This window comes from Sinohyriopsis cumingii, chromosome 6 (genome assembly GCF_028554795.1).
Source record: "Sinohyriopsis cumingii isolate HCF-2022 chromosome 6, ASM2855479v2, whole genome shotgun sequence".
Classification (NCBI taxonomy): domain Eukaryota; kingdom Metazoa; phylum Mollusca; class Bivalvia; order Unionida; family Unionidae; genus Sinohyriopsis; species Sinohyriopsis cumingii.
In genome coordinates this window covers 115875246-115941468 of record NC_142966.1, presented here as the reverse complement: position 1 = coordinate 115941468, position 66223 = coordinate 115875246, and the positions used below count along the sequence as shown (strand labels likewise).

The 66223-nt window shown below is 35.9% G+C and overlaps 1 protein-coding gene and 1 pseudogene across 5 annotated transcripts; one reads left to right on the top strand and one right to left on the bottom strand.

Annotated features, from left to right (window-relative positions):
• Window positions 1–15729: 15729 nt before the first annotated feature.
• LOC149797789 (dynein axonemal assembly factor 6-like) lies at window positions 15730–43218 on the top strand. Of its 5 annotated transcripts, none has more exons than XM_089962757.1 (7): window positions 15730–15885; window positions 22403–22519; window positions 27125–27197; window positions 28774–28873; window positions 34927–35023; window positions 35906–35991; window positions 39218–43218. In XM_089962757.1, the coding sequence occupies exons 2-7, from the start codon at window positions 22430–22432 to the stop codon at window positions 39342–39344; spliced, it is 573 nt and encodes a 190-aa protein (XP_089818883.1). In that variant the 5' UTR covers window positions 15730–15885; window positions 22403–22429; the 3' UTR covers window positions 39345–43218. The 5 variants fall into 5 exon arrangements, with proteins under 5 accessions (XP_089818883.1, XP_089818881.1, XP_089818885.1 ...); XM_089962755.1 differs by having other exon boundaries at window positions 15730–15902; XM_089962759.1 differs by having other exon boundaries at window positions 15730–15928.
• A 5969-nt stretch (window positions 43219–49187) lies between these two features.
• LOC149797788 (uncharacterized) lies at window positions 49188–53571 on the bottom strand (annotated as a pseudogene).
• Window positions 53572–66223: the final 12652 nt, after the last annotated feature.

Genomic DNA, 66223 nt, shown 5'->3' with positions numbered 1-66223 from the left:
GTAATCTTCGGGCTGACCTTTGATGTCAAACTCGATGGGAGCAGAATCCGTCAAAGAGGAGACAGGATGAAATTCCACCCACTGGGATTCTTGCATCGTCATCATGGTGGGTAGCATGGCAAACAGATCCAGTTCCGACTTGGAACAAGCAAAGACTCTCGGTGCATCATTTTTTCTCTGTGTCTCAATATTTTAATAATCGAAAACGTCTAAGTCTCGAACGGTTCTTCTTTTCTTTGTCTTTCTAGCTTTAGAAGTGTGAAGTCTGGTGAAAGGGTGTTTTCTTCGTCGCCTCTTTCTGCCTTGTCCTTGCTTAATGCCTGACTCGGTAGCGTGCAGGGCATTTATAGGTGTTTCTCGTCGACCCAAAAGGTCTTTACCCGTTTGCAGCAAGACATTTTTGTCTGCCCTCAAGAAAGCTTCTCTGGGGTTTTGTTTGTCGATGATGACATTTTGAAGAAATTCTTTGCCTTGTGTCAGTGCCGCATCTTTCAAGGCGTGCAATCCGCGTGTCACCATCGGTTTCAACACCGGAGCCACCGAACGAAAAGCCGATTTTAACATATCTCCTAAACCGTGTCCTCGCTGTCGAGCAACCCCTCGGTACACTGGATACATGACTTACGAGTCGTGGGAGAACCGTTTTCGAAAATGGAGTTTCACCGTGACTTTCCCTTTGGTGAATGGAATATTATGTCCCAGATCTGCTTTTATAGTAATGTTGACCGTGTCCAAATAAGAGTTGCTGACGGGCAAATAGTGAGGATGTACAAATTCGCGGTGGACGTGGTAAGTGTTTCCACCTTCCTCGTCAGCGTTCGTGGCAGAATCCACTTTGAAAGGAATGACACGCAGTAACGTCACGGAGGTGTGTCCCACCACGTTGTACTCCACCACATCGGAGTACACAAACATCAAATTCAGTCCTTGGTTCCGTTCTACCGGGGAACGAAATAACTTGCTAAAAGACGTAAATGTCGTAAATGATTGGTAATTCGTGTTTCTTGATCATGGCCATTCTCATGTCCATGTCTCCGCCAAACATGTGAACCAATTCAGGACAAAATAAAATGGACACGATTTTGCCTCCGTCAAATTTCATCAGGAAGCGACGAGCTGCTTTGTGGTACTCCATGGTGACACTTTTTTTGACACTTTCCAAAGCTTTCAGAAACACGACATTAAATCTGGAGGTAATGGTGCTGGCCAAATGTTGACCACTAAAATAATAGCCTGGGGGAATGAACAAGTGGTAGGACACTTTTGAGTTTTGTCATCATAGGTTTTGTAATCATATTTGACATGGGTATTCAAGTACTTTTACATTGGCTTGTCATGAACTTCCACCGTAAAAAAATTTTGATTAGGAAGGACATTGAGGACTTGGGTCGGGTGAATGATTTCTACTAAAGCCACTTCCCAATGGGCTTCGTGATCTAATGGGATGGCCTGAGTTAATTTGGCCGTGTAACAGCACAACGTGTTGTGGGGAAACACCTCCATGGAACTGTCACTGGGTAAGGTTAAGTAAAATTGGTTTTGGTGACTCATAATTCCAGAGTTCTGTGGCTGTCCGAGGGGATATTACTGGACGTCAGAGGCGTGTCTCCGTCTAAAATGGGGTTCTGGTTGTGATTGTGGTTGGAGTGGTGACTGACACTGGTACTGGACACAAGGTTCCCGTTCGAGGAGAATTTCAGGGAGGGATTGGGAAGCAGGTAACCGATGCAACTGCTCAATAAAATGGTCCACAATTGTTTGTCTCCTTGTTGCAAACTCAAATTGGCAATGGCTGCCCCGATGACACAATACACCACGAAGATTTGGCAGAAAAAGACGATTTGCGTTTTAGGCACACGTTCTCCACACCACACCCACAAGGGTTGTTTTTGTAAATCTTGCACAGAAGAACTGGGTGAAGAAGGAGTGGTCGACGTAGCTGCGTCTGCTGTGTGAAAGGGCATGATGGTCACTTCTTTTTATAGTCGATGGCTTGCGAAGCGTCGATCCAAGAATCAAAACTGGGTGGATATCCTTTCCAACGTACTTTGACTTCTTTGACACGTCGTTTGCCCACTTTACGGGTTCTGCGTTCGAGAATGCTTTCGATGTCGTACACGTCGTCTTCTTTTTTGGTGACACGTTGTAACTCGGGCAAATAAAACGTTCCTTTGAGCACTTCTCCGTTCATGTCTTCCAATTTATAGACGGCAGGATGACGACCATGCACTCGTCCAGTGACACGAAACAATTCGGTAGTCCAGTTAGGTAAGTAACCTTTGTCGAAAGTGCGTTTGGTTTTGCCAATGCGTACCCAATCTCCTACGTCCAACACTCCACTTTTCTTGGGGACATCCCTCGTCGGGGACGCACTAAACAGGCGCTCAAACACCAGCACTTCGTTTTCGGGAGTCACTTCTTGCGGGGCACGTCCGATGCTTCGATGGTAAGATTGGTTGTACGCTTGCACCAGGTGTGGTAAGATGTCGATGTACTTCAGAATGTGGTGATGCGTAAAATATTTCCACATGCGTTCTTTCAAAGTGCGTTGAAAAAGTTCCACGATGCTGGCTTTGGTTTCAGGATTCTCGGTGGTAAAAAAATGAATGTCACGTTTCTTTAATTCTTTTTGGAAAGCTTGGTTCAGAAATTCGGTGCCTTTGTCCGTTTGCCATCGAAGAGGGTGACGACCGCTTTGTTTCAACACCCGTTGCAGGGCTCGCACTAACTCGCTGCTCGATTTGGAAGTCAAGGACACGACCCAGGCAAATTTGGAAAAGACGTCGATGACACAAAACAAATATCTGTAACCGCGATTGTAGCTGGCCAAATGAGAGACATCGGCTAAATCGGTCTTGCCATTGATGATCGATGCCTTCCACTCGGGTGCGACTTCTGGAAAACTTGCGTCGAATGGGTTTGTGTAAAGTGTTGTTCTTGTAACCATCGTTGCACTTGAGGTAAACGGAGACTTTTCATTTGCGTTTTGGCAGCACGATATAATTTTTGAACTCCTGCGTAACCTGCAGGATGGGAGGGATCGTAGTAAATGCTGGCTAAGACTTTTTTCATTTGTTGGTTTGTGTGTTAATAAGGCACCCACTCTTGGAAGATGCTACTCTTTTTCTCTTGGGGTACTTTCTTGGACTGTAATGCTTTGCGTGTGCGGCCGGCAATTGGTGTCGAGGAGGAGGAGGAGGATGTCTGAACAGGGGATATTTTTTCTTGTTTCACTTCTGTCTTCACCTTCTTTTTCTCTTCTGATGAAGAAGGGGTGGTCATCATCTTTTTAATCCATCCAATTCTGGAGGTAGGTGGTGTTGTTAACTTGCGTACTTTTTCTGGTGGAGTTTGAAACCCTTCCTCTTCTTCTCCTTTTTCTGTCTTGGTCACTGGTAGTGGTGGTAGTGGTACTGGTGATGGTGCTGGACTTTTCATCAAGGTCTTAAAATCTTTCAGAGTGGATAGAGCTGTTTCGCCTAAAGCTTTCTGGTGAAAGAGTTGCAGTCGTTGCAAGAGTTGACCGTACTTTTGCGATTTTTCTGTTTCAGACAAATCTTGGCATCCATCAAGGACTGCAATTCGTGTTGTAACTGGGACATTTCGCTCAAATTGGGATTGGGAGGTAAATGTGGGGTGCGTTGTTCTTGCCACCGATGGTATTCCATCCATCGTTTGTAAGGCACTAAAGCTAGTTTTCGTCCTTCCACGGGGATGTCAGGGGTGGATTCTGAGATCTTGGGACTTCAGAGGGCCTTTTTATCTTGCTCCCACCAGTCCTCCCAACATGGTTCCCAAGACTCCTTTTAGCAATGGGCCTAGGAAGAGGGGTAAAATTCCTCCACGTTGGACCAACATCTTCTTTTTTGACGAAGGGGAATTTTCTTATGAACCATTTGGCGAAGAACGTGACGATGTTTGCCTAAGCATTGTTTCTGGTGTTTGGACAAAGGGATCGTGCCTTTCAACACGTTCAAACAACATTCGGACACGGTATCGATGACCTCTTTGGAGGCTGATTGAATGAGTGTTTTTCGCAGGGGTGGAGAATCTTTGGACAGGACAGATAACATGTCCCCATGTTTGACTAAGCGAGGAGGCAGTCCTTTCCTTTTCTTTCCTTGGGTTTTAGAAGAGGGATATTTTCTGGAGGGTGACATTTTTGAGTCTTCAGCACCAAAAACACTGATACCCCTACTTAGTCACAGACTTTTTTTATACTGGAACGCGTCGCCACTGATTGTCTTTACGTTGTATCAACTTGAGGACAGGCATGACACGTCGTGCAGGGGTACGCAACGGACTAAATCGAGCCAGTTCTTGCTTGGACAAATCCAGTAAACTTTGTAACATGCTCGATCTCTCTTGGACTTTGATTTTGGGAGAAGGTACTTTGTGAGCAGCGACCACTGCCGCTAAATTGGAGGGTCCTGCCACTGGGGAAGTTCTTGGGGTCATCAACGGAGACGTTCTTGGTGTGATCAACGTCTCCAAGTACTTTTCAGTTCTTGGTGTCATCAACGGAGAAGTGACTGAACCTGAGGCTACCGGAGACGCGGTCACCGTCGTGACAGGTCGTGGTTTGCGAGTGTAAGGTTGCGTCCTGGTTGAAGTGCCTCTCTTGCGACTAGTTTTCTTCTGTGGGCTTTTCTTTTTCTGTGGACTTTTTCTCTGTTTCTTTTTCGGGGGCTTTTCTTTTTGCGGGGTGGTGTCTGGTAAGAGGAGGGTCCCGCCACTGAAGAAGTTCTTGGAGACACGTTTCTCCTTGGGGACCTTGTCTTGCAACCGTGGCTCTTTATCTTCTTCTTCGAGCTTCGTTTGACTTCTTTTTTCTTGGGAAGAACTTTGGGAGCATTAGAATCCCATCTTAAGAGAGAGCGAATGATGACCCCTCCTAGAGTACCGCTCCCTCAAGGTTTCAAATGATTTGTTTTTTGGTTTGAGTGTCGATGCGGGGAGCGGCCAGTTGGGTCAAAGCGACTTTGTTTCGATCAAAAAAGGGTTTGGTTTGATGAGGAATCTGAATGATCCCTTGGAGTAATTGACGTGCTCTCACCGTGAACCATCGTAAGACTTCTTTGAGACTAGCTTCTAAGACACGAGCTCGTATTTGTGGATTTTTTTCTCGACTGATGCCATACAAGGCACGAATCAATTTGACGGGAAGATGTGACTGAAGGGACGTCATGTTCAAACTGTGTGAGACAGACGAAAAGTGTCTGAGGTTTTTATAGATTTTTTTTGGAGTGAAATTAAGTCGAGGACGGAGACGTGTACAGGACAGGCCCTCCGTCTTGGCACCAGTGGTGAAACAAGTGGGTACGAAATCGCAAATCATCGGGGGTCGTAGGTTTCAAATCGACGAGTAAATAGGCGTGGGGTGTTTGGGTGGCATCGTCGTACGCCCGAGTCAGCCAAGGCGTTCCTAACTGTTTGGCTAAGACTTGCACTTGCGATTTATCTCGAGGGCTTTTAAACAAGACCACGTAATGCGCATTGAGACTGATGGTACGATGGGCTTTACTTTGTTGAAACAAATTTTGGGTGATGTAAACGACACTGGCATTACGGTGATGCCCTTTGCGCGTGAACCACAGTTTAATTTCTTCTTCGTCTTCTCCTAACATGTCGTCGAAAATGACCAAATGGGTTTGACGGGAGTCAGAGACGATGCCGTCGTCTTCTTTAGGAATGCCTTCCACAAACACGATGGATTCGCCTTGACTTTCTCGCAAGAGACTGTACGCCGATTGCCACTCTTTGTAACACCACACGACACGTTGAGGCGGACGATCGATCAAATGATGTTTATGTTCGATCAATCGTTTGACGAATTCAGTTTTGGCTGAACCGCTAGGTCCAGCAATGAGCATGTTAAAGGGATGGCGAAGATACAAAGCCTCCCAACTGGCACGATCTAAGTGTTCGTCGATGACTTTGACAGTAGAGGAAGAGGGAGCAGAAGTAGCCATAGTGTGAGGAATGTCACTTGTGACACGAAAACAAAGAAGACAAGAGTTTATATACTTTTTCAGGACACGTTTATTGAATGTCTTAAACATGAATACGAAAGACAAAAATACATAAAAGCCAAAGGCTTAAGTACAACGATAAAAGGCACATCGAAATCATCAACGTGGAATATAAACAAGTGTCTGTACAACATGTTTTGGGTAAAGTTCTGACCAGTTCTATAAGGGGTAAGGTCACACAAGTGTCCTCCCGAAAGGGTCTTTCAGGCATGACAGTCCTGTCCTGGGTGACGGTTTTTTTTGGCATCGTCACTAACACAGGTTGAAAAGTGACTTTTTTCCTTGAACAACTCTCGTGCATACTGGGCCACTTCTTGGGTCCAAGCCTCAAAATCCCATTCTTTCCAGGCACGGACATCTGTCCAATGGGGATGTAAGTCACAAGCTACACACACATCGTCATACACGTCTTGGGTAGCTAAAAGTTGACGAATCTTTTTTTCCCGTAGAGGTCGAGAAGTATCCAGATGAAGACGCAAGGCTTTGAGCAAAAGGAGTCTTTCGTGACCATTTAAGGCCATTGGGATAGTAAGTACTGATCGTAAACAGTCCACAAGGAATTGGCTGGTAAACGAAATCATAGAAAACAGGTCACTAAGACACACAGCACTTGTCGACCCAAATTGAATGGATACAGTTCTTGTAATAATCGATGGTAATGATCCACGGTTTGAATATGGTCATTGAGTTCCTTCCACGGAATCTGTTCAATAACATGTGATAAAAGTCGTGGCATGGCAGCCTGTTTTTATACTCTCTTTGTTTCGGAAACAATACAGGTACTTTCTAGCCAGAGATCTTCGTTCTCCAGTGGGAAATTTAAATCTTGCATACTATAACCGAAACGTCAGAGTTCGATTAGAAGTTTCCTCTTCCGCTAAGTAGATTCCACGTAAAATATGTTGATAATCCTTTAACTTGTCTTCCTCAATGCGTTGCTCTAGGTGAATCTCGAAGTAACCAAAATTATGAACACGTGGATCATCGGAGGCCTGGATGTATTGAACAAGGTCTGACCACTGAAACAATTTCTGAGGAATCAGTTCTTTTATACCATTCAGGTACCAGTGGTTAAAGATCTGGTGACGTAACGGATGCAACTGTTCTTTACTTTTCACTTGTATTTTGACCAGCTCTCGGTAAATGCGTTCTCTCAACTCCACAGGCAAAGCACGAATGTTCTCTTGTAAAGTATCCATGAATAGGTCATACTAAATTCTCTTTCTGACACAATAAATGTACTGTTTGCACAGACATAGTTTTAATTCATTGTCGAATCTAAATCGTTTAGTCACTAATTTACACATTACAATTCGTTCAGAAGTTTCCTCTTTCACTAAGTTGACATTGCGTAAAAGATGTTGGTAATTCGTTAACTCTTCCTCTGGAATTCGATCCAGTAAGTTTACAATGTAGTAGATAGAATCATCAATACCAAACCAGTTCTTTTTAAAACCAGGGGGTCGTTGATCAATGTCTGTCCAATGGAACACTTTCAACTCAATCAGTCCTTGTATAGCATTCAGGTACCAGTGATTAAACATCTGTTGACGTAACGGATGCAATTGTTCTTTACGTTTCACTTGTATTTTAACCAGCTCTCGGTAAATCCTTTCTCTCAACTCCACAGGTAAAGCAGGAATGTTCTCTTGTAAAGTATCCATACACAGGTTATGGTAAGTTACTTCAATGTCTCGGTCCCACTAAGGGTAAGTAATGACAATTCGGTGACCATCGAGCATGTTCTACGTAGGCCGAATCTTGTGGTTCCCAGTGGTGAAGTGACACACCGCAACTGAAGCACCTGACTTTATCTTCTTCGCCCAAGTAGAACAATCCGGCTCTGGCTAATTCTTCGGGGGTCGGTTCTCCCAGATACTTAGGCCATTTTCCTTTGAACGATTGAAGACGATTTTCAAAGACACAGTATTCCGACAAACGCACAGGGAACGAATATTCGTCTTTCACAGGTTCGTTTTGATGAGGGTTGGGTGACATGGACAGGAGTTTGCTCAGGGTTGGATGACATCCGTAGGGGGGTAAACGTGAGGGTGAACATCCACCTTTAAAACGAAACCCAGTAAAGTGTCCAAGAGGACGAGCGGCATCGCTTTCGCATCCTTCAGGTTTGGCACGCACAGCATCACTTTCCATGATAGGGGTAGTGAAAACAATGTTCCCATGATGCTTTACGGCATCGCTAAGGTCACAGCGTACAACATCGTTCCCATCGCAAGGCTCACAATTGCATTCTACTTCAGAAGCCCCACAATTGAACTGTGCCTGTCTGAACTTGTTTTGTGTTTCTCTGAAAGTATTCATCTTGTTCGTTTAGTCTTGGTAGTCACAATGAACTATCGATCTTGCCTAGGGTTCCTTTTTATGTACAGACCAGTACCGACGTGTCCATACGGTAAGGTGAAATGATTGGGAAGTCGGACTCGCTTCTGGTACACGATTTGATAGACTTTTTCCAAGGGTCGACTGACGATGTGGTGAGTGGGTAAACGTACAATCTTGTTGGGTTGATAGGTGGTCACTTTAAAGTGTTTATCTTTTCCAGACTGCAAGGCTTCTTTCAATACCCCAAAGTTCACCACTCGACTGGTACGATAATTCAGTGTCAATCCTTTCACTTTACACTTCGTGTGCACTTCACCTTGTTTGTCCTGGTATTCGTAGCCGTAATTTTTAGGACCGCCACTGGCGAAACTTAGAATCTTGTCGTCGGGGTGCTCGTCTGTCCAGGCTCCTAAACGGTCTCCTTCGATGTCAGGGTGCTGTTGACTCGGGTGATCGATGTAAATGCAACTGTCCGTGTCAAAGTAAAGGACACGTTCCCCTAACAGCTCTAAAGCTTCGTACAGCTCTAACGCTTCGTAAGCCGCAATGATGACATTTCCAAAGGGGTCGTCTTGTACAAAGTCCAGATCTTCTTCGTAACTGACCAAGATCAAATCTTCGCGAACGACGTCCACGTCTTTCATGAATTTGGTTTTGTCGTGAATCATCTGGAAGTAGCGGGTAGGTTCTATCAAATACTCCGTCTTGGGTAAACACGGACGTTGTGCCATTTTACCCCACAAGCAATTTAACATCACTTTGGCAAACGATCGCCTGCCTTCGTTTTTCTCTATGTGACCTAAAGTGATGCCTTCTTGTGCCCAGTATTTCTCTTTGAATGTCTTTTGGTCTTCGGGAGTGTGACACCAGGAAGGATAGCCACTGGCTTCTTGCTTTAGTTTCAAAAAGGCATCCACGTAGTCTGCGAAAATGCCTTTCTGCGTGGGGTCACCCTTGTGGTATTGTTCTGTCTTGGGAAAGTGACAAATTTCGTACACTTCTAACAGTTGATATCCCATGTCCAGAGCTTTGAACAATTCTACGCTGACCCAGGTTCCCGTCAAGACCCGTTCTTCCTGGGTGTGCTGACAAGGTTGATCTTGGTTGCACGTTTCTGCACAAGTAGGGCACAAAGGAAACATCAGTTTGCCTTGGCAATGGTGAGGTAAGACGGGATGGTACGAGTCCGTGGGAGGCAAAACTTTGCACTTGATCAAGCCTTCGTATTGTCGAATGTTTTTCAGGTCGATGTGTTCGGTAAACAATTGTGGTTGCCCTGCAGGAAAGCGACAATATTTGCACACGTAGGGATACAGCGAACACACGTCCAAGTATTTGATTTCTTCTCCTTTCTCTTCGTCGGCTTGGTACAGCAAACAGGTGGTATTGGTCCTTCCTCCGTACAGACTATCCCTCGGGTTCATCGGGTCCATGAACTGGTAACTTTCCACGGCACGTTTAAATTCGGGATCGGTTTTCAAACGGTGATCGTATTCGTGTTCCCACATTTCCACCACTTGGTATCCTTTCTGTTCTAACTTTAGGCGTCGCTGACAAGTGTCCTGGTACAAGTCTTCCATGGTTCGTTGTAAAAACTGATTTTTAGTGCCACGGTCAGGGTAACAGACGGGGCATCCGTGGAATAAGCAACCGTTAAACTCGTACACGATCTTGGGGTTTTCTAAGTCCCAGTCATCGACCGAATGCGTTCCGATGGTCTTTTCACCTCCTCCGTTGCGGGCATGCTGAATCCATTTGTCTTCCTTGTCGCACAAGTAATGTAACCAGGGTAGGGCTTTGACCGAGTATTGACGTTTGACATAGTTGGTCGTTTGAGGACTGATGACAGCCACGGTGTTTTCAGGCATGAATCGTTGGCGGTACACTAAGGAACACGCTTTGGCAATGGTGCAAGCTTCCTTCAAAGGATCGACCCCTCCGTGTTCCATGAACAGTTTTCGAAATTTTCCACAGCAACGCCGTAAAGTGTCCACGTCGGAACGACAATACTTTAGCATTTCTTCCTGAAAGTCGAAGGGTCCGAGGCGTGAGCCTGGTACCAAGCGTAGAAAGCTTCTCGTTGCTCGGTACGCATGTTGTCGGGGTCGTAATAGTGAGCCTCAGGTAAATGGGGTAGAACGGCATGTTGATTGGCTTCCGTATTGAAAAAGTGTGGAAAGTACCCTTTAGCCATTTCTGTCATTCCAAACGTTTTAGGCATTCGGCTCAAAGGCATGGCCAAGTAGCTCATCGAATCTTTAAACTGTACTTGTCCCACTTGCATGAAAATGATTTTGGCTCCGTTCAAAGTGACTTTAGGACGCTCGGTGCCATGTTCCGTATAGTATCTCAAAAGAAACTGTCCGTCGTATCCGGAGAAATTGTGAGCCATCACCGTGGCATGACGATGACAATCTCCGTAACGTTCGATGTCCTCTTGGCTCCACGTCTTGTCGATTGGGTCTAAGACCCATCGGGCGAAATCGGCTAGCGTGTTCGGTCCCCGAAAGATTTTTTCACGCCCTCCGGGAATCTTGCTCCAGTGAGGGCAATGACTGAAGATAGGTTCTTGAATGCACTTCTCGCACGCTCGATGAGCCACGCAGAAATTAGGAATGTGAATGCCAGTCTCTTGCATGCATTCGAAATCGAAAAAGATGAAATTGTCTTTCTTCTTGTGACCGTCCTCATTCTCTGGTTGGGGTTGGTATTTTTGCACGTAACATAGGTGTTCCAAATCCACGATGTGATGACAAATGTGACATTTTTTCTTTCCTCGATATACGTGTGCCTTGACAGTATTGGTACATATGCCTTGTCCACAGGTAGGGCATAATCTCAAGAGTTGACAAGCACATTTCTGCTGTGAACCTTGCGTGTTCAGATGTTGTTGGTAACAGGCAGGGCTGACAAACGTGCGCAGACAAGCAGGACAATGCATTGGTTCTTGCCCTTCGCTCAGAAAGGGTTGAGAGGCCAAACATCCTGAGCATTTCAATCCGCAATGTTTGTGTTGCTCTCGATTATTATAACCATGGTCACATTTCTCACAGTAATATTTGTATCCCAGGAATCCGGTGATACTGGTAATGGTATCGAAATGGTCATCGTGATGATAAAGGTGAATGTATTTTCCGTCCTTAAAGTCTTGGCCTCGAAACAACAGAGGTCCGCGCACTTCTTGAGGGTGCACTTTCAAGGTGTATCGTGGAGCTAGGGCATCTTGCAATTTTTGCATCTCAGGAATGCCACAGGGTGAGTCTTTGGACAGGCCTGTTTGTTGTAACAGAAGTTCTGCTTCGTTTCGTTGTTTGGCTCGGTTCGATTTTCGAATGTTCTCCCAGTCTCTTTTCCATTCTACCGTGTCGTTCTTGTTGGCATAAGTTCGTCCCACCACGATAGCCCTGGCTAAACACATCTGGTCTTGAGGGTTGTTAATTCGGACGAGGCTTGTTTTGGTGTTACGAAGGCCGTCCACCAATAAGACCTTTTTGCGGCCAGTCCCTTGAGGAGGGGAGACGTGGGTCATGTCCAGTGTGGCTTTTCCATCGGTGATGTCAAACTGGTCATTGGATTGTTGTACGTGTTGAATTTTGTCCATGACTTTGGAAGCGGTCAATTCTGCAGGGCTGCTAAACTCGATCCAAACAGGGGATTTCAAACCGTCATGTTGTATGGAAAGTCTCAAGCGATCGTCTTCTTTGGGTTGACATTGTCGCTTGAGTGTGGTAAGCAAAGAATCCCACACCCCGGTGATGAACCCTTCTGCTTTCTCTAAGGGTACGTCGGACTTGAAATCTTTAAACTTCACCGTGTATTTGTAAGCCGTGGTTCTAAATTTCCTACAGGAGCGCTTTTCTGTCTCTTGAATGGAATAGTATTTTTCAGGGTTAACTAAGGGTGGTGAACTTTGTTTAGAGGGTTGGGATTCTGGTTCACTCATGTCCTCTTCAAAATCACTGGCAAGAATTTGTGCCAAGACTTCAGCTCTGGTACGAGGCGATAGATCACGTTTCTGCCTCTTACTTTCTTCTTCTTTCTTCTCAAATGAATTGGATCGTTTCATCTAGATAGCAAAAAGTCAAATGACTAAAATTTAAACACCATGGACTAATGTATAGTCATGGCAGACCAGCGTATATAAAGGGTATGTGTATTGTCCTTTCATTTCACTCTCAAACCGAGCACAACGATGGAAGAGACTACCCAGATCGAACGTTTCATCAGAGCTTTGCGAGGGGTCATTAGAAAATTTTCTTCAGACCAGCCGACGGACTACTCTCCTTCCTTTCGAGATAAAAGTGAAGGTACTTGCTATATCTGTCAGAAGAAAGGGCATTGGTCTTCAAAGTGTCCAGACCGTCAAAAAAGAAAAAAAAGGGGTTAGAAAAGACAAAAGTCAAGATACCTGTTATTATTGTCAAGAAAAAGAACATTGGTCTCCAGATTGCCCTAAGAAACAAAAGGAGCAAGAAGAGAGGGATTCTGGAGAGGAAGAAGAAGAGGAAGAAAGTAGACAGGTGAAGAAAAAGAAACAGGAGAAGAAAAGAAGAAAGGAAGAAAGTGAGGATGAAGAGGAGGAAAAGACTGTGACGGTGAAGAAATTGAAAAAACAGAGAGAGTAAACAAAGAAACAGAAGAAGTCTATGAACTTTTTAAAGTGCTATGTTGTGAATTGTGAATTGGATTGTAAATATTGATAAAAGAATAAATTAATTATATAAGGTAAGTGTCTTTGGGTTTTGATTTTAAAATAAGAACGTACACTCACACATTTATAAACACGTACTATAGGGGTAAAATGGGTTGGTTTTTTTTGTTTTTTTTTTTTTTTTTTTTTTTTTTTTTTTTTGAGTTTGAATGGATGTTGGCAATTGAAAGTCTATCTCTTGTCGAGAGACGTGGGTGGCCCTGAAAAGGGCCTTTTTTGGTGTAGGGGTGAGTTTAAGCAATCAACTTTAACTGTCTTAAGCCTTTGCCACGGCCAAGGCCTACTTCTGGACTGCGTACTGTCGATGATGATGATGATTGGGTTGAAATCACTAAGGGTGGCACGGTAGGCTTAGTCACAGGGTTGGCGTGTTTAGCTCGGGAAGGTCGTATTCTCTTCGGTCGTAATAAAGAAGTCTGATACATTTGTTTCAGACTTCTTAACTCCGCTAAAATGTCTAACAGTACCGTGACCGTTTGATTTTCACACCCTTGTTTCTTTGCTGCTGCATCTTCTTGTTGTTTTTTTCTTACCTCTTCTTCTTGCTGTTGTTGCTGTAGGAGAAAAGCTTGTTCCACTTCCTTTTGCTGTTGTATAAATTTCTCCAATTCTTCTTTCTGTCTCTGTCTAAAATTCTCCACGTGCGGTAATGAAGGAGACGAAGGTTCCGGAACAAATTCTTGCGAGGTAAGAAAATCCACAAAATCCCAATTCACCTCTTCTGAAAGTAAGTCCGGGTTCCCTTGGGCGGTCTCCACTGCTGGTGCACCCCAATTGATCGTTTTCTGAGTTTCCGTCATGTTGAAAAACTGTCGCATGGATTGACTACACACAGGCGCTAGCGAATCTATATAGACCACGTGACGTAACAGACTGCTCTCTTCCGATTGGACGGCCCATGACTGAATTTTGTAACGCGTGTTTGGATTGGTCAATGAACTCAATCCGTTTCAATCCTTTCTCTCCCTATAATTATACGCAGTTCACTGCATTGATTCACCTGTTCTCGGCGCCTCAACATGTGGACCGACGTTCAATCTTCTACGCTTGTGTCTTCGATGATGTTCAGGACGGACATACCGATGTATGTCCGATCCAAGTGGACAGTTGTCCATAGGACCGACACCAGCCTATGGATACGTAGGATTTACGTGGAGAGGCAAGGATGCCTCAAAAGAGTTTTAGTCTATGGACCTACCATTAGACGAAGCCTGCGACGAAGAAGATGTCGCAGATGCCCTTTATGTTAAGGGCATATTAATATAAACCCAAAGGCCCTTTTCAGGGCCACTCATAGGTCTCGAAAAGATCTTGACTTTCAATTGCCTAGCCCATTTTTTTATTTTTTTTATTTAAAAAAAAAAATAGAGACCCCCCTTCCCTGTTTCAATATTTTGCCTGTTCCCTTTCCATAGACCCATCAGGTCGGGACCGTATTAAAATAGGGTCCCGACCCTGTTCCATTTCCCCTTGTCCCTAGATAGGCTCACACAGTATTCCCATGTTCCATTCCCCTTTCCCTAGACAGGTTCAATTCCCCTTGTCCCTAGAATGGATATTTTTTTTCTCCCATGTTAAATTACATAGTCCCCAAAGTGGATATTTTTTTCTCCTATGTTAAAGTTTACATAGTCCCCAGAGTGGATATACCCTTTTTAACATGGAAGTCCCCTAGTCCCTAGAGTGTCCCTATTCACTACTGAAGTCTCCTAGTAGGTAGCTGCCGTCATTGTTGGGGATACTGGATATTGCCCGATCCAGAGCCTCATAGAACTATACTATACTATACAGACCGCTCCGGTGGCCTAGTGGTTAGAGCGTCCGCCTCGGAAGCGGGAGGTCGTGGGTTCAAAACCCGGCCGAGTCATACCAAAGACTTACAAAACTGGTACTAACAGCTGCGTGGCTTGGCGCTCAGCATTAAGAGGTTAGTATTAGGACTGGTCGGCCTGGTGTTAGGATAATGTGACTGGGTGGAACATCATGTTACGTGTCTGCGGCCTGATGCCCCGGTGCTAGACACTACTATAAACTGCCACACTGCAGACATCGTAGCGATATCACTGAAAAATTGTTAAAAGCTACGTTAAAAATCCTAATCACACACACACACACACACTCACACACATATACACACTATACTATACTATACTATGCTATGCTATGCTATACTATGCTATGCTATGCTATGCTATACTATACTATACTATGCTATGCTATGCTATGCTATACTGTGCTATGCTATTCTATGCTATGCTATGCTATGCTATGCGATACGATACGATATAATACGATACGATACCACACCACACCACTCGACTCGACTCCACTCTACACTGCTATGGTATGCTTTTCTCTAAAGTCTGATAAGTTTTAAGCATGTGAAATGTGCATTCCGTTCAACGCACGTTGTTTTAATGCATGATGATATTGTTTTTTCCGTATACAGTTCACATGTATTACAGAGTTAAACTTCTGTTCGTACCATTGAAAGTTCGTGTTTATGCTTTAAATGTTGAATGAAAACAAAAACCCGAGATTTCCCTTCTTTCTCAACCATATTTCATATTCCGGTACAGAGAACTGACCTACATGCGTAGAAATTTATTTTAGCAGTGCGAGACATGCGTAAACGTAGCGGAAGTTGACACAATCAAGTAGCCACACGTGTATTTTGTGTTTTTCATTTTTGTTCAAAATTGTTTCTTTTTGTTGAGCCTTTTGGTTGAAGAACACCAAGCAATCTATTTTCTTTATCCAACGAAGAAAACCGCTGGACAAAAGAGGATCAAGAGGAAGGTTAGCTTAACCGACCGGTAACTAGGGAAGCCATAAGCAAGTGGTGGGTGTTTCTAAATAAAACGTAAAACGAACCAGAGATGGTGAAGGGTCAACATTTGATCTAACTATTCCTTCTGATAATTTATTTTAGAAGATCTTTAATATGGTTTTAACAACTTGCGTAGAAATCACCCAAACAATCTTCTGACCAGTTAATGTAGATATAGCCCAGTAAAAGCGTACATATATTGTTGATTCGAAACGAGAGAACATTTGTAACATATTTGCAATTACACTTTTACAAATGAAGTCTAATTCGTTTCATTCAAATTAAGTGAACTGTTTCAAATTAATTATATTTAATAATTATATTTATTTATTTGAATATGTCAACACCAATAAACATTGAAAATTGCCATAGTGAAAACCGTTGTAATAGCCCGGAACGCTGTACTGTCGCGGTACTTACTGGTCTTATCGGTACATATTAAAACTGTTTTGCTATTGCTGCTTATTTATAATCTATAAAGTTTCAAAGACTTTCCCGTTTTCTATTCCACTAAGCAATCTTTGTCAATCGAAGCACGTAAATATAAATAAAACAGCATGTGGTGGCTGACAACTCTGTTACTACTAATATTAGTACCCCTACTCGTACCTCGTGGACATGGTACTAACATGAGCATATACGTGTTAATGGAGCAAGCCGGGTGTGATTCACACCCGGCGCTCTTTTAGCCTAATAATAACACTTTAAACATATTCCTTGCATATAATCCAATAAATTGAGTAGTCCTCTTATTTAATACCGGAAGTATCGAAAATCATTGTAGAAATAGTTGTAAAATCTCGTTTACTTTTTTTAGCCGATATTTTCATTTAGATCGTCTGCCATATTATTTCAAATAATGATTACTTCTGTTCTCAGCCTCGTTTGTTTGTGTGCCATATAAGGACATTGATGCCTTATTTGGAAATGTAAACAAATCATAGTAAAAAGTTGGCGCCGTTTGGGTCAGGTATTCATGCGCATTAAATGTAAATACGGTTTATCGGCAACTTTGAAATTCCACCAAGAAGTGATTATTCGCACTTGATTGATAATAATATAGTGTAGAATATCCAAAATATGGTCTGGCAAGACTTACATAGAAAAGGGGTCACGGCGAGAGTCTCGCGTTATCTGTCATGGCGGACAGGATATGGTTAGAGTAACTATGCCAATTTATTTTATCATGTAAGGGCTTAATAAATTCAGAATAAACCAAACTTCTTTCACAACATGATTATACTTATGTAGTTGATTTCTACACTGTTTGTTTTTCTCACTTTAGTGATGATTTTTGTTTGCTCCATTACATGATATGGGATCAGTTCGTAGCCTCAACCACAACAGATCAAGTTGAGGCTACGACATCGTAGCTAAAAACTCTGTATGATCGCGGTTTTGCCTAACTTAGTTATGGTAGCAGGCATGTATTATAATAAACATAAATGACAACTTACCTGTGAGAGGGAATGTCCACACTTGTACTGGCAGAATATTTCTATAATAAACTGAAGGATCCAATGGTCAAATCAAACACACAAATGTAATTAAGGTGGAAATCCATGATTAACAACACATTACAAATTAAAAACAATTATTTTTTTCCTTTACATCAATTTTAAATGCTTTGTGGGCAAAGAAATTTAAATATATACAAATTTTATTTATTAATATCATTATTATTAATATTGAAATATTTCAAGAAAGTTTAACTGTGTATTCTTATTTATGTCTGAGAAGTATGATCATAAACAACATTTTGTTAATTTTAGTCCATATTAGCTACAGTGGAATGAAATTTCAACCATAACCTTTTGAGGACATGTATGTCACCTTCAGTATATGATCTATAATCATTAAACATCAGACGATACACTGAATATATTTCGTAATCAAAGCCAATGCAGATATAGCAAGTTCGACTATAGTTTTATATATGATAATCAACGTAATTGCATGCACTTTACCTTCATTCTTTTTCAATGTGAACTTATAATTTTTTTTGACATTTTAGAGTAATATGTGCTATATTTGCATCCTTACTGGCTACAGCTTTACATCTGTAAACAACCGCTAGACATTATGTGTCCATAATTAATCAGAAAATCCTGTTTGCCACAATAATATAGAGCCCCTGATAATACAGCATTGAGGTATATTAGGACAAGATCAAATAGGACAGGTTTTTTAAAAAATCTTTCTTTTCAAAGACTCATAAGATCGAAACATGTACCTTTAATTTTTAGAGTAACAAAATTAATGTTTGCATTCAGTTATATACATTAATGTGCCTGATTAAGAGAAAAATGAACATTGACATCTACTTAACGTAGTAGAATTTAGTTAATAAATTGATTTTAAAGCATAAAATATACTGTTATTGGTATAGATTTAAATTAATATTGTTAACATTACAAATACAAGGCATATATGCAGATTTATACATTTAATTCTTTTTTCTCCACATTTTCACAATACACACATTTACGTATTTTATTAAATCTAAACAACATTAGGGACAGTAATATATTCTGAACATAGTCTTATTTATAATAAGTTGCAACTGTTCTTTATCAAGATATGTAGGCCAGATTAACCTGGTTCATATACTGAGCTGCAGTGACCTGTATCTTTTCTCATGATCTCATTTGGTTGTTTTCAGATTCTGACATCATCAGTTGGGTTACTAGTATTTGTTGGCAGTGACAACAAGTTTCCATTAAGAAATATTTGATGAGATGAGATTTAAATATGTACTACAATTTAAATGAAAGAAAATACAATGAAAACATTTAATTTAACCAGTGCCATATTTACATGGAAGTTTGAAGCATTGAAGTGTCAGCTGTTCAAGATAGGGCCACTGTTTATTTATTGGTTTTCTTTACCATTTATTAATAGGAAACCTTTTATTAATATGAGTTTTCTGGGTCAGTAAAGGTGATGCGGAAAACTGGTTACTATAACATGTACTTCTTATAACATGTTTGAAAAAATAAATCCACTGTAATCTGTACAGTATGAAATTCTTCAATGGAATATTTTAAATTAACCTGAAATTATTCTTTATAAATGTGATGTATCTCTAAATTTGTAATTGTATAGAAATAGTTTAGAAACAAAGAAAATCATATTTTTTTAAAATGTTGATATTTTTATCATGGTTATTTATAAATGTTTTCTTGTAGTGAAAAAGCTTTGACACATTTAGAAAAATGGTAGCTTGCAAATCCAGAGAGTTTAGAACAAAATTTCATTGGTGAATAAATTAAACAGATGGAGTTGAACATGTTCTTAAATGATTTTAATAGCTGAATACTTAAATGCAAGCATCAGAGTTGAAATTATGGACACAAACCATAGCAGGTTAAGAATATAATTTTTTTTTTAAAGCTTGGCTTGTGAGATTTAACAAGTAACATTAACAGTTGTAAGCTATTTTTGCCACAGACTGTCAACAGTTCTAACAAGCATAGCTGATGCAAACTAATTTGCTCAGGGTACTTAAAACAGTCTGTTGGCACTGAGATTCAAATTTGTGATCAATTGTTTATCATTCAGTGCTCTACCTACTGAGCTTTCCCCTTCCTGTTTTATTCATGTACATAGACCAGCAGCCATGAATGCCCAAAATGTGTTAGTCTTTGCATGCTTTAACATCTCTGTGGATGCAACATTGTCACTTTAGAGAAATCATAGGAATGCATCAACAGCCTGGTTTCTGATCACCTGTCCTTCATTATTCATACCATTTTTGCTGCAGTGTTTTGGATTTCAGTTTATTGCAGAATAAAAACTTAATTTTGTAAGGGTTATGTTCTTGTTTAGAAGAGATGTTGCCTTTTTGCATCTACTGGTCAAAAGACCAGAAGATCTTATGGGATGGCTTGTTGTCCATTGCCCAATGCCTGTTGGTCTTTTTACTCCAGTTTGTTATCACTAATCCTCCTAAACTACTTGAAGGATTTCCATTACACTTCATATACATATTTATCTCAAGGTTTAGTTGGTCCTAACTGAAAATGGTGCTGCTCAGATATCCAGTATTATATCTATAGCAGTCATCTTGAAAATCTTACTATTGCTACTCCAGAACAGAAAGTCCTATTGAAATAGGGGTTTTACCAGAAGACTTCTTATGATGTCTAGTTGGTCTTAAAATGGTGCTGCCTAGATGTTTAGTATTGCCACCAAAGAGGGTATCTTGGAAAGTTTGCTATTTCTACCCTACCTAAACAGAAAATGGTATTGATCTGATTTCAGATATGGGCAACCATCTTGAAAATCATATTGCTGGGGCCCCGAGTGGCCGAGTGGTCTAAAGCGCTCTTCGTTACGGATCACTGCCATCTCACCTCTCTGCGGCGGTTCAAGTCTCAGATTCAGCCAATGTGGGTATGTGAGAAAGCTTGCCAGTAGCTTCTTGTGGGTCGGTGGTTCTTTCCGGGGTTTTCCCGGGTTCTTCCTCCACCATTAATACTGGCTGCCGTGTATAACCTATCGTGTGCTGAAAAATGGCGTTAAACCCCACAACAACAACAAAATCATATTGCTAATTTTTCTGAATGGAAAGCCGGGTTTTCACCAAAAGTCTTCAAATCGGGTATATTTTTTCTGCAGTGGAAATGGTGCTGTTCTCACATTCAGTATGGCTGCTACAGTAGTTGATTTAATAATCTTATTGCTTAAGAAATATCAGAGATGGTTTGAACACTCAGCAGGAAAAAATGAGAACTGGTCTTATGTCTAATTCCTGAAAATTCTTTTTATAACTGATGAGTATTTGTCCCTTCAAGTGATTCTTGCTTCTAGTAGTAATGGCAGTAGAGTTGAACTTGTTGTTCTTTTGAATAGAAAAAACCGTCTTACAAGTCGTTAGGCTGCATTACTTACTAAGTGTTACTAATGGAATAAAGGTGCAAAATGCTTACACAGTGCACAGAGTTCAGTTCCACATTGAATGAAGATTCCATTTTGTTCTAAAGGATTGCATATGTGTGTGCATGTGATTTGGATTTTTAACGTAGCTTTAAAAACAATTAAGTCATATCACTATGATGTCTGCAGAGTAGCAGTTTAAAGTGATGTCTAGCACTTGGGCTTCATGCTGCAGACGTGTAGCATGATGTCCCACCCAGTCACATTATCCTGACACCAGGCTGACCAGTCCTAACACTGACCTCTTAATGCTGAGCGCCAAGCCAGGCAGCTGTTATTACCATTTTTGTAGGTCTTTGGTATGACTCAGCCGGGTATCGAACCCATAACCTCCCACATCCAAGGCGGACATTCTAACCACTAGGCCACTGTTGCGGTTGTTCTAAAGGATTGGAATCATTTGCATCATATTTACAAAGCAGACAAAAGTCAACAAACTAGAATGTTGAACACTATTAGAAATTTGTTCCCTTTACAATGAGGAAACTTACTGTAGAAGTAAAGTCATTCAAAAAGTCATTTAGCATATTGTACTAGACCAGATCACTCCAAGCACTTCTTGGCAGATGAATCTCAAACCCTGTGTTTATTAGAAATTGTCAGTATGTATGTCCACTATCCAATCAGTTAATCCAAACATTGATCTAAGTAAGAAAGGAATTATTCTGTAATTATGAAAATGGAGCAGCTGCATGTTTGTTTGTAATCTCTTTGACAATGTAGACATTTTGGAAAATCCATATACATGTATGTTTTATTTTTAAGGTAGAGAGTACAATTATTGTTTCCATGCAGTCAGAAGATTCTGCTGAAACAAATAGTGGCTGTTCGATACCATAGCAGAATAATTCCTGGCTGGTTTCATATAGACTGTCAAAGTCCCAATTCAGGCAGTCAAGAATAAACTGACATGAACATTCAGCCTGTCTAAGGCAAAGAAAGCTCATCTTGTTAAAATTGTTCAGCATGTCAAACCTGACATTATCAGTGGTACCAGAAACATGGTTAGATAACTCTGTTTTTGTGCAGTTTGATTGCTGTGTAGGTAGACCAGTTTAAATCAGTTTATTGCAGATCAAATCTGCTTTAACCCAGTTCAGAGTTTCTAACTATCTTTGATGCAGTATTGATTATGACACAGTACTATAATGGAACAATTGAAAATAATGATATCCCAGGTAGTGTTGGTACCAAAACTTGCATAAATTATGGCATTAGTGTTAGGAGGGGATAGGTATTGTCTGAATATCGGAGGGATTGAAGTAAGAAATAATGGTTGGGCTTGAAAATATAATGCACATTTGTTGCACTAATTCAATTTGTTTTATCTATAATGACAAAATGTTTTTGGAAGTGGTAACACATTTAATTATCACAAAACCAGCGTTACCAGTTTACAGTAAAACAACTGATCATTGCATAATTTTTGACTGTTATAGTGCACTAGATGAACGTGTAGGCTATGTAATCATGCAGATCTTGTGATTTAAGATAAATCCGGTTGTTAATCGCTTTTAGTGTGTTTGATTCTCTAGGTTTCTCTTTCAGATAGTCAAATAAAGACTTGCAGCCATCATGGATTTCTTGTCAGGTCCATCAATCACAGCCATTGCTGACCTACTTAAACCACCAGAGGATGAAGATTCGGATTGTGAAGACACTAAGGTATTTTTAAAGATTCTGTTGATATCTTGGTGGATATTTACTAAACCTGATAGAGGTGGCAACATACTATCAAGAAATGGGATGAATGAAATAAAAAAATATTCATTACACTAAAACATTTATTATCCTTAAGCTATTGATCTGAAGTCTTCACATGTCTAGACCACTGTCCTTTGGTGTCGACAGTCCTTATACCATTGATCTGAAGCCTTCACATGTGTAGATCACTGTCCTTTGGTGTCGACAGTCCTTATACCATTGATCTGAAGCCTTCACATGTGTAGACCACTGTCCTTTGGTGTCGACAGTCCTTATACCATTGATCTGAAGCCTTCACATGTGTAGACCACTGTCCTTTGGTGTCGACAGTCCTTATACCATTGATCTGAAGCCTTCACATGTGTAGACCACTGTCCTTTGGTGTCGACAGTCCTTATACCATTGATCTGAAGTCTTCACATGTGTAGACCACTGTCCTTTGGTGTCGACAGTCCTTATACCATTGATCTGAAGTCTTCACATGTGTAGACCACTGTCCTTTGGTGTCGACAGTCCTTATACCATTGATCTGAAGCCTTCACATGTGTAGACCACTGTCCTTTGGTGTCGACAGTCCTTATACCATTGATCTGAAGCCTTCACATGTGTAGACCACTGTCCTTTGGTGTCGACAGTCCTTATACCATTGATCTGAAGCCTTCACATGTGTAGACCACTGTCCTTTGGTGTCAACAGTCCTTATACCATTGATCTGAAGCCTTCACATGTGTAGACCACTGTCCTTTGGTGTCGACAGTCCTTATACCATTGATCTGAAGCCTTCACATGTGTAGACCACTGTCCTTTGGTGTCGACAGTCCTTATACCATTGATCTGAAGCCTTCACATGTGTAGACCACTGTCCTTTGGTGTCGACAGTCCTTATACCATTGATCTGAAGTCTTCACATGTCTAAACCACTGTCCTTTGGTGTCGACAGTCCTTATACCATTGATCTGAAGTCTTCACATGTCTAGACCACTGTCCTTTGGTGTCGACAGTCCTTATACCATTGATCGGAAGTCTTCACATGTATAGACCAATGTCCTTTGGAGTCAACAGTCCCTACACTATTGATCCAAAGTCTTCATACATCCAGACGAGTATTGTCCATTTGGGCTGACAATTTGTTCCTTATGTTAGTATGATCATTTTCCAAATTTATCTAGACAACTTTTTTTTTAGGACAACATACATGTCTCACAGTGAGTGGATATAGTGTGGGACTATACTAGAGGTTTAATAAATGTTCTACTGAATGGCCTGCTTTTAAAAAAAAATAATGTAATTTACATCTGATTCATCACATGTAATAGTCCTATTAATGTCTGTCCACATTGTAAAGCGTGTACTCTGATTTCTGGAGAGAAAACTAAACACTATTTATTTTTAGTAAAAGTTTATTCAGTGATTATTGTTATTGCAGAATTTTGTTAATCATTATATAAATGTTCATGACAAATGAAATTCTCAGGCTGTCTGTGCCTCCATCAAATTGTACTTGACTTTCCCAAGATGGTGACTAATTTTGTCCAGAAATATGGTAGCAGAAATGAGTTGCAGTAAGGAATTTTCCATTTAGTTTAACCCATTAATAATGAATATCTATCATATCTGTTTTTTGACATTTTTATTTCATTTAATGCTGATTTATGATTTCTTAATTTTCCATTATTTATAAATTTTTATCTCCTTTGATCATTTATACATCCTATATAATATGTACATGTAGATGTGATTTATACAGCCTATAAAATATGTACATGTAGATGTGATTTATACAGCCTATAAAATATGTACATGTCGATGTGATTTATACAGCCTATAAAATATGTACATGTAGATGTGATTTATACATCCTATATAATATGTACATGTAGATGTGATTTATACATCCTATAAAATATGTACATGTAGATGTGATTTATACAGCCTATATAATATGTACATGTAGATGTGATTTATACAGCCTATAAAATATGTACATGTAGATGTGATTTATACAGCCTATAAAATATGTACATGTAGATGTGATTTATACATCCTATAAAATATGTACATGTAGATGTGATTTATACAGCCTATAAAATATGTACATGTAGATGTGATTTATACAGCCTATAAAATATGTACATGTCGATGTGATTTATACAGCCTATAAGATATATACATGTAGATGTGATTTATACAGCCTATAAAATATGTACATGTAAATGTGATTTATACAGCCTATAAAATATGTACATGTAGATGTGATTTATACAGCCAATAAAATATGTACATGTAGATGTGAGTCTGAATCTGCCAACAACAGTACAAGTCCCAACATTTTACGTCTTAAAAAAGATGAATCATTATTATGATAATTTTAATTGTCCTTGGTGATTTAGGCAATTGCTGGCACCAGTAACATAACTTTTTTCTTGTGTGCAGAACACTAAATTCCTATATTGTTCAAGAAAAAGAGTGTACAGATTTTGGGTCTTTACACACAATGGATTTTGATATATGGTACCAATGCCAGAGCCTGTGCTAATACTGGAGGATGAATACAGTATCATAATTGTAAAACAGATGGCAAAAATGCAAATTTAAATTGAACCTCTTTAACACATACTTGCCAACCTCTCTGACAGTGTTGATGTTTTGTAGACTCAGGAAGCATATTTTGAGGGCCTGTGTGTGTTTGCATGTGTTTGGGGGCGAGTGGGCATAGCTTAGTCCCCCGACCCCAAAGCAGTGTTGTACAATTGAGAATAAAATATCTCCTCATACAGACCTTTAGAAAATGGGTGGAAATACAAAATTGAAAAGAAAGTAACATATCAGTTTTCTTTGAAGTGTATACAAGCAAAATATAATTTGCAGAATTAGCATTGTCAGCAGGGCTGGTGCCAGACCCAGCCAGACTATCTGGCGCCCTGGGCAAGGTTAGATTCTGGCACCCCCCCCCCCGAAGTATCAATTTCAAAATTTATAAACAATACATTTTTTTTAAAAATGCGCCCCCTTGAAATCAGCGTCCTAGGTGGCTGCCTAGTTTGCCTATATGGTAGCGCCAGCCCTAATTGTCAGATATCATCACCATACACATACACAAACACATGTGCCTACATTCACACAATCACACCAGAAAGACATTATAAGAAAATACACAAAGCTTCTTTCTTTAAATCCATTGAATAGTAGAAGACAGTCTTAATTAGATGCAGTCTTTGTTGCTTTCTTGGGTGTTCAAAGGTACTGGTACTTCAAGTGTCATTAGTGTTCATCTTTGCACTTGCTAGAGACTGGATGGTACCGTTGTTCAAACTTTACCAAAAAATCGTAGTGAATTTTGCTCAGCATAGAAAATGATCTTTCTGCATCTGGATTACTGTAAAGGAATGTTAAACACAAAGATCTGAATAATGATTTTCAGCTGCAAATGGCAGATTGTGCTCTGTAATGAAATGGCAGAAAAACACTTAAGCTCTTGTGACATGGTCTTTCAATGTTTGTTTAAACTTGTTAGTTACTTCTGTGATTATAAGCTCTACATTCGTGCTTTGTCCCAATGATGGATTGTGCTGCTGTTTAGATAGATATTATACACTACAGATCTGCATTCGTGCATTGTTGAAATGTTGGGTTAGATTGAGCTCTACATTCGTGCTTTGTCCCATTGATATGTTGTGTTTCTGTTTAGACAGATATCGTACAATCCAGATGTGCATTCGTCAATTGTCCGTATGTTGTGTTGTTATTAGACATATATTATACACTCCATATCTGCATTAGTTCATTGCTCCAGTGTTGGGTTATGATGGGTTGTGTTGCTATTTAGATAGATATTGTACATGGCTAATATCAGTATGGTGTTTGCAGGATATACAAAAAATAAAATGCTCCTCCTTACTGTGCTTCACAGTCAAACTCCATCCACCATGAAATGTGAAATTTAGTTTTGCAGGGCTATGCATGCTTCACACATGGTTCATCCTTCAATAAATCACAGCATTGTTTCAGCATTTTGCCTTAAAAAATGAATCACACTTGTACACTATTCTAGCTACAAGTATAATCAAATAAACATTGCCATCACTCATGAACTTGCCAATGATCTTTAATACAGGTGGCTTAATAAACATTCTCATTCTAGGTAATGATGTGTAATAAGGTTTGTTCATTAGCATGCATCTCTTTGATTTACTTAACATCAAACAAATTGGGTTGTTCCATTTTGTGTACTATACCTATGCAAATTAGCATATGGGGCTTTCCGACAGCTGTGCCCAAAATATGACAATACTCAACTGTTATCAATCATTGAAGTAATCTGTGAAATATTTTTATATATATTTCTAACCACATTAACTTTTAATTGCTTCTGTGACAATCAACTGCATAAACTGCCTCAAGAATAATTTTACAAGCAGAACTGTATACCATTTATACAGGATACAGATTCTGAATTAGTAAAGAAAAATCTCTGATTCTCTGTTTATTTTTGTTGTTTGCTCTGCTAAGATTACTGAAAATTTAATCTTGGTCTTCAAACCTCTACAGTGTTTATGAATTTTTCAGCCATCAATAGCTAAGTTAGGACCAGGAAATATTGGGCCATCCAAGACAGAGGCATCATCAGAAGTTAAGAAAGGTATAATAGAAAGGAATCTGTCTGTCAGTCAGTTTGTCTGTTAGTCTGTCTATCTATCTATCTATCTATCTATCTATCTATCTATCTATCTATCTATCTATCTATCTATCTATCTGTCTATCTATCTATCTATCTATCTATCTACCTATCTATCTATCTATCTATCTATCTATCTATCTGTCTGTCTGTCTGTCTGTCTGTTTATCTATCTGTCTGTTTGTCTGTCTATCTATCTATATCTATCTATCTATCTATCTATCTATCTATCTATCTATCTACCCATCTATCTACCCATCTATCTATCTATCTACCTACCTACCTACCTACCTACCTACCTACCTACCTAACTGTCCATCTATCTATCTATCCATCCATCCACCATTCAGGTTTCACTGTGCCGCACTATATGCTTTAATTAAAGTTATTTCATTCAAAATCTTGTCATTAAAAATGTCTTGTAAACCTGATTGTCATATAAAGTTGATTTTAATCAATTTTAATAGTCAGATTTTTACCACTTTTGACATATTCAAGCTTTAGCTGGTTAAATGAAGTGTGACAAAAGACTAAATGGAATTTCTTTGAACTGGAAGTTAAATTATAGAATCTAATGCTTTTTGTGTGTATGACAAGCCCAACTTTTTTCACGATAGACACACATGTTTGTTCTAGTTATGACTAATAAATGAACTGTTTTGCCACTCCATTTAAATTGCTTTTTTTAAAAATTTTGTGGAATTGACAAAGTAATGGAAAAAAATAAAAATTGTAAGCCTTGATCCAGCAGCTCCAGCACTGTAAATGTGGCCAAATTGTAATGCAAAGATCACTGAAAATAGTACAGCTCAGAATGAGTCTGACCTCGATGTTAGATGCTCTCAGATTGAGTCTGACTCCATTGTTAGATGCTCTCAGAATGAGTCTGACCTCGATGTTAGATGCTCTCAGAATAAGTCTGACCTCGATGTTAGATGCTCTCAGAATGAGTCTGACCTCGACGTTAGATGCTCTCAGATTGAGTCTGACTCCATTGTTATATGCTCTCAGATTGAGACTGACCTCGATGTTAGATGCTCTCAGAATGAGCCTGACCCCGATGCTAGATGCTCTCAGATTGAGTCTGACTCCATTGTTATATGCTCTCAGATTGAGCCTGACCTCGATGTTAGATGCTCACAGAATGAGCCTGACCCCGATGTTAGATGCTCTCAGCAAGCTGAGGCATTGTTTACCTAAATCAATATAGAACAATTTGTCACTGCATTATGCAGCAGTTGATCTGGGTCTTTGCCAATCACAGTTTAGATGCCTATAAACTGCATTATGCAGCAGGTGATCTGGATCTGTGCCAATCACAGTTAGGTTGCCTGTACACTACATTATGTACCAGGTGATCTGGGTCTATGCCGATCAGAGTTTAGATGTCTATATACTGCATGATGCATTATGCAGCAGTTGATCTGGGTCTGTTTTGATCAGTTAAGATGCCTATACACTACCTTGTGCAGCAGGTGATCTGGGTGTATCTGATCACCGTTTAGATGCCTATACATTGCATAATTTTAATACTTTTTAGAAAGTTCAGTACAGAAGAATTCTAAAGACATTTGGGATGAAGAGGAAGTTCCAGAGGGAGCTGAATATGAATCAACCTATGACCCCAGACCTCAGCCTGAGTAAGTCGGACTGACATCTTTTGTAATTTCTGAGAGATTAAGGTTCTAACACATCTGCAAATACAATGTCCCTCCTGCTTTGTTGAACAATAACATTTATGACAACTAGTAATATACATCCTAAACCAGGAGTCTCAAACATGCAACCTGTTTAATTATTTCCTGCAGCTTGCAACAACACCCTGAATTTGCTAAATAATTAATAATGCAAATTTGTCTTCACAGCCAGTTTTGATAAAAATTCAATTGTTACATTGTTTTATTCTTGTTTCCAACATTTCAGTTTGCTACCGTTTTGTATGAGCTGCTTTTGTGGCATGACAACATTTAAATGATGCATTGCTCAGGCCAATGTACTAGTCCTCATGTGGCCCTAATGGTGATTTTAGTTTGAGACCCCTGCCCTAAACTATCAGAAATTGTGATGCCAATTTGATGATGCCATTGTCCTGAGAGGATGCTACATGTGAGACAGTGCTACAAAGAATTGTATTGAATAAAGCGATATCAGTGTTCTTTATAGAGAGTTGAAGATGTTAATTATTATTTTTATTGTTGTAAACATTAGTATTCATGACTATAATACCAGTTTGCACAATAAAATCACAATTAGATGGACTCTTTTACAAATGAGTGACCAGTTTGCACAATACAATTGCCATTTAAGGGATTTGTTCACAAATAAGTGACCAGTTTACACCATACAGTCACCATGAAAGGGACTATTTCACAGAAGAGTGAGCAGTTTGCATAATACAGTAACCATGTAAGGGACTCTTTGACAAATGAATGATCTGTTTGCACAATATAATCACCATTAAAGGGACTCTTTCACAGATAAGAGACCATTTGCACAGTAAAATCACAAAGGGACAGTTTCACAGATAAGTGACCAGTTTACATGATACAATCACCATTAAAGGGACTTTTTCACAGATAAGTGAAAAAAATTGAGAACACTATTCATTGTAATTGTTATTATTTTAAAATATCAAAATCATATTTACGTGAGACACAGAATTTGATAATGTAGGTGTTTGGATTACATCTTTACCATGTAGATTGGTATACTGTTTAGGTTGATGATAATCTCATTTGGTTTGATGGTAATCACATTTGGGTTGATGATAATCTCATTTGGTTTGATGGTAATCACATTTGGGTTGATGATAATCTCATTTGGTTTGATGGTAATCTCATAATCTCATTTTGGTTGATGGTAATCTAATTTGGTTTGATGATAATTTCATTTGGGTTGATGATAATCTCATTTTGGTTGATGGTAATCTCATTTGGGTTTATGATAATTTCATTAGAGCTGATGGTAATCTCATTTGGTTTGATGGTAGTCTCATTTGGGTTGATGATAATCTCATTTGGTTTGATGGTAATCTCATAATCTTATTTGGGTTGATGGTAATCTCATTTGGTTTGATGATGATTTCATTAGGTTGATGATAATCTCATTTTGGTTGATGGTAATCTCATTTGGGTTGATGATAATCTCATTAGAGCTGACAGTAATCTCATTTGGTTTGATGGTAATCTCACAATCTCATTTGATTTAATGGTAATCTCATTTGGTTTGATGATAATTTCATTTTGGTTGACGATGATCTCATTTTTGTTGATGGTAATCTCATTTGGGTTGATGATAATCTCATTTGGTTGATAGTAATCTCATTTGGTTTGATGGTAATCTCATTTGGTCTAATGATAATCTCATTTGGTTTGATGATACAGTGTAGTCTCATTTGGGTTTATGTATCTATTTATTAAGATTGCTTATGAAATGTTGGTGTATTTAAGGCTTATATGCCCTACTTGGGTCAGTACACCAAGCTTTTGTGCTATAACTCAATATGAACAAGAATTATGTATTATTATTATTAATTTTAACTGATAGTTGTACCTACAGTAGATTACAGTATTTTAGTTACATATAGGTTAAACTATTTAACCATATGCCACTTTAATCAGTTTAATTTTAGTTCTTAAAATTCAACAGAAAATGACAAAGTTGAAAACATTTTAAAACTATCCTCAAACATACTTTATAAATGTACATTGATCATATGCACATGTGTCTTCACAGCATGGTGTTCATAGATCACAATCACAGGTGTCTTTACAGGATAGTGTTCATAGATCACAATCACAGGTGTCTTTACAGGATAGTGTTCATAGATCACCATCACAGGTATCTTTACAGTATAGTGTTCATAGATCACAATCACAGGTATCTTTACAGTATAGTGTTCATAGATCACAATCACAGGTATCTTTACAGTATAGTGTTCATAGATCACAATCACAGGTATCTTTACAGTATAGTGTTCATAGATCACAATCACAGGTGTCTTTACAGTATAGTGTTCATAGATCACAATCACAGGTATCTTTACAGTATAGTGTTCATAGATCACAATCACAGGTGTCTTTACAGGATAGTGTTCATAGATCACCATCACAGGTATCTTTACAGTATAGTGTTCATAGATCACAATCACAGGTATCTTTACAGTATAGTGTTCATAGATCACAATTGCAGGTGTCTTTACAGTATAGTGTTCATAGATCACAATCACAGGTATCTTTACAGTATAGTGTTCATAGATCACAATCACAGGTGTCTTTACAGTATAGTGTTCATAGATCACAATCACAGGTATCTTTACAGTATAGTGTTCATAGATCACAATCACAGGTATCTTTACAGTATAGTGTTCATAGATCACAATCACAGGTGTCTTCGCAGCAAAGTGTTCATCTGTTCAGACCAAACTGGACACTGATGTGATAAGTAACATCAACTTTACACCTACTTGCTTGAGGGGTTAATTAAAAACTAAATGTAAATATTTTTTGGACTTTGGTTGATTTTTGTTGGTTTAACTGAACGAATTTAAAGCTCAGACATTTTGTGTATGTTATGCAGATAAAATTATGAAAAAATGCATGAATACTGTATTAAAGGTGTATGAATACTGTATTACAATTGTATGAATACTATATTTAAAAGTGTGGAAGTACTGTATTACAAAAGTATGAATACTGTATTACAAGTATGTGTGTGTGATTTGGATTTTTAATGTGGCTTTAACAATTTTCAATCATATTGCTACAATGTCTGCAGTGTGACAGTTTATGGTAATGTCTAGCACTGGAGCATCATGCCACAGACATGTAGCATGATGTCTCACCCAGTCACATTATACTGACACCAGGCCAACCAGTCCTAGCACTAACCTCTTAATGCTGAGCGCTAAGTGAGGCAGCTGTTAGTACCATTTTTTAAAGTCTTTGGTATGACTTGGCCAGGGATTGAATCCATGACCTCCTGCATCTGAGGCAGACGCTCTTAACACTAGGCCACTGGAGCGGTGTATTACAAGTATATAAATACTGTATTAAAAGTATATGAATACTGTATTACAACTGTATGAATAATGTATTTAAAGTATATGAATACTGTATTACAAGTGTATAAATACTGTATCAAAAGTGTATGACTGCTTTTTTACAAGTGTATGAATAATGTATTTAAAGTATATGAATACTGTATTACAAGTGCATAAATACTGTATCACAAGTGTATGAATACTGTATTACAAGTGTATGAATAATGTATTTAAAGTATATGAATACTGTATTACAAGTGTATAAATACTGTATCAAAAGTATATGACTGCTTTATTACAAGTGTATGAATACTGTATTAAAAATGTATGAATATTGTATTACAAGTGTATAAATACTGTATCAGAAGTGTATGACTGCTTTATTACAAGTGTATGAATAATGTATTTAAAGTATATGAATACTGTATTACAAGTGTATAAATACTGTATCAAAAGTGTATGAATACTGTATTACAAGTGTATGAATAATGTATTTAAAGTATATGAATACTGTATTACAAGTGTATCAATGCTCTATCAAAAGTATATGACTGCTTTATTACAAGTGTATGAATACTGTATTAAAATGTATGAATATTGTATTAGTAGTATGAATGTGGCATTAAAAGTGTGAATACTGTGTTGCAAATATGTGAGTACTGAATTTAAAGTGCACAGAATAGTTTAATTTTTAGCATTTTATCCAAAGCAGTCCATATATTCTTCCTACTGCAGGCACATCAGTTGATTTAATAGGACACATTTGATTTAATGCAGACTGTACAAATGGGTGTAGGTTCCAAATCTTCAATGCACATTTGAAATAATAGTGAGCATGCTTTTCACTTAGGGAGAGTATCTCAAGTTAGTCAGGGTCACGAAGGTGTTTGATTCACTCCTGAAGACATAATTAATGTCTTGATGATTAAGATTCACTTATACACTGTGAACTGTGTTGTATGGTGTCTGTACATTGCGTGCTGTGTTGTATGATGTCTGGACATTGTAAGCTGTGTTGTATGGTGTGTATTCATTGTAAGCTGTGTTGTATGTTATCTGTACATTGGAAGCTGTGATGTATGGTGTTGTACATCACCCTAATGAAATTCATAAAACTCACTTCCAAATCATGGGGTTAAATTTCAAATTCATGGAAATCTCCTATAGCACTTTGCAAAATTTGATTTGCTGTTTTGGTCAAGGTTATGGGTTTTTTGTGTAAATAATGGTAATTTTCATTAGCTGCTTGTTACTGTATTTAAAATGAGATCTTGTTTATTTGCACTACCTGAAACAGGTAATTTTACTGATAACATATACATGGAATACAAATAGAACATCAGATGAGTACAAATAGACTGCAGAATTAATGCCAACAAAATGAAGAATTGATGCAAATAAAATTATGAATGCAAAATTCAAAATGCAGAACAATGAATAATAAACAAAAAGTCAGTAAACTTAGGAATCAATGCATTTCCTTAAAGAATACAAAGATTGATTATTTTCAAGGTGTCACAGTACTTTCCATGGTCTAAACCTCTTTTGCTTTGTAATCCAAGATCAGATTCTTTATATTAATAATTTTTCACTGTGGCAGATACAACAACAATGACCAATTATGTCATGACATCATAAATAGTAAATATATCTGAAAATATTTGAATGAAATAAATTGCGAACAAAATTTACTGAGAAATATTTGACAACTATATTTTTACACTTATTGCAGTTTCTTTTGTTTTGTACTATGCATGCATTCAATAATGCACACCTGTAATAACACAGGATATGATAGTTAGTGTTATGTCCCTTTACAGTGACTATATTGAAAGCTGAAAGCCTGGTTTCCGTAAATATATTGAATTTTATTCCATTTGTATAAAAATGAAAGTAATTATGGATGCAAATGATGAATGCAAATGATGAATGCAAATGATGAATACAAATGATGAATACAAATGATGAATGCAAATGATGAATGCAAATGATGAATACAAATGATGAATGCAAATCTGAGTGTATTTCTGAGACCATAAATGAAAAGTGATGAGATGATGGATTTAATGCAGACATAAATAATGTAGTTGGATTGGTAATGTAAACAGAATGCAAAGTGAAAAGAAAACAAATGAAGTTTTGGTAAAATTAACAATTTTTTGATCTGTACCTGATGTAAAAGGTGTCTTATCGGTGTGTGAATAATCATACTCTTCACAGATGCTCACCACCATTTAGAGGGATAACACCACTGCCACAATTTGTAAGTTTGATGGTGAAATGCCACCAGGGGAAAACCATCTGCTTTGAGAACTGAATTTGACTGAACTTATAGGTTTTTTTCTCTTGATCTTTTCTCTACAGTGGCTTTATTGCAGAATGTGAAGATTTTGTGAAATATTTATTAGGGAAATAGTTGAGACCTTGCAGCGATGGAACAGAGGACAAACAATATTACAATGTGGCAAGCAGCACACATCACAATATATGAATAGCCATAATGGAGTACATTGGCGTGACCTTGCATAACATTAGTAAATCATCAAAGAAAGCATTAACATCACTGATACTTAATTAGATTACTCATTTTAATATTGTTATTAGTATTGATTCATATCCATATTGTTTATATTACTTTTATCTTCTCTACAGGTATGACATTATATACAAGCAGGCAGTAACAACCGAAGACATATACTTACAGATGGGCAATAAAACTCCAACCACTGCCAGCTGTGAAGAGATGGTGGTAAGTTTTTAAAAAATACTTTTCTTCTTTTAGTATATTGAACACTTCCCACAAACTAAGGTAATGTATGGTAATATATATCTTCACAAAGATGCGTTGCTTGAAAATTGAATAGCCATCTGAGTTACTTTTGTTTAGAAGAAATACTCCTTTTTGATAGTTTTATAAGCAGAAAGTTCTTGCAGAAACTTGTCTTTTCTTATCTCTGATAGACTATTAAGAACAAATTCTTTAACACTTAGTGTAAAACTGATCTAAATTTTAATGCATTTCTGATGATTTTGAAAGTCTGCATGTTACATATTTGTGACTGTCAATTCTTTCATGTATTGTGTGCTGTTTCAAGATCCATAGGTTTAAATTTTGGTAATTTGTGATTTAAGTCACAAAAATACTAATGATATCACCATATAGAAATTTACATACTGTACATAGATGCTTGTAAGTAGAGTGCAACTGCTAGCAGCACAGACCTAGGTCTGCCATCACATATAACATGGTCTCAAACAGGCGTGTGAAACTATAATAGTTGTTCTCAAGTGGTACATGTATGTGCAGTCTTGGTGCTTAAAAACAGCAGTGAACAAAAATTAACTAAATAAGTAAGCATATGAATGGATAACATGCCACAAACCAGATGAAAATATTTCAATATTGTAAACATCAGACCCAGTAAATAGTAATTGTGTGTATTCTGGGACCATAATGCAACTACTCTGATGCAGAAAAAGAAATTGTGTTGAAAAGGAGGCAGGACCAATTTTAATAGTTATTGGATTTTTAAAAAAAAGACAGTTTATGTGAAAAATTCAATTTTTGTAGAAGCTGGTTTATATTGATCACATGTGTGTGATACTCAAATTGTTCTTTATTACATTTCAGGTGAAAATCAAATTGCCAGACACAAAACTTGCTGATGTGGAGTTAGATGTGAAAACAAAATTTTTAGATTGCAGAACTCCAAAATAGTAAGTTTATGACATTGCATCTTTACACGATGCATCCTTCTTTTGTGTTGGTTAAAGGCTCCAATTATTTAACAGTATTTTTTCCATGGTAAGATCAGGCTCCAGCCCTGTAAATTGTCTGTCATTAGATACATGTATGTTTGAGATTACTTACCTGGCTGACATGTGAGATCATTTACCTGGCTGACATCTGAGATCACTTACCTGGCTGACATCTGAGATCACCTACCTGTCTGACATCTGAGATCACTTTATCTTTCTGATATTGATTTCATGGCCAGATGATGTTAATTAATCATAAAAATGTTGTTTGACAGTTTCTTTTTTGGTTTTAGTAACTTTTGTCTTAAACTTAAAGTCTTATAAACCAGGATTCTTTTGGTCAAAATTGATTGAATTCTTTTGAGTAAATTATTTTAAGAGTTCTGTAAAGTTTTGTTTCTTTTTAGTAGCAGTGGCCATAATACAGCAAATCTGTATCATAAAATAAACCTCAAAGACAATTATACAAGTATGCTAGATTCAATCATATGTAGTTGAGCAAAGACCAAACTTGTCAGTTATTGGACAATTCCCATTACAACTTCTCATGAGAACAGGTAGATCAGCAGGTTTTGGTTGTTTTAAAAGCATGAAGGTCAAAGGTTATTAAAGGGTCCTGATTATAGTGTTTAATGTATAGTACTGATTATAGTGTTTAATGTATAGTACTGATTATAGTGTTTAATGTATAGTACTGATTATAGTGTTTAATGTATAGTAATGATTATAGTGTTTAATGTATAGTACTGGTTATAGTGTTTAATGTATAGTACTGGTTATAGTGTTTAATGTATAGTACTGATTATAGTGTTTAATGTATAGTAATGATTATAGTGTTTATTGTATAGTACTGATTATAGCGTTTATAGTACAGTACTGATTATAGTGTTTAATGTATAGTACTGATTATAGTGTTTAATGTATAGTACTGATTATAGTGTTTATAGTATAGTACTGATTATAGTGTTTAATGTATAGTGCTGATTATAGTGTTTATTGTATAGTACTGATTATAGTGTTTAATGTATAGTACTGATTATAGTGTTTATAGTATAGTACTGATTATAGTGTTTATTTGTATAGTACTGATTATAGTGTTTAATGTATAGTACTGATTATAGTGTTTATAGTATAGTACTGATTATAGTGTTTAATGTATAGTACTGATTATAGTGTTTATTGTATAGTACTGATTATAGTGTTTAATGTATAGTACTGATTATAGTGTTTATAGTATAGTACTGATTATAGTGTTTAATGTATAGTACTGATTATAGTGTTTAATGTATAGTACTGATTATAGTGTTTAATGTATAGTACTGATTATAGTGTTTAATGTATAGTACTGATTATAGTGTTTAATGTATAGTACTGATTATAGTGTTTAATGTATAGTATCTCCACTCTCCAAAATGCCAGCCATGGATTTCATTCAGTACATACAAAGGTTTAATGATTAGAATCACAACCACAAAAGATTCAATAAATTAGGTAAAGTCTCTGATATTGGTGTAGGCAGCAATTAGTTTTTATAAATTATCAAATTCAGATGACTTAGTGATGTAGATACACACGAAAACCTTGTAAATTTAGAGTATTGGAAATGGCAGCTAGGGTTGTTCACGCGGCCTCACTGACATGACAGTGAACAGTTCTCTCTCGATTTTAAAGCACATAAAAAATTCTTCTGTAAAAAATAATTGCACAGCTATAACAATAGGACTTTACTCTTGAATTTTTCCACATATAATAGATGTGTACCAAAAATGTAAAATGGTTAAAATTGCTGTTAAATGTAACATACACTTCATTGCTTAACAGTTCACAGACAGGATTTCATTCAGTACTTACAAAGTTTTCACGATTAGAATCACAACTATGAAAGATTCAATAACTTAGGTAAATGCTCTGATATTTATGTAGGCAGCAATTAGTTTTTATTGATTATCAAATTCAGATGACTTAGTGATGTAGACGCAGATGAAAAACGTAAATTTCGAGTATGGGAAATGGCAGCTATGGTTGGTCACGCGGCCTCACTGACATGACGGTGAACGAGTTCTCTCTCAGTTTTAAAGCTCATGAAAAATTCTTCTGTGAAAAATAACTACACAGCTATAACAATCGGACTTTACTCTTAAATTTTTCCACATATAATAGATGTGTACCAAAAATGTAAAATGGTTAAAACTGCTGTTAAACGTAACATACACTACACTGCTTAACAGTTCACAGGCAGGCCTATGCGTATGCTGTTGACTAGGTAACATGTTCTATTTATAGCATGCTGTACTTTGTCACTATGCTCTATGAGGTAAAGGGTTAGCATTAAAATCCTCATATTCTCATTTCATACAGTTTGGTATGAAGAATAACTAAATCTTTCTTTGCACTGCATCACAAGCAAAGTCATTGCATCATAACATCAAACTAAATATATATATATATATATATATATATATATATATATATATATATATATATATATATATATATATATATATATATATATATATATATATAAACACCTACATTTGTCTTTCTTCCTGTGTTTAATGCCTGCCAAGCAAGAGGTTGCAAGTTTGAAACTTATGGCAACATCCAGCATTTTGTAATACTTTTTTTTATTTTTATCTTCAAACTGCCTTTTAAACTTGCTCGTCTCAAATTTTTTAGTTTTATTCATGCTTTTTTATTTTTGTTTTCTTTTTTTTTTTTCTATTTCATACCTCACTACTAAAAAAACTAAAAACCAAGGCATACAGATTATGTTTTGATAGCAGAATTAAAAAAAAAATTGTAATAGAAATTTGTAATTTGTATGCAAACTCTGGTTTCGTTTGTATAAACAATAGTTAAATTTCTTTGTTCCAACATCTTATCTTGTATATAAATACCCACATTTGTATTTTCATGTGTCCTGGCTGCCAAACAAGAGGTTGCATTAGTTTGCAACTCAAGGCAGCATCCTAATTTTTCTTTACTTATTTTTCATTTTTATGTTGAAAGTTTGTTTTAAACTTGTTCATCCATATATATATTGGAAGGAAAGATTAAGTTTTACATATTTACATGAAGGCTTTGAAATTTGCACTTTTTTAAAATCAGAAATTAACTTTTCCCAAACATCAGTTTACTTTATGGGAGCAGCTTCAGTAATCAAATTCTTTTTCTTTTGTTTCAGTAAACTTGGTCTTCATTTGCCTCATCCAGTGGATCACAAGTCTGGGAAGGCTGAGTGGGATGGGAAGAAGGAGTCATTGTCTGTGACACTGAAAATTGTCAGAGAATTAGATTTTATGAATTTTTGATATGTAGAGAAAAGAAGATGACAGTTTCAGGATATATTATGAAGGTGTGTAAAGGAGACCTTTATCTTCATTAATATATCTCCTGGAACTAATGTATCATGGTTGAAAAATATTGAGAGATAAAAGAAAAGATGAAGAACAGCTAGGTGGTACTACAAAATAATGAAGACTTTTATCTTTTTAGATTTGCATGATTCTCAACATTTTCAGAAACTGATGAGAACTTTTTATGACATATAAGATTTGTGCATAAAATAGAGAAGTTTATAGAAACAGTTTTCTATGCAGGATATCAAGAAATAACAACTTTGAGCAGTATAGAATTGCTATGAAATAGAGAACTAGAGAGACTATTACACATCAAGTTAGAAATGGCTTGCAAATAAATAATCAAAGAATATTTATTAATGCAAAGAGATTGAGATGATCTGTTAAGTCTCTCTTCCCTCACATCAAGAGTATATCAAGGATGTATTTAGGGTCAACGTCAAGTGTGATATCAAGGACATTTGCATGGCCCACAATGAGAGTGATATCAAGAATGTAATGAGGGTCCACATTGAGAGTGATATCAAGGATGTAATGAGGGTCCACATTGAGAGTGATATCAAGGATGTAATGAGGGTCCACATTGAGAGTGATATCAAGGATGTAATGAGGGTCCACATTGAGAGTGATATCAAGGATGTTTTTAGGGCCCACATTGAGATGTAGAAGCCATATAGTCATCAAATTTTCTTTCTGTAAAACTGTCATATTTTCTTTCTTTCCATCTGTTGATCTGTCTGTCTGTCCAATTTTCCTTCTTTTAAGAACCAAAAATCTGAAACCGTTATTCAAAGTCATAATTATAAACACTTGTTTATTCTTTTCATGATTAGCATCAGGTGTTAGCAAATTACGACATTTTTGCAACAAGGTGGCACATCAAGAGGTTTCGATCGGCACACAAAGGGCAGACAAAAATCTCGATTTTAACAGTGTTGCTCTCTTACTGGTGGCATGCGCTCATTCATTTTGTAATTAATCCGGAAATGCTATGTAAAGTGGCATGCTTTGTAAAATAGGTTGCTGACCCTTGATCTGCATGTTTTGATTCACGAGTTTAGTTGCAGCTGTAGGTCCTGCGGTCTTGATTGTAGGTACCTTCATGAGTATCGGTCCTGTCATTATGATTGTAAGTCCTGCAGTCTTGATTGTAGGTACCTTCATGATTATCGGTCCTGTCATTATGATTGTAAGTCCTGCAGTCTTGATTGTAGGTACCTTCATGATTATCGGTCCTGTCATTATGATTGTAAGTCCTGCAGTCATGATTGTAGGTACCTTTATGATTATCGGTCCTGTCATTATGATTGTAAGTCCTGCAGTCTTGATTGTAGGTACCTTCATGATTATCGGTCCTGTCATTATGATTGTAAGTCCTGCAGTCTTGATTGTAGGTACCTTCATGATTATCGGTCCTGTCATTATGATTGTAAGTCCTGCAGTCTTGATTGTAGGTACCTTCATGATTATCGGTCCTGTCATTATGATTGTAAGTCCTGCAGTCATGATTGTAGGTACCTTCATGATTATCGGTCCTGTCATTATGATTGTAAGTCCTGCAGTCATGATTGTAGGTACCTTCATGATTATCGGTCCTGTCATTATGATTGTAAGTCCTGCAGTCATGATTGTAGGTACCTTCATGATTATCGGTCCTGTCATTATGACTGTAAGTCCTGCAGTCTTGATTGTAGGTACCTTCATGATTATTGGTCCTGTCATTATGATTGTAGGTCCTGTCATTATGATTCGAGTTCCTGTCATTGTGATTGTAGGTGCTGTCATTGTGACTATAGGTCTAATCATTGTGATTGTAGGTCCTGTTATTTTGATTGTAGATACTGCCGTTGTGGTTATAGGTCCTGTCTTTGTGATTGTAGGCCCTTTCATTGTGATTAAAAGTTACACCTTTATAGGTATAGGTTGTAGGTAATACTTTTGTTGGTACAGAGCTTATTGATTACACAACTTTCACCATTTTCATTTTTCTTGTCTCATAATTCTTATTTGTTACTTTAAGTATTCTATCATTTGTTGAATTGTTGAAGACAGTTTATCAACTTCTTGTATTATATTCTTTGTAACATCAATACAGTGGTCCCCCTCTTATATGGCCACCCCTTCTGCACTGGGAAAGTGGCCTTATAAGATGGGGAACTGAAAGGTTTTTGAGCGGTATATGTAATGTACATAGTAAGAAAGCTACATATTATTTCAAACATTTAAAAACGTCATTTAAATCGTGGTACATACATAATTCTCTTTCTAGTTCCTCCATTTTCCCCACTACTACTGAATAATCTGCTTATCAGTTATAACATTGTTTATATGAGTCCTTTCAACATACAATTGTTCAGCAAGTCCCCACCCCTGAGTTCATTAAGTCAAATAATTTTAAAACTTTTTCTTCTAAAGTAATAAGTCTCCATTTAGGTGATGACGTGTTAAAGTTTTGTAATGATTTTTTCCTTTGTTGCTAATTGTATAGTCCTGCAACGTAATTATTGCAGATGAAACTAGAGTGGATGAAACACCTTCTTTATAAAGGAAGTGATACATATACTGTCACATGATTTTTCAGTCTTTGACTGATGCCTTATTTTTGTTTTCAAGGTTAAGTTTTGTTTGTGTGTTATTCCACAAAATCTATATTTCGCCAATGTTGACCATGATATGATCTTGACAATTGCATCTATTTGTGATCATACAAGAGAAGAACTCTACAGCTGTGTGAAGCCTAGAACTCTGTCACAACATTGTTGAGCCAGTTTCCTGTAAATGTCAGTTTTTATTGATAATGATTTAATATTAGCCTTAGTGGTACATGTACTTTAACAAACACTTATTTCAGTAAAGAAAACATGACATCTGGAAACAGGTATCAGTATAGATAATTGGAGTACTTACCTTACTGTAAGAATTAAATAATGGTTCTGGACAAATTAAAATAAAATGTGGTTGCTTGTGAGGGGAACATTTCTGTACTAAAGCTGGCTGCTGGTCACATTAGAGGGGTGGCCTTTCTTAAGGGGTATTTTTGAACACAAACTTGTCAGTACCAAGGGATGGCTGTTCTTGAGGGGTATTTTTGAATACAATCTTGTCAGTACCAAGGGATGGCTGTTCTTGAGGGGTATTTTTGAACACAAACTTGTCAGTACCAAGGGATTCTGACCATAAAAAGCAGGTAGTCATTGGTACAGAGGCCGTTCAAGAGGGGACCACTGTATTTATTGAAATTTTAATTCCTAAATTTAATTTATCTATGACTTTTTAAAATTGTTGTACCCAATAATTCTACTATTTTATTATTATACCACTGGTTGATAAAAATATGTTATATAACTTGTCTAACTTTAGAATTTGAAATATATTGCTTAAATCTTAAAGTAATGTTTTCAGCTGAGTTGTAATCTTGTTTTTCTAAAATTATGTTTTGCAAATGTTAAATCTTGAACAGTAGAAACAGACCGTGTTATTGATCTGTTGTGTAAATGAGCACATAAAATATACCTCACATGACACCTAAAATACACATCACATGACACCTAAAATACACATCATATGACAACTAAAATGCACATCACATAACACCTAATACTTTTTGAGCCTAGATATTTCTGCTTCTTTTTGTCCATTGCAGAAAGAAATAAATCCATCCTATTTTTCATAGGTCATGAACATTTTACGAATTTCTTTAGCAATCAATTATCTACAGTATTCAACTGTTCCAGCTGTGTAATTACATTTATGCCACAGTGTTCTGGTATTGTTAGTCTTACAGTTTGCAATTGGCAAATAAGTAAATAAAAATATTGTCCTTTGAGATATGATATTTGTTGTTTTTTATTCTACATTAAAATGCATTTAATTTCTGGTTTAAATCAGATGATTGAGGGAAATGATTGATAAACAGATGCAATGTAGATGCCAGGTTATGCAAGGGGAATTACTCTGATATCGTGGTAATACTGAAAAAATATTTTTACAATGGCATGTACTTGTCGTAATGTTGGGAACTTGAAGTATATGTTTCACAAAGCGTAAATCAGCTTGAAATTTGACTTCCATGATACTCATTCTGCCACCTGTGCCATCCAAGATGTAAACCACATGTATTGGGAATAGTGCTAGGATTATCACTGTGATTGGACCACAGACATGAACATGAAAGTACTTGTTGATCTCAGACTGTTTAAACAACTACCGGTTTTCAACTGAAGAGAAATAAATCATGTACAACAAAGATTTAAAGTCTTCACCTGTCAATTGCGAATGCCACCAGAGAGCAACAACTGCCCATACTTCACACTTTTACTGTTATTTGCCACAATAAATTTGACCACTTGGTTCTTGACAAATACACTAATCATGTGATATAACTCATACATAACATCATTGGTTATTATCAGACGACAATACTTATTTGTCACAGTTATATCGATTTTAGGAAGACATTCTATTTGAGAACATGGGGTATGGCCATTATTTGGATACAATGATATTCATGGATGTATTTTTTAAATAGTGTACTCATCAGCAATCCAGATCTTGTTCTGAAATCAAATGGTGATATAGAACTAGTAGTTTACAGTCTTGTAATTTATATATGATAGGTGGTGCTGTGCAGAAAAAATACTGAAAACTTAGAACTCTGCAATACTATTGAACCGGTGATATTTTAGGAATACATTTGTAAGCATATAACACCCAAGCTGGTGTAATTTCTCCTGTCTTCTGATGTACTAGAAGGATATACAAATAAGAATGAATGAGTACAATGAATCATGGAAGCACATTGATAAACTAATAGGAAAAATGTTTTGAAAGAGGAATGAAAAGAAGAGTCATTACAAATGTCTGTCAAAGAAACCGATGCTCTGCCAGATGAAATCAATTTCCAGTAATCTAAGATAAGACAGTTTTTTCTTTTAAACTGAAACCATCTCTGATATTCTTGATTCTTACGATCCATAGACAATAAAATAAGATGGCTACCATATAATGCTATATTAGATGGAAGAACAGCATCATTTTCATTTAGGACCAAACATACATAATAAATGTTTTCGTTCCGTCTCCTAAATGGATGGTCCTATCAACATTGTGTTTTCACGAAAAGATTGTGCTTGATATATAAATGATGATGATATTGCATAGAATATAATATTGTGCTTGATATATAAATGATGATGACATTGCATAGAATATAATATTCTATGCAATATCATCATCATTTATATATCAAGCAAAATCTTTTCGTGAAAACCTAATGTTGATAGGACCGTCCATTTAGGAGACAGTACAAAAACATTTTTATGATGGCCACCATGGTAATCATACTATGCATTTATGGTCAATTAGCCACTATAAGAAGTAGTCTGCTGAAATATGAATTTCTGAGTTAAATTAAACGTGATAACACAATTTACAAAATGGTGGTCATATTGGATATCTGATCAGCTCTTTTTTTATCCAGGACCAACAAGAAAAGTCTTTTTGTGAAAATCATATGCTGATATGGCCATCCATCCAGTGAGAGTAGCTATAACAATAGTTTTGAAACGGTTGATATGAATCATATATTATAGGTCAGATCAACATGCAATGAATTAAATCACATCACTCAGTAAATTTCATCTATAATGAAGTTATGTGGTCATGAAACTTCAGCTTGATAAATATCAATCTTGTTATGTGAAAATGAGTTGTACAGTTTTTCCAGGAAATAATTAATGCGGATTCTTGCAGACTATCAGCTCTTGTTTCATAGGAAGTTTACTATATAATAGAACAAAAAAGCTAAACAATGTTAAGATACTAAAGTTCAATAGAGGATTACTCTAGTCACAATTTTGTTGTTGATCATAAAGATGAAGTATTGCAGGTGAGTCTTCTGACGAGTAGAGAGATCGTTAAACCATCACCTTGTTACAGTGAATGACTTGTTGTTATCTGTAGCTTTTTGAAACATCATTAAAATAATTTTCAATTGAATTTTACCTTGAAGTTATAATAAGATCCATTCAAAAGTATAGTCTAATATTTAATTTGTTTTGATTCCACGAGTTAAATGAATGAAACTACACAATATTCCTTATATACTCATTGTCCCCTACCTGTATTTAAACTAAATTCTTACATCAGTATGTACCAAAGTGTCATACTCACACCACCGGTAGTACCTAAAAGGGTTTCATGGGGTAAGCGGCAATGAATAAATCACTAAAATTAGCACTAAAATTCCACTATGGCACTGGAAGATGTTCCAAAAGGGGTACGCAAATGTTATAAGTTTAAGAAACAATGTCTTACATGATTAAATCAGTTTCGTCTGGTTTGACCTTTGCAATTGTGTGATGTCAGCCTTAATAAAATACTCCAATTGCTTGTGATGCAGGTTTAACAACATTACCACGAATAGCACATTATATGCACTCTCATTGTATAATAGTCATCTATGAATACGTTTCTGTGCTGTAACCACGTTTTTACGTTTAGTCACATTGGCATCGACCTTTGACCTTAGACCCGCAAATCGATATACTTCTTCCTTACATCAAATGTAAGCAATTTATAGTTATGATACAGATATATGCTGTAGAAGTAGTGACAGTTTGATGAAATCACTTTTTATTTTACAGTTTTAGCAACCTTGACTATTGACCTATTGACCTCAAACTTTACAGGTGTCTTCCTTACACCAAATGCCTGCTTTCCGTAGAGACTGGTAAGTGTAGATGGCAGGGAGCTAGTGTTATTGTGCAGAAACAAATGTTCTTCCTTGATTATTGATGACAAAATAAATATAATTTTCTTACCTCGAGTGCAAGCCAGCCACAGGGTTTGGTAACTGTAGATGATACAGAACTTAAGTTCTTGTGCAGAGAAATGTTTCAGTCATGTGACCATGATGTTTTGAGTATTTGACCCTGAAATCGATTTCAACATTGCTAAGAGCCGACAGAGAAACTATTTGTGAAATATCAACTAGGAATAACACTGGATGAGGTGGATACAACATAATAGGAAGCACTAGCATAAGATATACTTTTGCAGAGAAGAAGAGCACATGAAGTGAAATTATATGCGCATTGTGAAGAGGAAGACCATATTAGAAAAGAGTGACCTATGGAAACAACATTTACTCAGGATACTGAGTGACTGTTTGGCACAAGTTACACAGATGAGTCAAACACAAGCAAGTATCTGCTGCAGCATATGTCTTTTGATCATCTGTAGGGGCATCATCAATGGCTTTTGATTGACACTTGATCAGCCAGTTAAGTTGTCTGAACTTTTCAAATGGATCAAAGAAACAAATGTCGCACAGAATTTGTTACCAATTGCTTATTCAACGAAGGCATACAGAGGTGCATTTCTAATATGCAATCATAGATGAAATATAACAAGCTGCAGGAGAACTGATAAAACTCGAGTCATTCTAGCCACTACATAAAGACTTTCTCAAGAGCCGACCTAAGACATAACAATGTTCCCGTACTGTTATTATTTTATTATTTTGAGCATGGTTTTGTTGTTAATGTTACTGTTTTTGTTTGTATATATATATATATATATATATATATATATATATATATATATATATATATATATATATATATATATATATATATATATTATTACATGTTTGGGCTTGAATAAACAGTAACACAAAAATAGTGAAAACAACAATTTAACAAATTATTTATTTCCTTGGAAAAATACTGTTTAAATGAAAAGTTAAGAACTTACGGTTTTAAGAATCAAATCAAAAATATTCCAAGAATAATCCATGAATAAAATTTTAGAAGTCCTAATAATAAAATGTTCTAATGGATTCAAGTATGAGTCCCGATGAAGATTCAAGATGGAAGGCTATGACCTATGTTGTATCCTGTATTGTGATGTGGTGGTCTACAGTTCCTTGTAGAAACACAAGAAGTAATCCGATTTTGGAAATCCAAATAAAAAACTTTAAGAAATTTAATTTGTCAAAAATTTTGTATGAGCACTCAAAAAATATTTCCAGAAAAATTAATTAATCTTTTAGAATCCAAATTATCTGAAGACAAATTAACATAACTCGAAAACTGGCTACACCAGAAGAAAACGAGTTGACATCAATCGTTTTTAAGCCCAGACTGTGAGGTCTATCTCTAAGCATCATTATTAAAACTAAGTAATGCGCAATTTTGAAAATACCTAATTGTGAAATAGAGGATCATGTGATCATGTTTACATATAAAAAATCACGTAGTCCCAGAATGACCTTGATAAAACCAGTCATTTTACTCTGACAAAAAGGTTGTTTACTTCACTAAACTATTTACAAGCCTAGAGTCACCTATTCAATACAGCCTCAATCTCAACCTTATTATTGCCACAACAAAACTAAAATAAAAATGACTTGTTCATGTGGATGTTACTAATTTTGTATTAAGGTCGGGAACCAGGTTAGCTTTATGTGTTTACTAAAATCAACAGTCACGGTCAACCTATTTTATGGAAAAGTATCGAGTTCCTAGTAAATAGAACTACATTATTTTGACATATAATGAAATTAAAAAATAAAAAATAAACATTTTCTTAAAACTTACAAACAATTAAATCAGATATATATAAAGAATGCAAATCATAAGGCAAACAACAATCCTTTCAGGACACACGGTACTAATTATACAAAATAATTGTGAACCAGTCATGAAATGGTGAACAAATAATACAAATAATCTGTAATTTAAAAATTATATAGACAAAATTCTAATGATGCAATTTTAGTATTTTTACAGACTTGACTTAGGAGTAATCAGTAATGAAAATAGCACTGGATTGATTTGGTGCAGAATCAATAACATCTCTTTCATGCACATGTAGATAACAAAATGCCGCAGTTCATATGGTGTTCTCCACACAGAAGCTTGCATCAAGGTTAGATATGCATGGAGAATTATAGATCTCATCATCAGCACCCATGCATTTTAAGTTATTTAATTTTAAATATGATAGTGTTTCCATATGTTTACTATTGAGTTGAATTAGTACCGTGAGTCCTATATGCGACGTATACCATAATAGAGCCTGTTTTTTCTGAGGCTACCACATGCATCCTGAGGGTATCATTTTTGTGGTTTTTATATATAACAATCATAATGAAGTCTTTTTTTACGTGGTTTGCATGTGATTTTGGTATACAAAACACAGATGGGATGGGTAGTATACATTGGACAGGGGCAATAGATAGCTCAGGCTGTGGGAAAAAGAGAATAGTATGGCCCGAAGGCACAATTTCATATGTTGGTGTCCACAGATTGGCCTATATGGTTAAATACCATTTAACATATGCAACAATACCCCAAAAGGGGTGGGGGAGAGATTTTAAGCCACTTATGTCACAACTGCTTATGTATCAATACTGATCATTTAACTTTAGAGACACATTCAATAAATCAAAGCAGAGAGCAGTGTACAAATCAAGGACTGTGCACAAACTGCGCATGCTGCATTGCCTCAACCCATAGGAATGTAATAAAATGGAGGTTGTTTATGGTAAGAATATTCATATTTTGCTTTTTTGTATAGCCATAATACACATTAATTTGCCTTTGTTATAATTCTTTTCTTCTTGATGTGTTTCTCAAATAGTTTGTAAAGAAATGTTCTTTTCTCAGGTTTGTTCTCTCTTAAATACTGTACTTGCTTTATACCTTTTATCTCTTATATATATATATATATATATATATATATATATATATATATATATATCTTGCTTGCTTTTCAGATGTTCCACAGAACTCAAGCTGAAATCGGACATCCGATAGATTGACACAGCTTAACCAGAGATTATCCAGGTCCATGGTTGCAGTTATGAGCAGGACTATGAACCCTGCCATTGGAAGTGTCTCTTAAAGGTTATATTCTTTGGTAAGCTGCATTTTATCCTTCGATTCACTGATTCCACTTTCTGAGTGTTCTTGTTTAATTTTTTTAAAACACTGTACATTTACCTAGCCGGTACTCAGCACACATGTGTAATGTACATTCCTCTCTCTCACTGGATATTTTCAGTTTGAAATCACTAGGCAAGAATGTGATTCTATCTATTCAGCTTGTACCAGGTAGCACACATTAGTCTGCTTCTGACAAAGACTATGATCACCTTGACAGCATTTAACTATTGCATCTGTTGCATAAGATATATTACAAATGAATTTTGGTGTACATGTATCATATATTTTAAATGATTGTTCAAACTCAGCCTGGCACCTCTTACTCAGATCAAGTGCAAAGTTGTTCCGCATCTTTTTTTTCTGTTTTTTAGTTCTTCCTGGCATCAAATCAGTTAATTTGCTCTGACCTTTAATATACTTTCTATGATTTTGAGCCAGATGGTGTGTATCAATATGATTTACATATGAGTTTCAGTTATTTCTTCCCTCTTAAGGTCCAGGCTAGCCCTGTAAATACAAGTGTCTGGATCAGTTGTCATGTTTCGTACCTCTAGATTGTCTGTTTTCTTCAAATGTATAAGCCCTTCCTTACAAAATGTGTATTCATCTCCAATATTTGTTTGTAAACTTATATTTGCTGAGCAGTGACACAGTTTGGCTTCATCATTAGATGTATGCATTTTACCTAATGTGCATAGTTTATTCTTTGTAGTTATATGAATGACGTTTTTCTCAGGAGTAGTCTCTTCAACTAGAACGTGTGTGCTCTGGGTAGCTGGTTGAAAGGGTGTCCTACCTACTCCACTATACGTTGCATTATTATATGCTGAGTCACACTGAATATCAATTATATCTGTCTCATTTCCTATCATAGAATTAAACTCCTTAACATCTTTTCTATGCTCTGCCATATCTCTCATGTTGGTACATTCAATATTTGGCAAACAGTATTCGCCCATATGAAATAATTAGGCAGATTCCACCTGGAACTTAAGCAGACTCCAGGTGGAATCTGCCTAAAATGTTAAAAATCTGGTTAATACAAAGGCGGACATGGAAAATTTGAGAAGTCAAAGATAAATCCATCTAGAGTCCGTCTAACTCTAAGATGGACATTTATCAAATTCCTGATACAAATACATCTTTAGGCATAATTTTGGACTTGGTTGATTTTCCACCCACCATCTAGGTGGAATTAGGAACTTTGTCACTGGCATCTATTATATGAAAGGAGGAATCAGGACTTAGTTTATTTTCTAACCAACATCTAGGTGGAATGAAGAACTTAGTCATTTACATATCAGTTAAATAAGGCATAATTAGGACTTGGCTTTTGTGTGTCAGTAAAGTTAAATGACTGAAAATATAGTGATATTTTGTAACTGTAATATCACTGACAGTTCAATAAAAATACCAATAAGATATAATAAAATTTATTGTTTCTGGTACGATTTGAATGATTTTCAGCAGCATTTATATTTCCTGTTTCTGACAGCTGTAATTTTATTGTTTATTTTGGGCACAATTTATAACTTCTTTCCACAGCTTTGCTTGTTAAATTTCTTTTTCAAATTTGTTGATGTTGTATTTTTGTTTAACTTCAAAACTGCCCTCAAACAAGTTTACATTATGTTTTCCGTTTTAAAACATAATTTCGCTTTTCTCCTGACCTGAATTTCCTCGATATGGACCCATTTTTTAATATCGTCTCCTAAACTTTTTTTTTTTTAAATAATGCTCTATCCGGTCCCATTCTACAACGAGCTTTCAAATAAGTATTTGTTCCGTTTATTGTTTAACAGAGGATCGTTGTATAAAGCTTTCTGATTGGTCAAAATTTTGTAATTACCCAATGAATCGTCGCGTAACAGAAACTAATGGGAAGGAGCATGTTTGCTAAACATGGCGATTTGAATTTTCGAGCGGGACGAGATCTTGAATAACCATTTGAAAAATGTGCGGCAATGAGAATACCCTGAACGCAAATTTGATGGGAACCTAACTGGTCAATCTGTATGAAAACTGAACGCCAGGACATGCATTTTGCGTTTTGTGCCATAAAGAGCTTTACAGTAGCGGCTAACGTGCTAAATAGGACAAGGAATTGAATCAGGATGATTTCGAAGTAATATACAATTCCAGACTGATTAACTTCAGAATTTAAGGAGGGACAACGTAAAGATCACTGGTGGGAATTGTTGCCAGATATCCATGTCCATCAAAGATAGACATATCTTTGCGGAATTTTCTTGGCCGAAAAGTAGAATATTTCAATCTCGTGAGGCATTATTGTGTATATTATCAAAATATCCTTAGTGTGTTGGAATTAAGTGTAAAATAAGAGTAATTATATCATGATAAACGTTTGTCACGGCTGCTTATGGAACAAGGACTAATTCGAGAGAGCACAACAGCATCATAGTTTGTGCAATCAAAAAACCAGTCTACAGTGCAAGTGACATAAGGCAGGCTCCTAGCTTTTCTTCTTCTCTAATCAAATTGTCTCAAATGGATGCCTTTCTGTAATTTTGCATTATTTTCACGGCTGAATTTTTCAATGCAGATTAATATTTTATGTTTTATATATGTTTATGTGTTCACAGATGCCTATGCATATGTTCCAGGCTTGATACTTTGAAGTTTGATTTTTAAAACCACTTAATTATTTAGTTCAGATACTTCATATCATGTTGTATATACTGTATATGTTGTACATCACAGATAGAAGGCCTCAAGGTAGATTAGTTCTGTAACTAATTGAATTACCTTCTCTAAATAAGGTCATTATTATTATTATAATTTTTATTAGTATTAACTCCCATTTCTCTTGCTTTGGATGTCATATAATTACAACATCAGTATAATTGTTTTCATGCACACTTAAATATCACCTTGGTTAATAAAGTCCTGTTTAATTCATATTCATTATTTCTTTGAAACCTGCTGAAATGTCTGAAACACTAAAAAAAAAACTTCAGTAAAATACTATATAATGATCAAAATTGTAGTGAAATCTTACAACAGTTTTAGTCAATTTTTTTGTGAAACCTCACAAATATTTCAAAGAAATTTGAGTGAGACCTCAGCATAATTTCATTGAAAGTTTTGGTAAAAATATGTGTGAAATCTCACCAAACTTTAAAGTGAAATGAAAATACTAAGTGATGCCATGTTGGATTAGATTTTGTATGCAAGAAAGAAAATGGCATTGCCCCTTAGGACAAGAAAAACCTAGATCTTATTTGATGAGATCTGTCAAAATAAAATTTATGATCCATTTTAAATATTACTACGAATATTTATCATTGATTCCCAATAATATCTAAAACTCATTAGGCAATTTAATACATAATACAAATCTGAAGTATATTTTTTATGGTTTAGGCAGAAAATGCTTTAAAAAACCCGTCTGAAAACTGCCTTGACATTTTCATTATTGGATGGGGTTTCTGCAGGTATTTCCATGTAATTAGGCAGAAATAAAGATTCCGTCTAGTAACAGTAATTTCAAGCTATATTCCACCCTGAATCTGCTTAAAAGTGATAATAAGGGGAATCTAGGCTAAATAAGCGGAATAAACAGATTCCGCCTAGTAGACGGAATAAACAAATTCCACCTAGTTGGCGGAATAAACTAATTCTGTCTAGTAGGTGGAATAAACAAATTCCGCCTAGTAATAGACGGACTAATTTGCATATTTTGGGCTGTATTCCACCCTGAATCCGCCCTGAACCCACCTAAAATTTATAATAAGTGGAATCTATGCTTTAAGTGAAATCTGCTTTAAAATTCCACCTGTAATCTGGTTAAAGTCATGGCGGAAGTTTTCGTACAGGTGGAATGTTTCTGTATCCATTTTGTTGAGGGAGCAGGGAGGGACATTGTCACTAAAAAGAATAGTTTTCAACCCTTCATTCCCAATAGAAGTCTGTGAAAGTTCAATATGTATTGCATTATTTACACAGGCAGTTTTTCTTCCACAACCTCTCCTCGGCATTTCTTCATACAGTGTAAACATTCTTGTTGTATAACTGCATGTCGAACATATTGCTTTCTCCTGCCATACCAGACCTCTTTTCTCTTCATGTTCCAAGTCCTATGATCAGAAAACATTGACAGTCAGGGCGTTGGAACTGGTGCTTTTCTCTTCATGTTCCAAGTCCCATGATAGAAAACCTTGACAGTCAGGGTGTTGGAACTGGTGTTCTCGGAACACAGTATTCCACATCTCGGCCTTTTTTTTCTGTGTGCACTAAGTGATATGCGTTTTGTTCACCAGATCTGTTGATGTGAATAGATGAAAATAAGCTTCATATCAGAAATATAGCTTCAGATTTGAAACTTAATCTATTTATAAAGGCAACATTGCTTTGCACTTACTATCAAGTGATAATATATAATCCTTTAGCTGTAAATTAGAGATTGCTACTTGGTGTGCCAAATCAAGGTATATTACCTCCCCTTTGATGGTAATTGAGTGATTGCAAGGTTTCATTTTTTGTTTCTCTTTTTTCAATAATTTATGCATTTTATTCAGCTTTATATTGAAAAGTAAAGAATTAAACACCGCTTGTAATGAAAAGTAGCCACAATAATGTTTCTGAGGCTTTTTCTTAACTTGTAATGAGTTTGGGTAAATGTAGGTATAGATTTATGTATTAGGCAACTTTAATATGCAATTCAGTTATATTATTTAAATTTACCAAGTAGTTTATGCAGTGATAAATTATATCAGTGTTTGAATATTGCATAGAAACATAGACTTAACCTTGCATCTCAAAGTTTTCCACATATTTCTCCACCTCCAGCTTACATCTTGGCTTGGACAGCAGCAGTTTGTACATGGACTTTCTGTCTCCAACATCAATGTCAGCATTATAGGCACTTTGGGTAGCTTTTTCAAATGTCTCTTGTTGTCCTTATGTGACAGACCTCAAGTGGCTTTGTCTTTTGGGTTGATGCACATTTTCCCCTCTTGTTGTGAGGAACATTGCCAGACTTGAAGAAATGACTGTGCCTATTTGCTTCCTTACCCTTTGCCATAGTTTTATACTAAAAAGTAGCACTCAGTTATTTAATTCTTCAGTATAATAAAACTTATGGAACTTTTCTTTGGCTTTATACCTTTTTAGTAAGATTTGGGGGTGATGATCCACATGTGGTGATAGTTTAAATAATGTTGGAATGTCAGCATCTCTTGATGCTTCATGGGTGTGTGTATTTGTTTTAGTCACAAAAGGGCAATGGCCTCTTATCATTTTGACCTGTCATGTGGCACACTTATTGGTTTGGTGTGAATGATAGGAACAGGGGGGCACTGTATATTATTTATGTGAGAGTCAGAAAGAAAAGAAATGCAATTTAGAAATTTAAAACATTTAAAACTTGTCTACTATAGCCAGTGAGAGATGAAAATACAGTGCATCATTTAATCTGATACCCTGTGATGTCATACTTGCTGATGTCAGCATGTTTGTGTTTCTTTTGTGTAGCATGTATGCCATATAAAGATAACATGGAGATACACAGGCAGAAAAGAGTTATTTATTAGAAGAGTAAACCACTAATAAGGACAATACAACACAGCAGCATGTAATGCGGATGCAATTTAGCTATATACAGTTGTTTCACGTAAACTGCCATTACACTATTATCTTTGCACAAGCATGGCCAGTTCTTTCTTACAAGTATGCTCAAATATCAATGAGTAAAATACATGTCTTTCTAAAACAAATTAGATCTGGTTATAGGACACATGTAATTATATGAAAGAACTGTGAATCAGTCTTGAAATGGGTGAACAAATAATAGAGTATATACAGATTTGGTGGTCCATAATTGGTTAATAATGAAAAGTAAAATTTTAGTAAAAATATCTTTTGAGAGCTTATCCTATCTGTAATTTTGTTAAAAATATGGACAAAATTCTGTTGATGCAATTTTAGTATTTTTATAGACTTGACTTAGGAGTACTCAATAATGAGAGTAGCACCAGATTCATTTGGTGCAGAATCAATAACATGTGTTTCATGCACATGTAGATTAAAAAAATGCAGCGGCTCATATGGTGTTCTACACAAAGAAGCTTGCACCAAGGTTAGTTATGCATGGAGAGATATATGTCTTATCATCTGCACCCAGACATTTTAAATTATTGAATTTTGAATATGATAGTGTTTCCATATGTTTACTATTGGAGTTAAATTAGTACCGTGAGTCCTTCAAGTGCACTGGATCCAGCAAGGGATCACATGTGTCAGGATTTATTCAGATAAAAGCAATAAACTGACAACAAACAAATAAAACAGAAAATCGGTTATGTGTTCAAAACTTTACATGGCTATTTTGCAAACATAAACGTTTTTGTTTTATTTGTATGTCTTGTCAAAGTTTTGTATTTGCCTTTGAAAAAGACTTGTTAAATAATAATAATAATAATAATAATTATTTTATTATTATTCAGAATCAGAAAAATATGTCTTCAAGATCCGTAATAAGTTCAGCAAATCAGATGACAGGTCATCTCATTAAAATGTTTGGGGCCTGCTTACTATCTACCATATTTCGACGGTATAAGTATATATTCCATATATTCCAAGTTTGATCAAATCAGTTGAGAAATAGTAAACTGCCTTGTCATGTAATTGCGGATGTATTTTTATACCTCAAATAAATCATTAAACAATTATTCATTTACTTCCTTGTTTGTTTCTTTGTTTCAGCTCTTAGTCTGGTTGTACAATCTCTATGGCTTTGCTAATTTGTGTTCTCTCTGTTGCAGCTATGGCATATCTAATTTATTTCTCGTATTAAGTAGTTTAAGAATGAACTAATGTGGTTAAATTATTGGTCTGAGTTTGTTTTGCGCTGTTACACCAATATTTTGTTTTCCATAGATTTATAAATTGGGATTTTATTCGTGTTCTTCCAGCAGTTTAGTAATTTTTACCAGAAACAAATCTTCCTCCTAATACACAGATATACAAACAGTTGTCGAAAATCTTTTCTAATGATTGTGTGTAGTATACGTACTGTATATTAGCAAAGGACAGCAAGATTTCGGTTTCTTTACTAACATAACAATTTTAATTTGTGCTAAAATCATGTGACATCGGGCATGTATAGTGATGCCTGATTCCCACAACAAAAGTGTAAATAAATTTTGTATATACTGAATGGCCAATATTGTTATCCTTTGTTGAAAATTTGTATTAATTTGAAATTAAATTATCTTTTGCTTTTGGCTCAGTCAGGGAAGTTTTAACGTCGTTGCTGACAAACGAAGGCTGTGTTAAAATTGCATGGCTGAGTAGTAAGTTTTACTCTTCTCTGGTCATTCACATCCGTTGCATATTGAACACACCTGTTTTGAATGAAAGGCTGCCCTTCTTGCCACAACGGGTTATCCAATGAAATCGTAGTACCGTCTGTATATACTGGCACAAAATCATCAAGTCTAGTCTTTGCGCCTATCCAGATACCAAAAGTTGGAGGGCAGATCCTAGGGCCAGCTGCAAATTAAAATCAGCAAATAAATGATTGAGTAACTAAATAATTGATACAATCAATTCATAAACCGCTCAGAGATGAAACTAACTGATCAATAAATCTCACAACGTACCAGAACAAACAAATACTCATTACCTCAAGATGTTTGGTGTATAAACTTACATGGACGTTACAATGACATTAAAACTGAAACGATAAAACCAGCAATGGTTGTAGGAAGTTGAACGTGGTATGTATTTATGTATGCACGGATGGATATATATATATATATATATATATATATATATATATATATATATATATATATATATAGGCAGAACAAATAGAAATTAGCGATTAAAAAAATCCATCTTGATTTAAACGTTCAAGTCTAAATCAAGCACGATTTACTAATCCCTAAATTCTAATTGTAAATCCAACTTGATTTATATGCTCAAGCCTAGACCGTTATGTTGACCAAATGGTTAGAGCGTACGCCTCGGATGCGGGATGTTAGAACCCCGGCCGAGTCATGTCAAAGATTTATAAAAATGGTATTAACAGCTGCCTCGCTTGGCGCTCAGCTTTTAGAGGTTAGTGTTAGGACTGGTCAGCCTGGTGTCAGGTTAATATGACTGGGTGGGTCAACATGCTACATGTGTGCGGCATGATGCGCAAGTGCTTAACGTTAGTATAAACTGGCCCATTGCAGCGATATGACTGAAAAATTGTTAAAGCTACGTTAAAAATTGAAATCAGACACACACACACACACTTTCAAGCCTGAATAGTAGAGGGTACCAGCTTGCTTTGCAAATTGGTCTCACGGAACAAAACCTAAAAACATAATGAACAGAAATACAATGGAAAGAGAAGATCAATACATATTTGTTGAAGTACTTACAAAAGTAGGACAGGAAAGATATGTTGATGCAAAGTGTTATTTTTAAATACCATTAAACATTCTGCATATTGATGAATTTAAATCATTTGCAGGAAATTCACAAACATATGTACCTGATTTGGATGCAATATAAAAAGCATGCATTAATGTACAAATACTGACAATATATTTAACAGAATCATTTATAAACCCATCTTGAGATACTCCGTATCAATAACATAATATAATTTTGACAAGGATAAACACGGGTTTGGTAAATGCCCTTAAATATTGAAGATTTAGTATCTTTTGAATTTGATACATCAGTCAAATATGAATCAGTAGAAAAACGTACAAGACTATTTAGAATAAAGAAAAGAGAAAGAGATATACAAATATTCTGTTATCGTTTAAAGGATGCAAACAATGATGATTGTCTGCATTATCAATACTTTGTAATGAAGGGTTTATAAAAACTGGCAATCATCTCCAGTAAAAACACAAAATATCATTTCTATAATGTGTTTATGTCCCTTAAATTCTGAATTAAAATTAAAAGAATAGAAAAGATTATGCAACAAAAGAGCTAATGGGGCATCCATTTAACCAGATTCTGTATAGAAAATTTAAAAGTTCAAAACTGAAGTAAATGCTTCATGTTTTGTTTCATAAAGGAAGAGCTAAGACCAGATAACGGCGTTCAAATGGTATGCATTTGTAAATATAAAAAGCATGATAATTTAACCAATATGTCCATGAAAAGTATTTGAAGCCAACTAAGTCGAAGAGTTAAAATCTAGAAAGTAAGAGATTAAGTATCGCGTTACTGGAAAGTACATAGGTTTTGCCTATCTAAAGTGCAAATTCAAATATAAACACTCAAAATAGATTCCACAGTTCAGTCATAATTGATAGAGATACAATTTTTTTCTGACTCTCAAGGAATTAGTATGAAAATACTTGGATCAAGAATTATAAATAATTTCAATTAATATAGATAATGATTGAAAATGTAGATCGTTTAGTAAAGATTTTATATTTGAGAGATCTAAGAAAAGCGGGAAAGAAATTTTTGATACAAAGGACATTACTATTTTTAGATACTTATAGATTTGGGGACCAATAATTATATCAGTTTTGCTAACAATCTAAAGTTTTATAAATTAACCGAAACAATAAAACATTTTGAGGAAATGAGATCTAGAATTTTCCAAAAATAGATATTAATTCATGCGAATACATAGATAAATTATGAAAGATTGAATGAAACTGAACTATCACCGATCGCTAAATATCGAAAACACATCGGATCAGATATTAGCCGGTTATCATGAACTAATAAAGAAGTAATTCACATTAAATTATATTAGTTATCATCACGCCTAAAACAAGATAATTAAATGTTATGTAATATTGTGACGAATTTAGACCCATGCGTATGAATAATTATAAACTAGACCTGTCATATTTCCTGAATGACCAGAACAAACAAACTACAATTAGAATTGCTAACTGATTATTACATGCTTTTAATGATTTGTTCAGGAACAAGAAGGAAAACATCTCAGACACCAACTTGATGCTCCATACCAAATGTTCAATAGCATGTCGATGGACACAATAAAATATAAAAATAATGGCTATTATGATGAAACTATGCCCAAACATCTTTTTAGAATGTCAGTGAAAGCAATTTGTATGATTGAGTCGTGTACCAGACATTGTTCATTACAAGCTTCAAACTTGTAAACAAATTCCAATAAAAGCGTTCGAGACCAATAGAATTTTGGAGCTATAATACTTCACTTTGAAACGAAAGAGAGGACAAACTTTCAGATGACTATTTTTGTAAGGTTGCTTTTAAATATAGATCTTATTTGTGGACAGATATTATATATTTATTAATGTTTTTAATTGATTTTAAGAAGACACGGTGTTTAGTTATAAATTGTTTATTTGTTCCTGTAATATATTTATGCTACTGGCACATATTTGTTAAATGTCAGTTATTGCGCCAATTGGAAGTGAATTAAAACAAACAGTGAATGAAATGAAAAATACACGTCTTATATAAAAAAAGCCATAGGACACATTTAATAAGCGTCTAGATGAACATATATATTTACATCAGAAAATATTCAACATCATTCAACTGATTGCATTGTTTTTTCTTAAAGATGTCAAGATACACTTATTGATAAAATAGGCAGAACAAATAGAAATTAGGGATTAGAAAATCCATCTTGATTCATTATAATCCCTAATTTCTATTTGTAAATCAATCTTGATTTATTATAATCCCTAATTTCTATTTATAAATCCATCTTCATTTATTATAATCCCTAATTTCTATTTGTAAATCCATCTTGATTCATTATAATCCCTAATTTCTATTTATAAATCAATCTTGATTCATTATAATCCCTAATTTCTATTTATAAATCCATCTTGATTTATTATAATCCCTAATTTCTATTTGTAAATCCATCTTGATTTATTATAATCCCTAATTTCTATTTGTAAATCCATCTTGATTTATTATAATCCCTAATTTCTATTTATAAATCCATCTTGATTTATTATAATTCCTAATTTCGATTTGTAAATCCATCTTGATTTATTATAATCCCTAATTTCTATTTATAAATTCAACTTGATTTATGTTCTAGCCTAGACCGTTAAGTTGGCCAAATGGTCAGAGAGTACGTCTCTGATGCGGGAGGTTCGAACCCCGGCCGAGTCATGCCAAAGACTTAGAAAAATGGTACTAACGAAAACCTTACGCATCCTGCTTTTGCATAGACCTATGATAATAGTCATAATTCGAGAGAATTGTAACATCTGTAGATTTCAAGCATTCGTGTCTGGCAAGATATCATGAATATGTTATTAAACTGATATATTGAACTAACAGACTGATGATTGTTTATCACCTTTTTGCTTGTTCGTAGTAGTGTATATTAAGTATTCTTTCTGTTTTGTTTTAGGTTGATGCCGTATGTTTCCTGTTGGTTAATAAACCCCAAGACCAGCAATTGTTGTTGTAGTTATTTATATACATACACCGCAGTGCTCACATTGATAAACATGTTATGGGGCTTCTGTATAAATATATGTATAGTCTGTTAAGCTGGGTTACAGGACAAGAGTACGATGCTTTGCTAATTTAGTGTTTTTATTATCTCTGAAGTCTATAAATAATCTATAAAACGAATTATGGTCATTTGGATTTCAAGAACATATAATAACTTGGAAAATAAAGACCACATTTCTTGCTTGCCTGTTCACGTTTAAGGTGAGAACGGGCGGGGTTGGGGTGGGGTGGTATCTAATAGTTTCGTGGTACACTGGCTTTGTTTCCTTGGTTTTTGGCTTTTAGAGAATAGAGTCAAGTCTTTATTATCTATAGTTTTGTTAGTTCTTCGATATTACAGATTTGGCATATTCTGAATAGTATGTTTGCATTCATTGCAAAGTTAAATTGAAAATAAAAATAATATTTCGGAAATAAAGACCCATACAAAGACCACTGTCTTCGTTGCGCTCTGTCGGGGATTGGAGAGTTGGGGCTTGTCTGTGTTCGACGTGATAGCTTTTATGCTTTGTTTAGTTTTTTATATAATTATTTCGGGTCTTTTATGTTTGTTTTTTAAGTTACAGAATATGCGTAATAAATTTGGAAAGATGGAAAGAACATTGTTTGGTATATAAAGGCCTCTTTATCGCTTCTTTCATGTCATGTCATACCGCTGAATTTTGATCTTTCGTTTCATTGCCGCCATGGTTCAATAACTTAATAACTCAGTTTCAGTAAAATGTTTGATATTTTCAGGGTAAAATTTTAATTTAAAAAGCCATGACGATGCGATCAAAGGGTTGTCGTTTCTTTTCCAGAATAAATTAATATTTAAACATTATGAGCTAGATATTTGAGTGCAAATGTATTAAACTGTTGTCGAAAAGTCTTCAAAACAGTGTTTATATCGATTCCTTCGAGTAATTGACAAAAGCAGTCAGTAAATAGTCTAGTCGTTGAGTCTAGTCGTTGAATAAAAATCATAGACGGAAGTCTTTTAGAAATTTTCGAGAATTTGTTTTCCCCCTCTGGTTATTGTTTTTGTGGGAATGGGTTTAATATGCGTGTTCAGACTGTTAGTTTTGAATTAAATGATACGGGAATGAACTGCTAACATTGAACTGTCTACTTACATTGCAACATTTATGTGGGATGGCAAAGCTAATTCCATGTTATATACATTTTTGTAACTCACTGTGCGAGTTCTTTTAGCCTCTTAAATGGATTTGCGAATATCTACAATGATAACATTATATTGAAACGTTTCGCGCATGTTAAAGTTATAAACATATATCATTTATTCGTTTTCATTTGTTCATGAAATAATTAAATTTTAAAGCTTCTTGTCAAACATTTCAAAACTCTTCCGTTAATTAAGCAAGAGTTATTACACACAGTGGCGTCACTCGGGTTGGTGTCACCCAGTGCGGTCCGCACCCCCCGCACCCCCCTAGCGACGCCACTGATTACACTCTGTAATAGGTTCTTGATTGTTTTGGATTTCCTTTGTATGCAGATGTATATTTGTATATCTTCCAATCGATGAAACTACTTTCGAAATGCAAAGTGGCCTTACTCTGAAAAAATGCGTTCATAAGTAAGCCAAATGCTTGTAGAGTTTGATCGTCAACAATAGCGAGATCTGTTCCTTCCGTCTGGCAAGCACGTCTTGCGTCATCCCATGAGAGACATTGGCTGTCATATCGGTAGCAAAAGCTGGTCCGAGGATCCTGATATAAGATATAGCCAGGTCTGCACGTCAGAACTGGTCCAACTAGATAAAGAACATATTTTCGTGTTACTTTAAATTCAGATTTGCAAGATAAAGTCATCTGTACAACGATTTCATAAATAACATTCAATAATATTTACATATAAATGTGTAATAACGACTATGTCAATCAAATTAAAATCATATCTTCCATCTCTGCACTAGTTGCTCATTCCTCAGCAATATCCTGCCTATAACTGCGTGTCTGAGTAGGGTTTCCAGTGGAGTTTACGTATCCTTTTATGTTCAGAGTAACGTTTCTGTATTCCTTCAGTGTACCCGTTGTGTCAACATAATGGTAACTGCAGACAGAACCGATGGTTCTCAGTTCTGAAGATTGAATGGTATCTATATCGGAAAGGATCATTAATGTGATGGTAGATTTATGTTTTCCCTGACCTTTGATAAGTTCATGACTTGACATTGCTTTCATAAGTCAACGGAGGGGTAAGAATAATGGTAACCCTCCGACGAACTAAAGTCAAAATATCTGGTTATCTGCAAGTCTCAAACCCGCTCAGCCAATACAAATATGGAACAAGTTTGTACCCATGTTCATTTACTCGTAAAATTTAGTCTTCATGAAGCTAGATACGACAATCAAAAAGTGTCACTGAAGGTCACTCTTAGGTAGCAGTGGAGGGGGATGTGGAATGGTTTATTTTAGGTTCTGTCGTTGAAAAGAGAGATCTAATAATGAGGTACAATAACATAGATTATCTCGATGTAAATGCAGCCACTTTCAAATGCATTGTTAGAGAAATTATCGTACTTTCAGAAAATGTTTTATGCCAAGTATTTACTTGTTTCGTCCTGCAGTATATCTCTTGTTATTGTTTACATGTTTATTATTTAAGTAGTTAGCACAAAATATTCTACCGGAAGATAAGTATTTAAAGTACCATAAAGACGACGAAAACTTCGCTATCAGTCGATAATCCGCGATGATTATAGCTTTTGCTTGTGATTACGTGAGCTAGCATAAACATAATACGACATCAAAACAACGTTGCAGTCTCCTGACATCAGTGAAAATACCCGTTTTTTCGTGTGATAAGTATCTGTGCTTGGAATAGCAACGTTGATTGGCTCATTCAAACAGGGTGAAAAATCATTATGAGTCAAAATGATGGGACAATTTTAGTCGCCTTCACACTTGGCTAATCAGGTTGATGCATATTCATGAGAAACGATGAAATCTCTGCACAGATAGCTACGGTTGATACTGGAGAGTAGTAATGTTTTGTCTGTGGTTATCGATGATATTGGAAAAAAATTTAATGCGAAATATAACAATGCAATCCTTACTATTTTTAATCATTTGTAATTACCTGGTGGTTCGGTTGTAGTGGTACCCACAGTACTAGTTGGTCGGATAGTAGATTTGCTCCCGTTACTAGCATCGATTACTCTAATGACAACTGTTTCTGTTAAATTCCTGATATATCGCTGGTAAAATGCCCAGAAACCTACGATGAAACATAGAAAATAAACGTATATTAAAATTATGAATTTGTTCAATTGCTTGTGGCTTATACGTGATAAACAATTTTAAATATTAAATGGGTCAGATATTTTGTTATTACGAACTATTAATCTGTCATACAAGTAACGCCTAAAACAGGGTCTGCGTGCATTCAGTTTGTACAACTAGAAGTAGCATATTTTCTAGCGCAGGAAGAAAACTTCCTTAAAAAAGTTATACAGTTTAAAATAAACAAGGTACCTAAAACACAAGTTATACAGATCTGCTGTGTTACGAGTCTATGTTCTTAAAATAAGTAACAGAAAAGTGTGAAGTCAACAAACTTTAAACAATTTAACAAATAATTTATTTCCTTGGAATGCAAAGTGAAAAATAAGAAAAGAGAACTAACTAATTACCCCCCCCCCCAAAAAAAAAAAGGAATCAAGGAATTGAAAGGCAAGTACTGTCAATGAAATGTTCTGAGTGAATCTCAGTTCAAATTCCGATGAAACTCGAGATGAAACTCAAAATGGAAGGCGATAACGTCTGTAATAACCTTCAAAGTGCAGATGTGTCAACAGTCTCTTGTTGAATCACAGAAAATATTATTTCAGTTTTGAATGAAGTATAAATTCCCATGAATGTCTTTGTCGAAGAATTATCCGAGCACTTTTATATCTCCATGGAAAACAATCACTTGAATTCAATAATTTGTAGAAAATAAAATTCAGCCCAAACTTGTCACAGCAATGACAACGTAATATTTCAAATGTTTTCAGCCCAACTCACTATCCTTTATCAAACACATCAATTATACTACTAACTAAAACAGATTCCCGGATGAGGGTCAAACGTTCATCCTTCTGGAAAATATAGAAGTTTGTTACCAACTGGCACCTGACAAAATATCACGCAGTCCAATTATGATCTTTAATCAATAATGATTCTTACTCTGAGAAAGATATTTAAAAAAATGTTGTTTACCAAAACTGTCACTGATTTTGGAACATGGTCAGCAACTAGATACAATGTTTTTTTTCGCCATAGAGGATAATTAAACTATTATTAGTTATTTACATCAATGAAATACATTTTAAAATAAAGAGTCATTCAGGTCAAACTGAACTGAACTCAGTTCTGGACAAGGTCAAGTTTAGTAAACACTGTTACATTACAATAGCATGTAATGTAATAATAAAATTAAATAAAAAAATAACAGACAAACAATCAAATTAAATATACATAACAGCTGAAACTGAATCAGCATAGACAGGTGACACTAGGTTTTGAGCATGTATATATTGGTTGTTCTAGTACGACTATTTCAATTCAACGAAAGATAGTATATATCACGGATATAATGATTACCAACCTAAGCAAGTAAAGCTGTAAATGAAGCTGAATTTGTTCATCAGTATTCAACGAGGTCTTGAAGAAAAATGTGGTTTTATATCTACCGTAGTCGTGTACTCTAAAATAGAATTATGACGTTATCTCAAGTTAACAAGTTAAACTCTTTGCTTCAAGATTACTTTCTAGAATCGGATTGCCGTGTTTGTTTGAAACTTACGCCGAATCTTTGCGATATATCCCTGTTTTCATGTCTTTGCATTTAAAAACGTATAATAACTAAACTAATATTTTCAAACAAAACTGAAGTACATTTTAAGATATAACGCATGTAGTCTTGTATTTATCTTTTCTTCCCCCTCTCACACACATACGTGTATTCATATACTTGTGGGGACCTTAACATATGACTACATTTCGAGGACCATAAGAAGGAATGAAAATATATCTTATAAATTTGAAAGTAAGATTAACTGTAAGCCAGGCAATGTCTGCATCACGTCATGTTTTTTGCAGTATACTTCTTTAAACAATATGAGGACTACTCTTACTTTACCATCATTGTGAGGACGTCTTTGTGAGGACTAATTACATACAATAAAAGACTATCATCAACCTGATAACCTGATTTTTTTTTTTTTTGCGCCTGTCCTGCAAAAACATGAGAAGATATTTATTTAAAAGCTTAGGAACTAATTTATCTGCAATTAAAATTATATACAGACAGATACACAAGCTTAAATGTTCAAATCTTATTAAAATATAAATTAAAGTATTTTGATAAAAACAAAACCTCAGGCACTGTTTTGCAACTTTGTATCCTCTTTTATTGAGACAATCAAAA

Coding starts and splice junctions, on each gene's coding strand:
- LOC149797789 (XM_089962757.1), top strand. CDS start 22,430: ATGGATTTCTTGTCAGGTCCATCAATCACAGCCATTGCTGACCTACTT. Junction 22,520..27,124: donor CGGATTGTGAAGACACTAAG/GTATTTTTAAAG, acceptor TGAATTTTTCAG/CCATCAATAGCTAAGTTAGG. Junction 35,024..35,905: donor CCAGCTGTGAAGAGATGGTG/GTAAGTTTTTAA, acceptor ATTACATTTCAG/GTGAAAATCAAATTGCCAGA.